General features: G+C 45.2%; 2 protein-coding genes across 3 annotated transcripts; both read right to left on the bottom strand.

The window, feature by feature from the left end:
- Positions 1–5,442: 5,442 nt before the first annotated feature.
- On the bottom strand, positions 5,443–9,882 carry LOC109883004 (zinc finger and BTB domain-containing protein 14). 2 transcript variants are annotated; one of them, XM_031810209.1, is made up of 2 exons: positions 9,759–9,882; positions 5,443–8,979 (listed from the first exon to the last, which is right to left on the bottom strand). In XM_031810209.1, exon 2 carries the CDS (start codon positions 8,948–8,950, stop codon positions 7,790–7,792), a length of 1,161 nt encoding a protein of 386 aa, XP_031666069.1. In that variant the 5' UTR covers positions 8,951–8,979; positions 9,759–9,882; the 3' UTR covers positions 5,443–7,789. The 2 variants fall into 2 exon arrangements, with proteins under 2 accessions (XP_031666069.1, XP_031666070.1); XM_031810210.1 differs by having other exon boundaries at positions 9,226–9,833.
- Positions 9,883–17,906: 8,024 nt separating this feature from the next.
- On the bottom strand, positions 17,907–56,549 carry LOC116358665 (band 4.1-like protein 3). Its single transcript, XM_031810881.1, has 12 exons — positions 56,401–56,549; positions 55,151–55,239; positions 54,842–55,017; positions 54,392–54,597; positions 51,843–51,896; positions 51,079–51,117; positions 49,127–49,309; positions 47,572–47,637; positions 45,357–46,154; positions 38,872–38,937; positions 28,676–28,818; positions 17,907–18,011 (listed from the first exon to the last, which is right to left on the bottom strand). The coding sequence occupies exons 1-11, from the start codon at positions 56,530–56,532 to the stop codon at positions 28,693–28,695; spliced, it is 1,935 nt and encodes a 644-aa protein (XP_031666741.1). The 5' UTR covers positions 56,533–56,549; the 3' UTR covers positions 17,907–18,011; positions 28,676–28,692.
- Between the last annotated feature and the right edge of the window lie 9,592 nt (positions 56,550–66,141).

Here is a 66,141-nt window from a genome sequence, read left to right as displayed (position 1 = left end):
TTATGTTGATTTATTTTCCCTTTTGTACTTTAACCATTTGTACATTGTTACAACACTGTATATATATAATATGACATTTGTAATGTCTTCATTGTTTTGAAACTTCTGTATGTGTAATGTAATGGTTACTGTTAATTATTATTGTTTATTTCACTTTTGTATATTATCTACCTCACTTGCTTTGGCAATGTTAACACATGTTTCCCATGCCAATAAAGCCCTTGAATTGAATTGAAATGAATTGAGAGATCCACTTATATAGACAGAAAGACAGAAAGAGAGAGAGAGAGAGAGAGAGGAGAGAGAGAGAGAGAGAGAGAGAGAGAGAGAGAGAGAGAGAGAGAGAGAGAGAGAGGGATCAACAACTACAATATAGACAGAAAGAGAGAGGGAGAGAGAGAGAGAAAGGGAGAGAGAGAGATCAACAACTACAACTTATATAAACAGAGAGAGAGAGAGGGGAGAGAGAGAAAGTGAGAGAGAAAGGGAGAGAGAAAGGGAGAGAGAGAGAGAGATAGATATCAACAATTTATATAAACAGAGAGAGGGACGGAGAGAGTAGGGAATCTCAATCTGTGAGCAGGGCACCATCTAGTGTTAGAAAGAGTAGACTAGGAACTTGTTTCAAAATGCAGGAATAAGTGGAAAGAAAGCATAACATTAGTAGCTCCCTCTAAGCTAGGTGGTATTAGCTCCCTCTAAGCTAGGTGGTATTAGCTCCCTCTAAGCTAGGTGGTATTAGCTCCCTCTAAGCTAGGTGGTATTAGCTCCCTCTAAGCTAGGTGGTATTAGCTCCCTCTAAGCTAGGTGGTTTTAGCTCCCTCTAAGCTAGGTGGTATTAGCTCCCTCTAAGCTAGGTGGTATTAGCTCCCTCTAAGCTAGGTGGTATTAGCTCCCTCTAAGCTAGGTGGTATTAGCTCCCTCTAAGCTAGGTGGTAGTAGCTCCCTCTAAGCTAGGTGGTATTAGCTCCCTCTAAACTAGGTGGTATTAGCTCCCTCTAAGCTAGGTGGTATTAGCTCCCTCTAAGCTAGGTGGTATTAGCTCCCTCTAAGCTAGGTGGTAGTAGCTCCCTCTAAGCTAGGTGGTATTAGCTCCCTCTAAGCTAGGTGGTATTAGCTCCCTCTAAGCTAGGTGGTATTAGCTCCCTCTAAGCTAGGTGGTAGTAGCTCCCTCTAAGCTAGGTGGTATTAGCTCCCTCTAAGCTAGGTGGTAGTAGCTCCCTCTAAGCTAGGTGGTATTAGCTCCCTCTAAGCTAGGTGGTATTAGCTCCCTCTAAGCTAGGTGGTATTAGCTCCCTCTAAGCTAGGTGGTAGTAGCTCCCTCTAAGCTAGGTGGTATTAGCTCCCTCTAAACTAGGTGGTAGTAGCTCCCTCTAAACTAGGTGGTAGTAGCTCCCTCTAAACTAGGTGGTAGTAGCTCCCTCTAAGCTAGGTGGTAGTAGCTCCCTCTAAGCTAGGTGGTATTAGCTCCCTCTAAGCTAGGTGGTATTAGCTCCCTCTAAGCTAGGTGGTATTAGCTCCCTCTAAACTAGGTGGTAGTAGCTCCCTCTAAGCTAGGTGGTATTAGCTCCCTCTAAACTAGGTGGTATTAGCTCCCTCTAAGCTAGGTGGTAGTAGCTCCCTCTAAGCTAGGTGGTATTAGCTCCTGTAGAGAAATGCTAATTCTTATGTAGGTGACCAAACTATTGTTGATAAAGGGCTACAACTCAGAGTTGAGCCTCCAAGCTAGGTGGTATTAGCTCCCTCTAAACTAGGTGGTAGTAGCTCCTCTAAGCTAGGTGGTATTAGCTCCCTCTAAGCTAGGTGGTATTAGCTCCCTCTAAACTTGGTGGTAGTAGCTCCCTCTAAACTTGGTGGTAGTAGCTCCCTCTAAGCTAGGTGGTATTAGCTCCCTCTAAGCTAGGTGGTAGTAGTCCCCTCTAAACTAGGTGGTAGTAGATCCCTCTAAACTAGGTGGTAGTAGCTCCCTCTAAGCTAGGTGGTAGTAGCTCTATATAAGCTAGGTGGTAGTAGCTCCCTCTAAGCTAGGTGGTAGTAGATCCTTTCCCTAAAAGCTAGGTGGTAGTAGCTCCCTTTAAGCAAGGTGGTATTAGCTCCCTCTAAGCTAAGTGGTAGTAGCTCCCTCTAAACTGGGTGGTAGTAGCTCTCTCTAAGCTAGGTGGTAGTAGCTCCCTCTAAGCTAGGTGGTAGTAGCTCCCGCCAAGCTTGGTGGTATTAGCTCCCTATAAACTAGGTGGTAGTAGCTCTATATAAGCTAGGTGGTAATTGTGGACTCCTAGCTAGGTTGTAGTAGCTCCCTCCAAGCTAGGTGGTATTAGCTCCCTCCAAGCTAGGTGGTATTAGCTCTATATAAGCTAGGTGGTAGTAGCTCCCTCTAAGCTAGGTGGTTGTAGCTCCCTCTAAGGTAGGTGGTAGGAGCTCCAACTAAGCTAGGTGGTAGTAGCTCCCTCTAAGCTAGGTGGTGGAAGCTCTATATAAACTAGGTGGTGGTAGCTCCCTCTAAGCTAGGTGGTATTAGCTCCCTCTAAACTAGGTAGTAGTAGATCCCTCTAAGCTAGGTGGTAGAAGCTCCGCTCCCTCAAGCTAGGTGGAAGTAGCTCTATATAAGCTAGGTGGTGGTAGCTCCCTCTAAGCTAGGTGGTATTAGATCTATAAAAGCTAGGTGGTAGTAGCTCCCTCTAAGCTAGGTGGTATTAGCTCCCTCTAAACTAGGCGGTAGTAGCTCCCTCTAAGCTAGGTGGTAGTAGCTCCCTATAAGCTAGGTGGTAATAGCTCTTTTCTCTCTATAAACTAGGTGGTAGCAGCTCCTTTCCCTTTAAGCTAGGTGGAAGTAGCTCCTTTCCCTAAAAGCTAGGTGGTAGTAGCTCCCAATGTTAGGTGGTAGTAGCTCCCTCTAAGCTAGGTGGTAGTAGCTCCTTTCCCTAAAAGCTAGGTGGTAGTAGGTCCCTTTAAGCAAGGTGGTAGTAGCTCTATATAAGGTAGGTGGTATTAGCTCCCTCTAAACTAGGTAGTAGTAGATCCCTCTAAGCTAGGTGGTAGAAGCTCCGCTCCCTCAAGCTAGGTGGTAGTAGCTCTATATAAGCTAGGTGGTAGTAGCTCTATATAAGCTAGGTGGTGGTAGCTCCCTCTAAGCTAGGTGGTATTAGATCTATAAAAGCTAGGTGGTAGTAGCTCCCTCTAAGCTAGGTGGTATTAGCTCCCTCTAAACTAGGCGGTAGTAGCTCCCTCTAAGCTAGGTGGTAGTAGCTCCCTATAAGCTAGGTGGTAATAGCTCTTTTCTCTCTATAAACTAGGTGGTAGCAGCTCCTTTCCCTTTAAGCTAGGTGGAAGTAGCTCCTTTCCCTAAAAGCTAGGTGGTAGTAGCTCCCAATGTTAGGTGGTAGTAGCTCCCTCTAAGCTAGGTGGTAGTAGCTCCTTTCCCTAAAAGCTAGGTGGTAGTAGGTCCCTTTAAGCAAGGTGGTAGTAGCTCTATATAAGGTAGGTGGTATTAGCTCCCTCTAAACTAGGTAGTAGTAGATCCCTCTAAGCTAGGTGGTAGAAGCTCCGCTCCCTCAAGCTAGGTGGTAGTAGCTCTATATAAGCTAGGTGGTAGTAGCTCTATATAAGCTAGGTGGTATTAGCTCCCTCTAAGCTAGGTGGTATTAGCTCCCTTTAAACTAGGTGGTAGTAGCTCCTTTCCCTTTAGGCTATGTGGTAGTAGCTCCCTATAAGCTTGGTGGTATTAGCTCCTTATAAACTATGTGGTAGTACCTCCCTATAAACTAGGTGGTATCAGCTCCCTATAAACTAGGTGGTAGTAGCTCCCTATAAGCTCGGTGGTATTAGCTCCCTATAAACTATGTGGTAGTACCTCCCTATAAACTAGGTGGTATTAGCTCCCTTTAAACTAGGTGGTAGTAGCTCCTTTCCCTATAAGCTAGGTGGTAGTAGCTCCCTATAAGCTAGGTGATAGTACCTCCCTATAAACTAGGTGGTATTAGCTTCCTATAAACTAGGTGTTAGTATCTCCCTATAAGCTAGGTGGAAGCAGCTCCCTATAAGCTAGGTGATAGTACCTCCCTATAAGATAGGTGGTATTAACATCCTATATACTAGGTGGTATTAGCTCCCTATAAGCTAGGTGGTAGCAGCTCCGTATAAGATAGGTGGTAATAGCTCCATTTAAGCTATGTGGTAGTATCTCCTTTCCCTGTAAGGTAGGTGGTAGTAGCTCCTTTCTCTCTAAGCTAGGTGGTAGTAGCTCCTTTCTCTCTAAGCTAGGTGGTTGCAGCTCCGTATAAGATAGGTGGTAGTAGCTCCCTCTAAGCTAGGTGGTATTAGCTCCCTCCAAGCTAAGTGGTAGTAGCTCCCTCTAAGCTAGGTGGTAGTAGCTCCCTCCAAGCTAAGTGGTAGTAGCTCCCTCTAAGCTAGGTGGTGGTAGCTCCCTATAAACTAGATTGTAGTATATCCTTTCCCTCATAGCTAGCTGGTATTAGCTTCCTCTGAACTAAGTGGTAGTAGATCCTTTCCCTATAGGCTATGTAGTAGTTGCACTCACAGGACAGATATAATAAAACAAATTCATCAGCTGTCTGGGTGGCTGGTCTCAGACAATCCCGCAGGTGAAGAAGTCCGATGCAGAGGTCCTGGGCTGCCGTGGTTACAAGTGGTCTGCGGTTGTGAGGCCGGTTGGACGTTCTGCAAAATTCTCTGAAACGATGTTGAAGGAGGCTTATGGTAAAATGAACATTAAATTATATTGCAACAGCTATGGTGGACATTCCTGTAGTCAGCATGCCAATTGAACGAGACATCTGTGGCATTGTGTTATGTGAGATAAAACTGCACATCGTAGAGTGGCCTTTTATTGTCCCCAGCACAAGGTGCACCTGTGTAATGATCATGCTGTTTAATCAGCTTCTTGATATGCCAACTGTCAGGTAGATGGATTACCTCGGCAAAGGAGAAATGCTCACTGACAGGGACTTGGCACAAAATTTGAGCGAAATACTTTTTTGTGTGTCTGGCAAATTTCTGGGATAATTTACTTCAGCTCATGAAATCATAACTTGATATGTTACATTCATATTTGTTTCATTAGGGGGATGTTAACTGTCTCTGTTCCTGAATTACTCTGAATTGTTCTCCAGTGCATTCAGGTGAAATGAATATTTTATAAATGTTATTAAAATAAATTAAGATATTTGCTTTGTTGGTGTAAAATGTTAATATGGGGGAGAAATGATACTTGTTGATACTTGTTGTTGGTGTTTTAGGCTTGAATTTCTGTACAGCACTTTGAGATATCAGCTGATGTACGAAGGGCTTTATAAATAAATTTGATTTAGTCTATGTGTACGTCTCAAATGGCACCAAATTCAGGACGTACCCTAAATCTCCCTGAACTAATATTATCCAAAGTTACTGTAAATTGAATCAGACACAAGAAAACAATTCTGTAACTGCTATAGTATGTATGTGTATTGACATAAATATACATTGTTACTGAGTTCTGGGTTACAGTCTTAACTATTACCATATACTAAGTAACGCCCTTATAAAAATACACGTACAAACAGAATAAATCAGATCATAACAATGCCCCCCCCCCCAAAAAAATATCTATTCATCAACTGTTGGTTTATTTTCAAAGTGTAAGAGAACAACGTTTATATGTGCATATATCATAATTGTGTGTCCTAAATATTTTAATTGTGCAACTAGTCAAGCTACAGTATATACAGACGTGGTGTATCGATCGCTCTCTGATACCGATGTGGTATCTCTCTCTGATGACAGGTTAGTGATACAGATGTGGTATCTCTCTCCGATGACAGGCTACTGATACAGATGTGGTATCTCTCTCTGATGACAGGCTACTGATACAGATGTGGTATCTCTCTCTGATGACAGGCTACTGATACAGATGTGGTATCTCTCTCTGATGACAGGCTACTGATACAGATGTGGTATCTCTCTCTGATGACAGGCTAGTGATACCGATGTGGTATCTCTCTCTGATGACAGGCTACTGATACAGATGTGGTATCTCTCACTGATGACAGGCTACTGATACAGATGTGGTATCTCTCTCTGATGACAGGCTACTGATACAGATGTGGTATCTCTCTCTGATGACAGGCTAGTGATACAGATGTGGTATCTCTCTCTGATGACAGGCTAGTGATACAGATGTGGTATCTCTCTCTGATGACAGGCTACTGATACAGATGTGGTATCTCTCTCTGATGACAGGCTACTGATACAGATGTGGTATCTCTCTATGATGACAGGCTACTGATACAGATGTGGTATCTCTCTCTGATGACAGGCTACTGATACAGATGTGGTATCTCTCGCTGATGACAGGCTACTGATACAGATGTGGTATCTCTCTCTGATGACAGGCTACTGATACAGATGTGGTATCTCTCTCTGATGACAGGCTACTGATACAGATGTGGTATCTCTCTCTGATGACAGGCTTCTGATACAGATGTGGTATCTCTCTCTGATGACAGGCTACTGATACAGATGTGGTATCTCTCTATGATGACAGGCTACTGATACAGATGTGGTATCTCTCTCTGATGACAGGCTACTGATACAGATGTGGTATCTCTCTCTGATGACAGGCTACTGATACAGATGTGGTATCTCTCTCTGATGACAGGCTACTGATACAGATGTGGTATCTCTCTCTGATGACAGGCTACTGATACAGATGTGGTATCTCTCTCTGATGACAGGCTACTGATACAGATGTGGTATCTCTCTCTGATGACAGGCTAGTGATACAGATGTGGTATCTCTCTCTGATGACAGGCTAGTGATACAGATGTGGTATCTCTCTCTGATGACAGGCTACTGATACAGATGTGGTATCTCTCTCTGATGACAGGCTAGTGATACTGTATAACAGTAAATCTGGTCGGACTCATGCTGCTTGGGCTGAACAGACAATGAACAGCCCCCTTCAGACTGCTTGTCAAAGGTTAGGGGTCAAATCCATTCCAATTCCGCAAGCAAACTGAAAATTCCAATAATTCCCAATTTTCCCCCCAAATGAGGATGGAAAATTTGACTTGGAATGTTGGTTTATTTCCAGAACCGACATGGTATTAACCTGTTACCCGGCTGTCTATCGAAGGCCCAAGACTTTGGTATAACCTGTATGTAATCAAAAGCAGAATGGTGACTCCTACAGTGTCATATCAACCAATCATTACAATAAAAACAGCCACATGTAAAAAGATAATACACAACTAAATGTTATGCAGAGAATCACCATTTGTTGTTGTTGTTGTTGTCTTAAAATACAGTAAGGTTAAACAACAACAAAAAAACACTTAAATGTTACTGATATTCAATAAAGTAAAATAAATAGTTAGAATAAGAAGAACCCTGTCTGTCTAAATAACAACAGTCTTTTTTTTTCTTTTTTTCTTTTAAATGTGAAAAATATACATTAATAGTTGTCGTAGTAGATAGTAGCCTAAACATTATTATTATTTTTTTTTCTACATGAAGTGGGGAAAAAAATAAAACCTAAACGATTCAATAAAATACAATTCAATAGGATCCTATTTACTACATGCCCATTATGTCATTACAGTAATGGACACTGTATGATCCCACCATCTTCCCATTGTTACACCTCAGTACATATCACAGGGCCAGTATTCATGTGTTTATGGGTGCTTGTGTGTGTGTGCACATGTGTATTCATGAGTGTTAGTGCATGTACGTGTGTGTGTGTCTGTCACTATATACGCATGGTGTGTGTGTGTGTCTGTGTAACAGTCCGTCCTTACGAATGTGGCCCAGCCTCTAGCTTCCAGTCCCTCTGGCTCTGCGTGTCGGCGTCTCCCTGGATGCTGCCAGGGACGGCGGTGGCGGCGGCTGCGGGGGACAGCGTTCTGCGCTGGCTGTGCATCGTGTTCCAGTGGCGCTTCAGGTCAGAGGCTTTGATGAACGCCTTTTCACAGGAGCCGCAGTTGAAGGGCCTCTCTCCTCTGTGCTGCCGCTCGTGGTCTCGCAGGTGGGACTTGTGCTTGAAGGCCTTTTCACACATCTGGCATCCGAAGGGTCTCTCGTTGCTGTGGACCCTCTCGTGCCGCTTTAAGTCGGGCCCTCGTATGAACGCCTTGCCACAGACCAGGCAGCGGTGCGGTTTAAAGCCCGTGTGGATCTTCAGGTGCTCTTTGAGGTGGGCCTGGGTGGTAAAGGTTTTGGGGCACACCTCGCAAGCGAACGGACGGTGGGCCAGGTGGGACTTGTCTTTCTTGGGGCCGTCTCCGCCTGGTTTCATTCCCGGGTGGATGCCGTCAGAGCGGTGGCCGTACAGCAGGTAGTCAAGCTTCATATCGCTGGAGGAGGAGGAAGAGGAGGTCCAGCCGTGGGCGCTGTGGGGGTCTTTAGACATGTTCCCGCCGAAGTGAGGAGGGACCCCGTGAGGCCCTCCAGAGCCCATGGCCTCCATCCCTCCATCATAGAAGCTGTTCTTCCTCACCTCCTCCATTGCCAGCTCTTTGAGGATTGCGTCCTGGGCTCTCATACCGTCCCCTGGCGCCTGGTTCTCACGACTCAGCTTCATGTTGGGCTCACGTTTCTGTGAACACAGGTTGTCGAGGAACGTGATCCCCAGGACCTGTCCGGATGACATCATGAGGTTGATGTCCTTTTTGCGGACGGCGAGCCTGGCGGTGTACATGTAATTGAGGACCTCCTCGAAGATGTCTGAACGGATGAAGTCGAGCTCCACGATGGAGTTGTCCACATCGTTCTGTTTTTTAAACAGCTTCTTGAAGTAGATGCTGCAGGCGGCCAGGACACAGCGATGAGCTCTGAACTCAACGTTTTCCACCACAACCACAACGTCACAGTGGTCCCCTTCCATCCTCTGCTGGTTCAACATCTTCAGGAAACTGGTCTTGTGATCGTAGTCGATGTATTTCAGGAATTCACCCATGATTGCAGGTTTATTTAGAGGGTATTTACCTGCAAGAAAAACAAATGCCGTGTCCAATTGAGAAAAAAGTGTCTGTTTTATAATAGTTATAACATTTTTGGTAAATATAAAAAAGGTTTCGAGTTTTAATTTAATTAAAACACGACAATTGCCGTGTCGAATATCAATAATAGCCGAGTGTTACGAATTAATGTAGATCAGTTAGTACACAGTATACAAATCGGTATCGATCAAATATATATATATATATATATATATAAATATAATTGTCACACCAAAGCAAACTTCTGAAATGTGTTCGGTCGGCTGTTGCTTCGTATATATATTGTTGTTCGTCAGTTCCCATCCAACAGTGAGAGTATCCACAGCTGACGACGAGACAATAACAGACCGCAGTAACAATGCCAAATCAGTCAAGCAGCAATCGGGTTTTGGGGGAAGGAAAATAAAAACAACACGGAACTGTCGGACAAAAAAAATGCAGGTATCCGCAATAAAATTCAATCCCAACGCATATGGATACAAAACTGTTTTGTACCCAGCGGTGAAAATAAACGGTATTTCTGCGAGTTATAAGGAATTATAAAAACGCCCTTTCGTAGCCAGTTATTTCTGCTACCACTGCTGACCCGTGTACGTTTCACATTTCAGAGAGCCCAGCCATTTTGCCCAGCAAGCCTCCATTAGAAGGTTTTCCTGAACTTTTATCCAAGTTAAAACATCAAACAGAACAGTTCATTTACACTGGTCGATGAAATGTGTAAATATAAGATTGGTCCCCTTCGAGAAGAAGAAAAAATGTCTATACCAGAAACACGAATCCGGTTTGGTGTTGTCACGCAAGGCTGCAGTCGAAGACGACGCAACAACCCTGGTCTTTCTGCCTCTTCCTCCTCTTGTTGTGACCGTCAGCTCTCAGAGGAAGTGACGCTGGTGTTTCTGCCCTCTGTAGGACTGGAGGGGAATTACAGGCAGGTTCTCTCTACTGTAATCTAACAATGGATGTAAATATGACCCTCATAAATCAACAAAATTAGTCCCCCAACCCCCAAAAAAACAAACAAAAAAAGGGGTAAACTTTCAAGTGCCTTCTGGTAAACTTGATCATGTGTGGCTTGGGTTCTGAACTGATCATAACCCCCCCCCCATTCTACATGACTCAGTTCCCCCCATCTACATGACTCAGTTCCCCCCATCTACATGACTCAGTTCCCCCCATCTACATGACTCAGTCCCCCCCCCATTCTACATGACTCAGTTCCCCCCCATCTACATGACTCAGTCCCCCCTCCATCTACATGACTCAGTTCCCCCCCATCTACATGACTCAGTCCCCCCTCCATCTACATGACTCAGTTCCCCCCCTCCATCTACATGACTCAGTCCCCCCCATTCTACATGACTCAGTTCCCCCCATCTACATGACTAATTTCCCCCCCATCTACATGACTCAGTTCCCCCCCATCTACATGACTCAGTTCCCCCCCATCTACATGACTCAGTTCCCCCCCCATCTACATGACTCAGTTCCCCCCCATTTACACGACTCAGTCCCCCCCATCTACACGACTCAGTCCCCCCATCTACATGACTCAGTCCCCCCCATCTACATGACTCACCCCCCCCCCATCTACATGACTCAGCCCCCCCCATCTACATGACTCATCCCCCCCCTATCTACATCACTCAGTTCCCCCCATCCACATGACTAATTACACCCAATCATCATGACTATCTACATCACTCAGTTCCCAACAATCCACATGCCTAATTCCCCCAATCCACATGACTAATTCCCCCCGTCAACATGACTTATTTCCCCCATCTACATGAATAATTCCCCCATCAACATAACTAATTCCCCCAATCCATATGGCTATTTCCCCTCATATACATGACTCATTCCAGCCCCCCTCCTAAATGGCTCATTCCCCCCATCTACATGACTAATTTCCCCATCAACATGACTAATTTCCCCCATCTACATGACTCATTCCAGCCCCCCTCCTAAATGGCTCATTCATCTACATGACTAATCCCCCCATCTACATGACTAATCCCCCATCTACATGACTAATCCCCCATCTACATGACTAATCCCTCATCTAAATGACTAATCCCCCATCTAAATGACTAATCCCCCATCTACATGACTCACCCCCCAATCTACATGACTAATCCCCCAATCTACATGACTAATCCCCCATCTACATGACTAATCCCCCCATCTACATGACTAATCCCCTCATCTACATGACTCACCCCCCCATCTACATGACTAATCCCCTCATCTACATGACTCACCCCCCCATCTACATGACTAATCCCTCCGTGTACATGACTAATCCCCCCATCTACATGACTAATCCCCCATCTACATGACTAATCCCCCCATCTACATGACTAATCCCCTCATCTACATGACTAATCCCCTCATCTACATGACTAATCCCCCTATCTACATGACTAATCCCCCATCTACATGACCAATCCCCCATCTACATGACTAATCCCCTCATCTACATGACTCACCCCCCCATCTACATGACTAATCCCTCCGTGTACATGACTAATCCCCCCATCTACATGACTAATCCCCCATCTACATGACTAATCCCCCCATCTACATGACTAATCCCCTCATCTACATGACTAATCCCCTCATCTACATGACTAATCCCCCTATCTACATGACTAATCCCCCATCTACATGACCAATCCCCCATCTACATGACTAATCCCCATCTACATGACTAATCGCCTCATCTACATGACTAATCCCCCATCTACATGACTAATCCCCAATGTACACGACTAATCCCTCTATCTACATAACTAATCCACCATCTACACGACTAATCCCCCATCTACACGACTAATCCCCCATCTGCATGACTAATCCCCCTATCTACATGACTAATCCCCCATCTACACGACTAATCCCCCATCTACATGACTAATCCCCCCATCTACATGACTAATCCCCCCATCTACATGACTAATCCCCCTATCTACATGACTAATCCCCCATCTACACGACTAATCCCCCATCTACATGACTAATCCCCCCATCTACATGACTAATCCCCCATCTACATGACTAATCCCTCATCTAAATGACTAATCCCCCATCTAAATGACTAATCCCCCATCTACATGACTAATCCCCCATCTACATGACTAATCCCCCATCTACATGACTAATCCCCTCATCTACATGACACATTCCCCCATCTACATGACTAATCCCGCATCTACATGACTAATCCCCCCATCTACATGACTAATCCCCCCATCTACATGACTAATTCCCCATCAACATAACTAATTCCCCCAATCCACATGGCTATTTCCCCTCATCTACATGACTCATTCCAGCCCCCTCCTAAATGGCTCATTCATCTACATGACTAATCCCCCCATCTACATGACTAATCGCCCCATCTACATGACTCATCCCCCCATCTACATGACTAATCCCTCCATGTATATGACTAATCCCCCATCTACATGACTAATCCCCCATCTACATGACTAATCCCCCATCTACATGACTAATCCCCCCATCTACATGACTAATCCCCTCATCTACATGACTCACCCCCCCATCTACATGACTAATCCCTCCGTGTACATGACTAATCCCCCCATCTACATGACTAATCCCCCATCTACATGACTAATCCCCCATCTACATGACTAATCCCCCCATCTACATGACTAATCCCCCATCTACATGACTAATCCCCAATGTACACGACTAATCCCTCTATCTACATAACTAATCCACCATCTACATGACTAATCCCCCATCTACACGACTAATCCCCCATCTACATGACTAATCCCCCTATCTACATGACTAATCCCCCATCTACATGACTAATCCCCCCATCTACATGACTAATCCCCCCATCTACATGACTAATCCCCCTATCTACATGACTAATCCCCCATCTACACGACTAATCCCCCATCTACATGACTAATCCCCCCATCTACATGACTAATCCCCCATCTACATGACTAATCCCCCATCTACATGACTAATCCCTCATCTAAATGACTAATCCCCCATCTAAATGACTAATCCCCCATCTACATGACTAATCCCCTCATCTACATGACACATTCCCCCATCTACATGACTAATCCCGCATCTACATGACTAATCCCCTCATCTACATGACTAATCCCCCATCTACATGACTAATCCCCCATCTACATGACTGATCCCTCATCTAAATGACTAATCCCCCATCTACATGACTAATCCCCCATCTACATGACTAATCCCCTCATCTACATGACACATTCCCCCATCTACATGACTAATCCCGCATCTACATGACTAATCCCCTCATCTACATGACTAATCCCCCATCTACATGACTAATCCCTCCATGTACATGACTAATCCCCCCATCTACATGACTAATCCCCCCCATCTACATGACTAATCCCTCCATGTACATGACTAATCCCCCATCTACATGACTAATCTCCCCATCTACATGACTAATTCCCCCATCTACATGACTAATCCCCATCTACATGACTAATCCCCATCTACATGACTAATCGTCCCATCTACATGACTAATCGCCCCATCTACATGACTAATCGCCCCATCTACATGACTAATGCCCCCCATCTACATGACTAATGCCCCCCATCTACATGACTAATCCCTCCATGTACATGACTAATCCCTCCATGTACATGACTAATCCCCCCATCTACATGACTAATCCCCCCATCTACATGACTAATTCCCCCATCAACATAACTAATTCCCCCAATCCACATGGCTATTTCCCCTCATATACATGACTCATTCCAGCCCCCCTCCTAAATGGCTCATTCCCCCCATCTACATGACTAATTTCCCCATCAACATGACTAATTTCCCCCATCTACATGACCAATCCCCCCCATCTACATGACTAATCCCTCCATGTACATGACTAATCCCCCCATCTACATGACTAATTCCCCCATCAACATAACTAATTCCCCCAATCCACATGGCTATTTCCCCTCATCTACATGACTCATTCCAGCCCCCTCCTAAATGGCTCATTCATCTACATGACTAATCCCCCCATCTACATGACTAATCGCCCCATCTACATGACTCATCCCCCCCATCTACATGACTAATCCCTCCATGTATATGACTAATCCCCCAATCTACATGACTAATCCCCCAATCTACATGACTAATCCCCCATCTACATGACTAATCCCCCCATCTACATGACTAATCCCCTCATCTACATGACTCACCCCCCCATCTACATGACTAATCCCTCCGTGTACATGACTAATCCCCCCATCTACATGACTAATCCCCCATCTACATGACTAATCCCCCCATCTACATGACTAATCCCCTCATCTACATGACTAATCCCCCCCATCTACATGACTAATCCCCCCATCTACACGACTAATCCCCCATCTACATGACTAATCCCCCCCATCTACATGACTAATCCCCCCCATCTACATGACTAATCCCCCCCATCTACATGACTAATCCCCCCCATCTACATGACTAATCCCCCCCATCTACATCATGTGTACATCAAATAAACCTGACTACATTAACCACTATCATCATGTACCAACATGTTTTATATTGTATTTTACAAGACAACTATGTAAAGTTGATACTGAAGACAATACAAACAACTAATACTATAATATAAATCTATATTTTATTACAAAAAAAGAAAATGACTAAATAAAAATCACAATCACGTTTGTATTCTTTTGCTGTCTGTTGAATCTGGAACATCACTGTAGGTGAATGGTTGTAGCTGTGTTGTGTTGCAGATACTAGACTAAGGAAACTGGCTTTGGGGTGATGTTTAGCCTAGGTACAGATCTAAGACTAGGTTCTTCTCCCCCTAATCTTAAACTTAAAGTGTAACTGTGACTGACTGTCCAGTGTTTCCAGATTTCTATGAACTATGACCTATAATTAATTACAAGATGAAGGAAAATGTTTTTGTTCGATTTTTTTAAATTATTTTGTATTAAGTATGTTAAAAAGTATATTTTCTGTTTTGGAATGCCAAATATTAATGCAAGTAGACCTCTGATTGGCCAGCGCATCCTCCTCAAGAGGATGACATCATCCTCTGAGGAAATCGCAAGTATTTTTGAAACAGTCTGAGATGGATATATATTTTTTTAAATCACCAATTTATGGCCACAAATACAGTATATTTTTTATTTATTTAACTAGGCAAGTCAGTTAAGAACAAATTCTTATTTTCAATGACGTCCTAGGAACAGTGGGTTAACTGCCTTGTTCAGGGGCAGAAGGACAGATTTTTACCTTGTCAGCTCGGAGGACTCGATCTAGCAACCTTTCGGTTACTGGCCCAACTGCTCTATCCACTAGGCTACCTGCCTCCCCTACTCTCTAACCACTAGGCTACCTGCAGCCTCTACACTCTAACCACTAGGCTACCTGCCTCCCATACTCTCTAACCACTAGGCTACCTGCCGCCTCTACACTCTAACCACTAGGATACCTGCCGCCCCCACACTCTAACCACTAGGCTACCTGCCTCCTCTGGGGGGCAGGGGGGGGGGGGGGGGGGAATCAAAAACTGACCCGAGATCAGTGTCTAGTGGCATCTTCACAGTTGATTGACAGATAGATCAGATCAACTACTTGTTTCCCAAATATCACCCTTTTCCCTATACAGGGTACTACTTTCGACCAGGACCCATAGGGCTATAGGGGGTACTACTTTCGACCAGGACCCATAGGGCTATCGGGGGTACTACTTTCAGGGACCATAGGCTATAGGGGGTACTACTTTTGACCAGGATCCATAGGGCTCTAGGGGGTACTACTACTGACCAGGACCCATGTCTCAAATATAGCCTGGGTGCTAGACTGGCACACTGGCACACTGTCTCAAATATAGCCTGGGTGATAGACTGGCATGCACACTGTCTCAAATATGCTGAATCAAATTATTCAAATCTATAATTTAAATGATTCAAATCAATGATTCAAATAGCTGAATCATTTGATCCATGGAGGATGAGAAGATACAGACAAATCTGTATAATTGTCCTTATTTTCCCATTCTCCATGGATCATTGACAAAGAAAATGAATAAAAATAAAAATGAATAAAATAATTTGTAACTGAATATAGAAGATATAAATCTGCCTTAGTTTGTATTTTTTTGTTGCCTTAGGAGAGCACATGTACGTACAATACCATGTTGAACTAATATATTTCTATTTCCAACTGTAAATCTCTGAGGTGTGAAGGAGTGGAGAAGATGTTGGCTCTATTTGCTAGGTTATTATAATGTTGTGCCCTTCAATGTGTCACAAACAGCCCACAGCAGTTTACCCGTTTGGAGTGACGTTTTATGTATTTTATTTCATAAATAAAAATAAACAATGCTGCTACAATAATTACTGTTAAATTATCATTTTAAAACTCATCCAAAATCGGTAATAAGGTGGTAAATGAATCAATCGTTTTAGGCCTATTGTAGAGTTCCGTGTGGTGGGAGGTGCATAAATGAACCTGTTTGTTTATAATCTGACAGTATGGGAGTAGTAATCTGATATCATTGTTTATAATCTGACCGTATGGGAGTAGTAATCTGATATCATTGTTTATAATCTGACCGTATGGGAGTAGTAATCTGATATCATTGTTTATAATCTGACCGTATGGGAGTAGTAATCTGATATCATTGTTTATAATCTGACCGTATGGGAGTAGTAATCTGATATCATTGTTTATAATCTGACCGTATGGGAGTAGTAATCTGATATCATTGTTTATAATCTGACCGTATGGGAGTAGTAATCTGATATCATTGTTTATAATCTGACCGTATGGGAGTAGTAATCTGATATCATTGTTTATAATCTGACAGTATGGGAGTAGTAATCTGATATCATTGTTTATAATCTGACCGTATGGGAGTAGTAATCTGATATCATTGTTTATAATCTGACCGTATGGGAGTAGTAATCTGATATCATTGTTTATAATCTGACCGTATGGGAGTAGTAATCTGATATCATTGTTTATAATCTGACCGTATGGGAGTAGTAATCTGATATCATTGTTTATAATCTGACCGTATGGGAGTAGTAATCTGATATCATTGTTTATAATCTGACCGTATGGGAGTAGTAATCTGATATCATTGTTTATAATCTGACCGTATGGGAGTAGTAATCTGATATCATTGTTTATAATCTGACAGTATGGGAGTAGTAATCTGATATCATTGTTTATAATCTGACAGTATGGGAGTAGTAATCTGATATCATTGTTTATAATCTGACCGTATGGGAGTAGTAATCTGATATCATTGTTTATAATCTGACAGTATGGGAGTAGTAATCTGATATCATTGTTTATAATCTGACCGTATGGGAGTAGTAATCTGATATCATTGTTTATAATCTGACAGTATGGGAGTAGTAATCTGATATCATTGTTTATAATCTGACAGTATGGGAGTAGTAATCTGATATCATTGTTTATAATCTGACAGTATGGGAGTAGTAATCTGATATCATTGTTTATAATCTGACAGTATGGGAGTAGTAATCTGATATAATAATTTTTCATAATAATGCTAAACTGCTTAGTTTTGCTCATGCAATATGCATGTTGATAATCACAGATGAGACTGATGATGGGAATGTTAAACTCTTAACGACATAATTCGTTTTTTTTTCCCCCCTCGCATTGACATCAATGGATAATTTTTCACAAAGTCCAAGTTAAGCACACGGATCGGGCCCCATTGAGAGCAAAGCATAGAATTACAATCTATCATGCCATCATTGACTGGAATGGGGAGGTTCGTTCTATAGGTTATATTTCTACGGAGCAGAGTCCGTCTCTAGAACAATAGGCTGGCTCTATAGTCTCTACTGTAGTTATAACAGGCCCAGCAGGCGGGCACAGTAATGTAATGAGGTCCATCATGACGCTGGAGGAGATTGGAGGGCGAGTCCTTCTACCAGGGGGGATATAGAGCTGTCCTTACTCCTAAAAACAGAGACAGAGAGAGAAACAGTCTCGGTTAGTACATTCCCTCGCATTGGGAGCCGCGTAGGAAACGGTACAGTATTGGAGGCAGATTAGGAGAGCCTGAGGCCATGGCAGAGCCATGCTTTCTCTCTGTAAATGACCGTGCGAACATAACACAGTGCAGGATACTGGAATTGGAAAGAGGTCAGCTCATTTAAGGGCCAGTTTACCGGACATAGATTAATCCTGGACTAAAGCAAACATCTCTCTCTTTGAAAGTACATTTGGGGTCCAGTACCAGGCTTAATCTGTGTCCAAGAAACCAATCCTTAATGTTTTGGAAATGTTAATGATGCTGACTGACAGACAGTAACAGCACGGGAAGCACGCATGGCACGTCAGCACACACAGGGCTGACCTCACAGAGCTGAGGGCAAGGTCATGGAGACCACACAGAGCTGAGGACAAGGCCATGGAGACCTCACAGAGCTGAGGGCAAGGCCATGGAGACCTCACAGAGCTGAGGACAAGGCCATGGAGACCTCACAGAGCTGAGGGCAAGGTCATGGACACCACACAGAGCTGAGGACAAGGCCATGGAGACCTCACAGAGCTGAGGGCAAGGCCATGGAGACCTCACAGAGCTGAGGACAAGGCCATAGAGACCTCACAGAGCTGAGGACAAGGCCATGGAGACCTCACAGAGCTGAGGGCAAGGCCATAGAGACCTCACAGAGCTGAGGGCAAGGCCATAGAGACCTCCCAGAGCTGAGGACAAGGCCATGGAGACCTCACAGAGCTGAGGACAAGGCCATGGAGACCTCACAGAGCTGAGGACAAGGCCATGGTAACCTCACAGAGCTGAGGACAAGGCCATGGTAACCTCACAGTCTCGTTATGAGTCATGCAAACCAGACACGCACATGTGAACACACACACAAGCACGAACACAAACGTGAACACACACACACACACACACACACACACACGCGTGTTTATTATTTCATTCAGAAGCTAATGACCAGGGCCCATAGGATGTAGTGCACTACTTCTACCAGGGCCCATAGGATGTAGTGCACTACTTCTACCAGGGCCCATAGGATGTAGTGCACTACTTCTACCAGGGCCCATAGGATGTAGTGCACTACTTCTACCAGGGCCCATAGGATGTAGTGCACTACTTCTACCATACATTTCCTGTGTGCATACATTTCCTGTGTGCATACATTTCCTGTGTGTATACATTTCCTGTGTGCATACATTTCCTGTGTGCATACATTTCCTGTGTGCATCCATTTCCTGTGTGCATCCATTTCCTGTGTGCATCCATTTCCTGTGTGAATACAATGGCTGAGTGATTTCAATGCATTTGCCAGAGTCTGCAAGTGGCAAACTCAGCCGGGAAGGACAGCAGATGCATAGATTTGACGGCTAGATTGTACAGTGTCTTCACACAGTATCAATGACTTTTCTTCCACATGTTTGTTGTGTTACAAAAGTGAGATTCAAATGGATTTAAATTGTCACTTTTTTGTGTCAATGATTTACACACAAACACAAAAATTTTTTTTTTTGTAAACTCTACAAGTCTAACATTTATAAAGAAAACTTAAATAAAATAAAGACTAATACACATTGATTAGATTAGTATTCAACCCCCTGAATCAATACATGTTAGAGTCACCTTTGTCAGCGATTAACAGCTTGTTTGTCTTTCTTGTAAAGTCTCTAAGAGGTTTGCACACCTGAAGTGTCGGGGGGGGAGTCAGGCATGTCACGAGGAGGGAGGGAGGTTATGTACATGTTAGAGTCACCTTTGGCAGCGAGGGGGGGGGGGGGGGGAGTCAGGCATGTCACGAGGAGGGAGGGAGGTTATGTACATGTTAGAGTCACCTTTGGCAGCGAGGGGGGGGGGGGAGTCAGGCATGTCACGAGGAGGGAGGGAGGTTATGTACATGTTAGAGTCACCTTTGGCAGCGGGGGGGGGGGGGGGTCAGGCATGTCACGAGGAGAGAGAGAGGGAGGTTATGTACATGTTAGAGTCACCTTTGGCAGCGAGGGGGGGGGGGGTCAGGCATGTCACGAGGAGAGAGAGAGGGAGGTTATGTACATGTTAGAGTCACCTTTGGCAGCGAGGGGGGGGGGGGTCAGGCATGTCACGAGGAGAGAGAGAGGGAGGTTATGTACATGTTAGAGTCACCTTTGGCAGCGAGGGGGGGGGGTGAGTCAGGCATGTCACGAGGAGAGAGAGAGGGAGGTTATGTACATGTTAGGTGGGGAGTGGAAGTCAGCGAGTGTGGCTATTGGCTATAAGGTAGCTGGAACTTAGTACTTAGCTAGAAACTAGTACACTAGTTACATCACGTCTGTCACGTCACATATTAATAGATACATATATGGATGCATGTTATGTACAGTGCTTAGGGAGATAATATTCAGACCCCTGGACTTTTTCCACATGTTGTTACGTTACAGCCTTATTCTAAAATGGATGAAATCCCCCCCCCCCCCCGTCAGCAATCTACACACAATGCCACATAATTACAAAGCTAAAAAAAAATTTGGGGGGAAAAGTTGGCAAATGTATGAATAAAAAAAAATAGTGAAATAGCTTATTTACATACGTCAAATCAAATCAAATGTATTTATAAAGCCCTTCTTACATCAGCTGATGTCTCAAAGTGCTGTACAGAAACACAGCCTAAAACCCCAAACAGCAAGCAATGCAGGTGTAGAAGCACGGTGGCTAGGAAAAACTCCCTAGAAAGGCCTAAAACTAGGAAGAAACCTAGAGAGGAACCAGGCTATGAGGCGTGGGCCAGTCCTCTTCTGTATTCAGACCCTTTGCTATGAGACTAGAAATTGAGCTCAGGTGCATCCTGTTTCCATTGATCATCCTTAAGATGTTTCTACAACTTGATTGGAGTCCACCTGTGGTAAATTCAATTGATTGGACATGATTTAGAAAGGCACACACCTGTCTATATAAGGTCCCACAATTGACAGTGCATGTCAGAGCAAAAACCAAGCCATGAGGTCGAAGAAATTGTCCGTAGAGCTCAGAGACAGGATTGTGTCGAGGCACAGATCTGGGGATGTGTACCCAGCATTGAAGGTCCCCAAGAACACATCATTCTCAAATGGAAGAAGTTTGGAACCACCAAGACTCTTCTTAGAGCTGACCGCCCGGACAAACTAAGCAATCGGAGGAGAAGGGCCTTGGTCAGAGAGGTGACCAAAAACCCGATGGTCACTCTGACAGAGCTCCTGTCCTTGAGTGGCCCAGCCTGAGCCCGGACTTGAACCCGATCGAACATCTCTGGAGAGATGGAGAGAGAAACTCCCCAAATACAGGTTTACCAAGCTTGTAGCGTCACACCCAAGAAGACTTGGGGCTGTAATCGCTGCCAAAGGTGCTTCAACAAAGTACTGAGTAAAGGGTCTGAATAAATGTAAATGTGATTATTATGACTAAAAGGGTTATGAATACTTATGGAAATGTCATATTTCAGGTTTCTTTTTTTTGTAACACATTGCAAAAAATTCTAAAAACCTGCTTTTGCTTTGTCATTATGGGGTATTGTGATGTCATTATGGGGTATTGTGGTGTCATTATGGGGTATTGTGATGTCATTATGGGGTATTGTGATGTCATTATAGGTTATTGTGATGTCATTATGGGGTATTGTGATGTCATTATAGGTTATTGTGATGTCATTATGGGGTATTGTGATGTCATTATAGGTTATTGTGATGTCATTATAGGTTATTGGGATGTCATTATGGGGTATTGTGATGTCATTATAGGTTATTGTGATGTCATTATGGGGTATTGTGATGTCATTATAGGTTATTGTGATGTCATTATGGGGTATTGTGATGTCATTATGGGGTATTGTGATGTCATTATGGGGTATTGTGATGTCATTATGGGGTATTGTGATGTCATTATGGGGTATTGTGATGTCATTATATGGTATTGTGATGTCATTATGGGGTATTGTGATGTCATTATAGGGTATTGTGATGTCATTATAGGGTATTGTGATGTCATTATGGGGTATTGTGATGTCATTATAGGGTATTGTGATGTCATTATAGGTTATTGTGATGTCATTATGGGGTATTGTGATGTCATTATGGGGTATTGTGATGTCATTATAGGGTATTGTGATGTCATTATGGGGTATTGTGATGTCATTATAGGGTATTGTGATGTCATTATAGGGTATTGTGATGTCATTATGGGGTATTGTGATGTCATTATAGGGTATTGGGATGTCATTATGGGGTATTGTGATGTCATTATGGGGTATTGTGATGTCATTATAGGTTATTGCGATGTCATTATAGGTTATTGTGATGTCATTATGGGGTATTGTGTGTAGATTGATGAGGAAAAACTGTATGTCTGTTGTCACTATTAGAAAGAGAGAGAAAGTGTATGGGAAGTTAACAATCTTCAGCATTCAATCGATTATATTTGAAATCCTCATCCATTTATATTAAACAGGTCTATAAGAAAGAGAGAAAGAAAGTGAGACAGAGAGGAGTTAGAAAGAGATGCAGAGAAATGCAGAAAGAGAGAGCCAGAGAGATGTAGAAAGAGAAATAAAGAGAGAGATGCAGAAAGAGAGAGACAGTGAGATGCAGAAAGAGAGAGACAGAGAGACAAAGACAGAGAGAGAGAGACAGAGAAAGACAGAGAGGGACAGCGAGACAGAGAGACAGCGAGAGAGAGAGAGACAGAGACCTGATCAGGGTAAATATCTCCTGCTTCTCTGGTGATGACAATCCTCTCCTCTGGTTTCAGAGATCCCCCCATTAACCGTCTGGTAGCAAAAAGGGTGAGTAAGGAATATAAAGTATATTGGTATGTACTCTATAAAGTCTGACAGCAGATTTAACAAATGGGTTATGGTTAGTATTATAGGTGTGGTACTAGACAAATGGGTTATGGTTAGTATTATAGGTGTGGTACTAGACAGATGGGTTAGTATTCTAGGTGTGGTACTAGACAGATGGGTTAGTATTATAGGTGTGGTACTAGACAGATGGGTTAGTATTATAGGTGTGGTACTAGACAGATGGGTTAGTATTATAGGTGTGGTACTAGACAAATGGGTTATGGTTAGTATTATAGGTGTGGTACTAGACAGATGGGTTAGTATTATAGGTGTGGTACTAGACAGATGGGTTAGTATTATAGGTGTGGTACTAGACAGATGGGTTAGTATTATAGGTGTGGTACTAGACAGATGGGTTAGTATTATAGGTGTGGTACTAGACAGATGGGTTAGTATTATAGGTGTGGTACTAGACAGATGGGTTAGTATTATAGGTGTGGTACTAGACAGATGGGTTAGTATTAGAGGTGTGGTACTAGACAGATGGGTTAGTATTATAGGTGTGGTACTAGACAGATGGGTTATGGTTAGTATTATAGGTGTGGTACTAGACAGATGGGTTAGTATTAGAGGTGTGGTACTAGACAGATGGGTTAGTATTATAGGTGTGGTACTAGACAGATGGGTTAGTATTAGAGGTGTGGTACTAGACAGATGGGTTAGTATTATAGGTGTGGTACTAGACAGATGGGTTAGTATTATAGGTGTGGTACTAGACAGATGGGTTAGTATTATAGGTGTGGTACTAGACAGATGGGTTAGTATTATAGGTGTGGTACTGGACAGATGGGTTAGTATTATAGGTGTGGTACTGGACAGATGGGTTAGTATTATAGGTGTGGTACTAGACAGATGGGTAGGTAGTATTATAGGTGTGGTACTAGACAGATGGGTTAGTATTATAGGTGTGGTACTAGACAGATGGGTTAGTATTATAGGTGTGGTACTAGACAGATGGGTTAGTATTATAGGTGTGGTACTAGACAGATGGGTTAGTATTATAGGTGTGGTACTAGACAGATGGGTTATGGTTATTATAGGTGTGGTACTAGACAGATGGGTTAGTATTATAGGTGTGGTACTAGACAGATGGGTTATGGTTAGTATTATAGGTGTGGTACTAGACAGATGGGTTAGTATTATAGGTGTGGTACTAGACAGATGGGTTATGGTTAGTATTATAGGTGTGGTACTAGACAGATGGGTTAGTATTATAGGTGTGGTACTAGACAGATGGGTTAGGTAGTATTATAGGTGTGGTACTAGACAGATGGGTTATGGTTAGTATTATAGGTGTGGTACTAGACAGATGGGTTAGTATTATAGGTGTGGTACTGGACAGATGGGTTAGTATTATAGGTGTGGTACTAGACAGATGGGTTAGTATTATAGGTGTGGTACTAGACAGATGGGTTAGTATTATAGGTGTGGTACTAGACAGATGGGTTAGTATTATAGGTGTGGTACTAGACAGATGGGTTAGTATTATAGGTGTGGTACTAGACAGATGGGTTATGGTTAGTATTAGAGGTGTGGTACTAGACAGATGTGTTAGTATTATAGGTGTGGTACTAGATAGATGGGTTAGTATTATAGGTGTGGTACTAGACAGATGGGTTAGTATTATAGGTGTGGTACTAGACAGATGGGTTAGTATTATAGGTGTGGTACTAGACAGATGGGTTATGGTTAGTATTATAGGTGTGGTACTAGACAGATGGGTTAGTATAGTATTATAGGTGTGGTACTAGACAGATGGGTTAGTATTATAGGTGTGGTACTAGACAGATGGGTTAGTATTATAGGTGTGGTACTAGACAGATGGGTTAGTATTATAGGTGTGGTACTGGACAGATGGGTTAGTATTATAGGTGTGGTACTAGACAGATGGGTTAGTATTATAGGTGTGGTACTAGACAGATGGGTTAGTATTATAGGTGTGGTACTAGACAGATGGGTTATGGTTAGTATTATAGGTGTGGTACTAGACAGATGGGTTAGTATTATAGGTGTGGTACTAGACAGATGGGTTAGTATTATAGGTGTGGTACTAGACAGATGGGTTAGTATTATAGGTGTGGTACTAGACAGATGGGTTATAGGTGGTACTAGACAGATGGGTAGTATTATAGGTGTGGTACTAGACAGATGGGTTAGTATTATAGGTGTGGTACTAGACAGATGGGTTAGTATTATAGGTGTGGTACTAGACAGATGGGTTAGTATTATAGGTGTGGTACTAGACAGATGGGTTAGTATTATAGGTGTGGTACTAGACAGATGGGTTAGTATTATAGGTGTGGTACTAGACAGATGGGTTAGTATTATAGGTGTGGTACTAGACAGATGGGTTAGTATTATAGGTGTGGTACTAGACAGATGGGTTAGTATTATAGGTGTGGTACTAGACAGATGGGTTAGTATTATAGGTGTGGTACTAGACAGATGGGTTAGTATTATAGGTGTGGTACTAGACAGATGGGTTAGTATTATAGGTGTGGTACTAGACAGATGGGTTAGTATTAGAGGTGTGGTACTAGACAGATGGGTTAGTATTATAGGTGTGGTACTAGACAGATGGGTTAGTATTATAGGTGTGGTACTAGACAGATGGGTTAGTATTATAGGTGTGGTACTAGACAGATGGGTATGGTTAGTATTATAGGTGTGGTACTAGACAGATGGGTTAGTATTATAGGTGTGGTACTAGACAGATGGGTTAGTATTATAGGTGTGGTACTAGACAGATGGGTTAGTATTATAGGTGTGGTACTAGACAGATGGGTTAGTATTATAGGTGTGGTACTAGACAGATGTGTTATGGTTAGTATTATAGGTGTGGTACTAGACAGATGGGTTAGTATTAGAGGTGTGGTACTAGACAGATGGGTTAGTATTATAGGTGTGGTACTAGACAGATGGGTTAGTATTATAGGTGTGGTACTAGACAGATGGGTTAGTATTATAGGTGTGGTACTAGACAGATGGGTTATGGTTAGTATTATAGGTGTGGTACTAGACAGATGGGTTAGTATTATAGGTGTGGTACTAGACAGATGGGTTATGGTTAGTATTAGAGGTGTGGTACTAGACAGATGGGTTAGTATTATAGGTGTGGTACTAGACAGATGGGTTAGTATTATAGGTGTGGTACTAGACAGATGGGTTAGTATTATAGGTGTGGTACTAGACAGATGGGTTAGTATTATAGGTGTGGTACTAGACAGATGGGTTAGTATTATAGGTGTGGTACTAGACAGATGGGTTAGTATTAGAGGTGTGGTACTAGACAGATGGGTTAGTATTATAGGTGTGGTACTGGACAGATGGGTTAGTATTATAGGTGTGGTACTAGACAGATGGGTTAGTATTATAGGTGTGGTACTAGACAGATGGGTTAGTATTAGAGGTGTGGTACTAGACAGATGGGTTAGTATTAGAGGTGTGGTACTAGACAGATGGGTTAGTATTATAGGTGTGGTACTGGACAGATGGGTTAGTATTATAGGTGTGGTACTAGACAGATGGGTTAGTATTATAGGTGTGGTACTAGACAGATGGGTTATGGTTAGTATTAGAGGTGTGGTACTAGACAGATGGGTTAGTATTATAGGTGTGGTACTAGACAGATGGGTTAGTATTATAGGTGTGGTACTAGACAGATGGGTTAGTATTATAGGTGTGGTACTAGACAGATGGGTTAGTATTATAGGTGTGGTACTAGACAGATGGGTTAGTATTATAGGTGTGGTACTAGACAGATGGGTTATGGTTAGTATTAGAGGTGTGGTACTAGACAGATGGGTTAGTATTATAGGTGTGGTACTAGACAGATGGGTTAGTATTATAGGTGTGGTACTAGACAGATGGGTTAGTATTATAGGTGTGGTACTAGACAGATGGGTTAGTATTATAGGTGTGGTACTAGACAGATGGGTTAGTATTAGAGGTGTGGTACTAGACAGATGGGTTAGTATTATAGGTGTGGTACTAGACAGATGGGTTAGTATTATAGGTGTGGTACTAGACAGATGGGTTATGGTTAGTATTATAGGTGTGGTACTAGACAGATGGGTTAGTATTAGAGGTGTGGTACTAGACAGATGGGTTAGTATTATAGGTGTGGTACTAGACAGATGGGTTAGTATTATAGGTGTGGTACTAGACAGATGGGTTAGTATTATAGGTGTGGTACTAGACAGATGGGTTAGTATTATAGGTGTGGTACTAGACAGATGGGTTAGTATTATAGGTGTGGTACTAGACAGATGGGTTAGTATTATAGGTGTGGTACTAGACAGATGGGTTAGTATTATAGGTGTGGTACTAGACAGATGGGTTAGTATTATAGGTGTGGTACTAGACAGATGGGTTAGTATTATAGGTGTGGTACTAGACAGATGGGTTAGTATTATAGGTGTGGTACTAGACAGATGGGTTAGTATTATAGGTGTGGTACTAGACAGATGGGTTAGTATTAGAGGTGTGGTACTAGACAGATGGGTTAGTATTATAGGTGTGGTACTAGACAGATGGGTTAGTATTATAGGTGTGGTACTAGACAGATGGGTTAGTATTATAGGTGTGGTACTGGACAGATGGGTTAGTATTATAGGTGTGGTACTGGACAGATGGGTTATGGTTAGTATTAGAGGTGTGGTACTAGACAGATGGGTTAGTATTATAGGTGTGGTACTAGACAGATGGGTTAGTATTATAGGTGTGGTACTAGACAGATGGGTTAGTATTATAGGTGTGGTACTAGACAGATGGGTTATGGTTAGTATTATAGGTGTGGTACTAGACAGATGGGTTAGTATTAGAGGTATGGTACTAGACAGATGGGTTATGGTTAGTATTATAGGTGTGGTACTAGACAGATGGGTTAGTATTAGAGGTGTGGTACTAGACAGATGGGTTAGTATTATAGGTGTGGTACTAGACAGATGGGTTAGTATTAGAGGTGTGGTACTAGACAGATGGGTTAGTATTATAGGTGTGGTACTAGACAGATGGGTTAGTATTATAGGTGTGGTACTAGACAGATGGGTTAGTATTATAGGTGTGGTACTAGACAGATGGGTTAGTATTATAGGTGTGGTACTAGACAGATGGGTTAGTATTATAGGTGTGGTACTAGACAGATGGGTTAGTATTATAGGTGTGGTACTAGACAGATGGGTTATGGTTAGTATTAGAGGTGTGGTACTAGACAGATGGGTTAGTATTATAGGTGTGGTACTAGACAGATGGGTTAGTATTCTAGGTGTGGTACTAGACAGATGGGTTAGTATTATAGGTGTGGTACTAGACAGATGGGTTAGTATTATAGGTGTGGTACTAGACAGATGGGTTAGTATTATAGGTGTGGTACTAGACAGATGGGTTAGTATTATAGGTGTGGTACTAGACAGATGGGTTAGTATTATAGGTGTGGTACTGGACAGATGGGTTAGTATTATAGGTGTGGTACTAGACAGATGGGTTAGTATTATAGGTGTGGTACTAGACAGATGGGTTATGGTTAGTATTACTATTTATTTATTCTAAAAAGGAGAGTAGAATTCTAGCAAGGTCAAAAGGGTCAGCTAATGAAATGACCCCTGACCTTAGCGTTGTGTGTGGTTGCCGTGGTGCCGTTGGTTTCAGAGGTGATAGTCTGAGCGCTCATCAGAACACCGGGGATAGCGTCACCGTTGGTGTCACCCTGTCAGAAGTCACGTGACTCAAATTAGTTTTTATTAGGCACCCAACAGAAGTGAATGGAAAGACTACCTGAACAAAGTAGAAACTCATTGTTGCTTTCCTTTTCTCTTCTTCTGCCCGAATGAACACACCTCTGAAGACTCATAGGTTTTCGTCTCTGTGTGGACAACAGGAACCTCCTTCATGGTCGACTCCTCTGCTGGCTCGGGTTTCTGAGAAGAAATCAATAAAAACGGCAAAACATGTAATTTAGGAACTCATATGTGTGTGTCCTGTTAACTGTAAAATAATTACAACAACTTTGTCCTGGAAACAATTTTAAACCCCTAAGTAAACACAAACAAACATCAAAATAAACAATGAAATAGGACAAATACATGCCACATGCTGGAATGGAGAACCCAAGAAACAAAACAGAAATTTGCTTCAGGAATAAAATGCATTTACATTTACAGACCGTATTGAGAGCAAGACAATTAAATAATACAATCTATCAGAAATGGACATACACTGCAAGTATTCAGACTCATTCACTTTGTCCACATTTTCTCACGTTATAGCCTTATTCTAAAATTTATTAAATTGTAAAAAAGTCAATCTACACACAAAACCCCATAATGACAAAGCAAAAAACAGGTTTTTAGACATTTTTGTAAATGTATTAAAAATAAAAAACAGAAATACCTTATTTACATAAGTATCAGGTATCCAGGTAAGACCCAGATGCGGACTGTGTCGAAGCAACAATGTTTCTTACAGCAACAGGGGCAAAGGTACAGGACGGTAGGCAGGCTCAAGGTCAGGCAGAGGTTGGTAATCTAGAAGTGGGGCAAAGGTTCAGGACGGCAGGCAGGCTCAGGGTCAGGCAGAGGTCGGTAATCCAGAAGTGGGGCAAAGGTTCATGACGGCAGGCAGGCTCAGGGTCAGGGACAGGCAGAGTGGTCAGGTGGGCGGGTACAGCGTCAAGACAGGCAAAGGTCAAAAACGAGGAGGACGAGAAAAGAGGGACTGGGGAAAAGCAGGAGCTGTCACAAAAACGCTAGCTGCCTTGACAAACAAGACAGATGGGGAAGATGGGCAACACCTGGAGGGGGGTGGAGACAATCACAAAGACAGGCGAAACAGATCAGGGAGTGACAGTACCCCTCCACCACCTCTAGGGGGCGCCACCTGGCGTCCTACCTGGGCCCATACCTGGTTGACCGGGGTGTCGGCGGTGGAAGTCAGTGATGAGGGCTGGGTCCAGGATGTCTCTAGTGGGGACCCAGCACCTCTCCTCCGGGCCACAACCCTCCCAGTCAACCAGGTACTGGAAACCACTGCCCCTCGGTCGATCACTCAGGAGGCGTCTCACCGTGTAAGCCAGAAGGCCATAGACGACACGGGGAGTAGGGTGTGGGCCTGGAAATAGAAGACAAAGGGCTGTGAGACATGGGCTTAATTCTAGAGACACGGATTGACAAATGCGGACACGTCAGGGACCATAGTAGGCCACCAAAAGCGCTGTCACACAAAGGCCCGGGTCCAATGGGCACCCAGGTGGCAGGCCAGCCTGGAGGAGTGGGCCCACTCCAGGACTGCAGAGCGGACAGTGTCAGGATCGAACATCTGGTCCCCCCCTCCCCCCACCCGGGATTCAGCTGGGAACACAGTGCCTCACGGACCTGCTTCCCCACTCCCCAGCTGAGTGCCGGGCATGAAGTGGGATGGATGGTCTCGGGTTCCGGGGTAGTAGTCATGGGGCTATAGCGTCGGGACAGTGCATCCGGTTTGACATTCTTGGATCCTGGCCGGTATGAGAGGGAGAAGTTGAACAGTGTGAACAGCAAGGCCCATCTAGCTTGCCTGGAGTTGAGGTGCTTGGTGGTGCGGAGATACTCCAGCTTCTTGTGGTCAGTCAACACGATGAACGGATTTTCGGCCCCCTCCAGCTAGTGCCTCCATTCCTCCGACGCCATCTTCACAGCGAGAAGCTCACAATTCCCCACATCGTAGTTCCTTTCCGTGGTGTTGAGGCGATGGGAGAAGAAGGCGCAGGAATGTAGCTTGAGGTCAATGGCAGAACGCTGGGACAAGACAACCCCCACTCCGACATCTGAAGCATCGGACTCCACCACAAACTGACGGGAAGGGTCCGGATGAACCAAGATGGGAGCTGTGGTGAAGCGATGTTTGAGTTCCCAGAACGACCGGTCAGCAGCTGGAGACCATGTGAACAGAACCTTGGGTGAGGTGAGTGCTGACAGAGGGGAAGCCAGGATGCTGTAACCCCGGATAAAGCAGTGATAGAAGTTGGCGAACCCCAGGAAACGTTGCAACTGCACCCTGGATGCTGAGGCCAATCCATCACTGCTCTCACCTTCCCGGGATCCACCTGGACACTCCCAGCAGAGATCATGTAACCCAGAAAGGGATGGTGAAGCGATGGAACTCGCACTTCTCTGCCTTGACAAACAGCTGATTCTCCAGAAGGCATTGAAGGACCAGCTGGACGTGGAGCAAGTGTATTTGAGGGGAGCGGGAGAAGACGAGGATGCCATCAATGTAGACGAAGATGAACCGGTTCAACATTTTACTGAGAATACCATTCACCAGAGCCTGGAACACAGCAGGGGCATTGGTGAGTTCAAAGGGCATGACCAAATACTCGTGGTGGCCACTGGCTGTGTTGATGGAGGTCTTCCACTCATCCCCTTCTGGTATCTGCACCAGGTGGTAGGCGTTCGGTAAATCCAGCTTGGAAAACACAGTGGCCACCTGGAGCAGCTCGAAGGTCGAGGAGATGAGTGGTAGCAGGTAACGGTTCTTAACTGTAATGTCATTGAGTCCCTACTAGTCAATGCATGGGCGCAGGGTCTTGTCCTTTGTCTCCACGAAGAAGAACCCTGCGCCGGCGGGAGAGGAAGAGGGACGGATAAATCCAGCAGCTAGGGAGTCCCCAATGTAGGTCTCCAGCAGCATACCACCCTGCATACCACTGCTGGCTTGCTTCTGAAGCTAAGCAGGGTTGGTCCTGGTCAGTTCCTGGATGGGAGACCAGATACTGCTGGAAGTGGTGTTGGAGGGCCAGTAGGAGTTACTCTTTCCTCTGGTCTAAAAAAATATCCCAGTGCCCCGTGTAGGGTGCCGTCTTTCGGATGGGACGTTAAACGGGTGTCCTGACCTCTCTCTCTTTTTTGTAGTGGACACGGTCTTAGTTTGACTATAAAGCTCCCTTGTGGTGTGTATTCACTGTGTTGGTATGTTTAGACCCTGTCATCAGCACCTCCGTGTAGTCTAGTTCCACCAGGGCCCTAGTGTCTGGGATGCATCTGTGCTCCAGCGCTGCAGTAGGGGCTGGTCCTAGGCTCTGACTTGGTATTTACACTGAACCACAAAATATAAAATAAAATATAAATGTAACAGGTAAAAGTGTTGGTTGTTACAGGTTACAGGTTGTTACAGGTTACAGGTTGTTACAGGTTACAGGTTGTTACATGAGTTGAAATAAAAGATCCCAGAAATGTTCCATACACACAACAATCGTATTTCTTGCAAATGTGTTTAAATCCCTGTTAGTGAGCATTTCTCCTTTGCCAAGAGAATCCATCCACCTGACAGGTGTGGCATATCAAGAAGCTGATTAAACAGCATGATCATTACACAGGTGAACTTTGTGCTGGGGACAATAAAATGCCACTAAAATGGGCAGTTTTGTCACACAACACAATGCCACAAGTTTTGAGGTAGCGTTCAATTGGCATGCTGACTGGAGGAATGTCCACCAGAGCTGTTGACAGATAATTGATTGTTAATTTCTCTACTGTAAGCCGCCTCCAACGTCGCTTTAGAGAATTTGCCAGCACATCCAACCGGCCTCACAACCGCAGACCATGTGTATGGTGTCGTGTGGGCGAGCGGTTTGCTGATGTCAATGTGGGGAACAGAGTGCCTCGTGGTGGCGTTATGGTATGGACAGGTACAGGTACAGCAACGAACAAAATTGCATTTTATCGATGGCATTTTGAATGAACAGAGATACCGTGACGAGATCCTGAGGCCAATTTTTGTGCCATTCATCCACCGCCTTCACCTTATGTTTCAGCATGATAATGCACGGCCCAAGGACCTGTACACAATTCCTGTCAACTCAAGTTCTTCCATGGCCTGATATGTCACACATTGAGCATGTTTGGGATGCTCTGGATTGACGTGTACGACAGCGTGTTCCAGGTCCCGCCATTATCCAACAACTTCACACAGCCATTGAAGAGGAGTGGGACAACATGCCACAGGCCACAATAAACAGCCTGCTCAACTATATGTGAAGGAGATGTGCTGCATGAGGAAAATGGTCACACCAGTTACTGACTGGTTTTCTGATCCACGCCCCTACCTTTTTATTAAGGTATCTGTGACCAACAGACGCATACCTGTATCTGTATTCCCAGTCATGTGAAATCAATTTCTGTATTCCCTGGCTGACTCTACAGTCACTACTGGCTCTGACTCTACAGTCACTACCGGCTCTGACTCTACAGTAACTACTGACTCTACAGTCACTACTGGCTCTGACTCTACAGTCACTACTGGCTCTGACTCTACATTCACTACTGGCTCCGACTCAACAGTTAAAATCAAATCAAATCAAATTTATTTGTCACATACACATGGTTAGCAGATGTTAATGCGAGTGTAGCGAAATGCTTGTGCTTCTAGTTCCAACAATGCAGTAATAACGAACAAGTAATCTAACTAACAATTCCAAAAAACTACTTATACACAGTGTAAGGGGATAAAGAATATGTACATAAGGATATACGAATGAGTGATGGTACAGAGCAGCATAGGCAAGATACAGTAGATGATATCGAGTACAGTATATACATATGAGATGAGTATGTAAACAAAGTGGCATAGTTAAAGTGGCTAGTGATACATGTATTACATAAGGAGTCGATGATATAGAGTACAGTATATACGTATGCATATGAGATGAATAATGTAGGGTAAGTAACATTATATAAGGTAGCATTGTTTAAAGTGGCTAGTGATATATTTACATCATTTCCCATCAATTCCCATTATTAAAGTGGCTGGAGTTGAGTCAGTGTCATTGACAGTGTGTTGGCAGCAGCCACTCAATGTTAGTGGTGGCTGTTTAACAGTCTGATGGCCTTGAGATAGAAGCTGTTTTTCAGTCTCTCGGTCCCAGCTTTGATGCACCTGTACTGACCTCGCCTTCTGGATGATAGCGGGGTGAACAGGCAGTGGCTCGGGTGGTTGATGCCCTTGATGATCTTTATGGCCTTCCTGTAGCATCGGGTGGTGTAGGTGTCCTGGAGGGCAGGTAGTTTGCCCCCGGTGATGCGTTGCGCAGACCTCACTACCCTCTGGAGAGCCTTACGGTTGAGGGCGGTGCAGTTGCCATACCAGGCGGTGATACAGCCCGCCAGGATGCTCTCGATTGTGCATCTGTAGAAGTTTGTGAGTGCTTTTGGTGACAAGCCGAATTTCTTCAGCCTCCTGAGGTTGAAGAGGCGCTGCTGCGCCTTCTTCACGATGCTGTCTGTGTGAGTGGACCAATTCAGTTTGTCTGTGATGTGTATGCCGAGGAACTTAAAACTTGCTACCCTCTCCACTACTGTTCCATCGATGTGGATAGGGGGGTGTTCCCTCTGCTGTTTCCTGAAGTCCACAATCATCTCCTTAGTTTTGTTGACGTTGAGTGTGAGGTTATTTTCCTGACACCACACTCCGAGGGCCCTCACCTCCTCCCTGTAGGCCGTCTCGTCGTTGCTGGTAATCAAGCCTACCACTGTTGTGTCGTCCGCAAACTTGATGATTGAGTTGGAGGCGTGCGTGGCCACGCAGTCGTGGGTGAACAGGGAGTACAGGAGAGGGCTCAGAACGCACCCTTGTGGGGCCCCAGTGTTGAGGATCAGCGGGGAGGAGATGTTGTTGCCTACCCTCACCACCTGGGGGCGGCCCGTCAGGAAGTCCAGTAACCAGTTGCACAGGGCGGGGTCGAGACCCAGGGTCTCGAGCTTGAAGACGAGCTTGGAGGGTACTATGGTGTTGAATGCCGAGCTGTAGTCGATGAACAGCATTCTCACATAGGTATTCCTCTTGTCCAGATGGGTTAGGGCAGTGTGCAGTGTGGTTGAGATTGCATCGTCTGTGGACCTATTTGGGCGGTAAGCAAATTGGAGTGGGTCTAGGGTGTCAGGTAGGGTGGAGGTGATATGGTCCTGTGTTACTACTGACACTGACTCTACAGTCACTACTGACCCTGACTCTACAGTCACTACTGACCCTGACTCTACAGTCACTACTGACCCTGACTCTACAGTCACTACTGACCCTGACCGTACAGTCACCACTGACCCTGACTCTACAATCACTACTGACCCTGACTCTACAGTCACTACTGACCCTGACTCTACAGTCACTACTGACCCTGACTCTACAGTCACTACACAGACTGACTCTACAGTCACTACTGACCCTGACTCTACAGTCACCACTGACCCTGACTCTACAATCACTACTGACCCTGACTCTACAGTCACTACAGGCTCTGACTCTACAGTCACTACTGACTCTGACTCTACAGTCACTACTGGCTCTGACTCTACAGTCACTACTGGCTCTGACTCTACAGTCACTACTGGCTCTGACTCTACAGTCACTACAGACTCTGACTCTACAGTCACTACTGACCCTGACTCTACAGTCACTACTGACCCTGACTCTACAGTCACTACACAGACTGACTCTACAGTCACTACTGACCCTGACTCTACAGTCACCACTGACCCTGACTCTACAATCACTACTGACCCTGACTCTACAGTCACTACAGGCTCTGACTCTACAGTCACTACTGACTCTGACTCTACAGTCACTACTGGCTCTGACTCTACAGTCACTACTGGCTCTGACTCTACAGTCACTACTGGCTCTGACTCTACAGTCACTACAGACTCTGACTCCACAGTCACTACTGGCTCTGAAGTCACTACAGACACGACAGTCACTACTGACTCTGACTCTACAGTCACTACTGGCTCTGACTCTACAGTCACTACTGGCTCTGACTCTACAGTCACTACAGACTCTGACTCCACAGTCACTACTGGCTCTGAAGTCACTACAGACACGACAGTCACTACTGACTCTGACTCTACAGTCACTAGTGGCCTTACATTCACTACTGACTCTACAGTCACTACTGGCTCTAACTCTACAGTCAATGCTGACCCTGAATCTACAGTCACTACTGACTCTACAGTCACTACTGACTCTACATTCACTACTGACTCTGACTCTACAGTCACTACTGACCCTGACTCTACAGTCACGACTGACTCTACATTCACTACTGACTCTGACTCTACATTCACTACTGACTCTGACTCTACAGTCACGACTGACTCTACATTCACTACTGACTCTACATTCACTACTGACTCTGACTCTACATTCACTACTGACTCTGACTCTACAGTCACTACTGAATCTACAGTCACTACTGACTCTACAGTCACGACTGACTCTGACTCTACAGTCACTACTGACCCTGACTCTACAGTCACTACTGACCCTGACTCTACAGTCACTACTGACCCTGACTCTAAAGTCACTACTGACCCTGACTCTACAGTCACTACTGACCCTGAGTCACTACTGGCTCTGACTCTACAGTCACTACTGACTCTGACTCTACAGTCACTACTGACTCTGACTATACAGTCACTACTGACCCTGACTCTACAGTCACTACTGGCTCTGACTCTACAGTCACTACTGACTCTACAGTCACTACTGACTCTGACTATACAGTCACTACTGGCTCTGACTCTACAGTCACTACTGACTCTGACTCTACAGTCACTACTGAATCTAACTCTACAGTCAATGCTGACCCTGAATCTACAGTCACTACTGACTCTACAGTCACTACTGACTCTACATTCACTACTGACTCTGACTCTACAGTCACGACTGACTCTACATTCACTACTGACTCTACATTCACTACTGACTCTGACTCTACATTCACTACTGACTCTGACTCTACAGTCACTACTGAATCTACAGTCACTACTGACTCTACAGTCACGACTGACTCTGACTCTACAGTCACTACTGACCCTGACTCTACAGTCACTACTGACCCTGACTCTACAGTCACTACTGACCCTGACTCTAAAGTCACTACTGACCCTGACTCTACAGTCACTACTGACCCTGAGTCACTACTGGCTCTGACTCTACAGTCACTACTGACTCTGACTCTACAGTCATACTGACTCTGACTATACAGTCACTACTGACCCTGACTCTACAGTCACTACTGGCTCTGACTCTACAGTCACTACTGACTCTGACTATACAGTCACTACTGACCCTGACTCTACAGTCACTACTGGCTCTGACTCTACAGTCACTACTGACTCTACAGTCACTACTGACTCTGACTATACAGTCACTACTGGCTCTGACTCTACAGTCACTACTGGCTCTGACTCTACAGTCACTACTGACCCTGACTCTACATTCACTACTAACTCTGACTCTACATTCACTACTGACTCTGACTCTACAGTCACTACTGAATCTAACTCTACAGTCAATGCTGACCCTGAATCTACAGTCACTACTGACTCTACAGTCACTACTGACTCTACATTCACTACTGACTCTGACTCTACAGTCACGACTGACTCTACATTCACTACTGACTCTACATTCACTACTGACTCTGACTCTACATTCACTACTGACTCTGACTCTACAGTCACTACTGAATCTACAGTCACTACTGACTCTACAGTCACGACTGACTCTGACTCTACAGTCACTACTGACCCTGACTCTACAGTCACTACTGACCCTGACTCTACAGTCACTACTGACCCTGACTCTAAAGTCACTACTGACCCTGACTCTACAGTCACTACTGACCCTGAGTCACTACTGGCTCTGACTCTACAGTCACTACTGACTCTGACTCTACAGTCATACTGACTCTGACTATACAGTCACTACTGACCCTGACTCTACAGTCACTACTGGCTCTGACTCTACAGTCACTACTGACTCTGACTATACAGTCACTACTGGCTCTGACTCTACAGTCACTACTGACCCTGACTCTACAGTCACTACTAACCCTGACGCGTTTTATTCAAAACGTTTTGGGGGAACATAAAGGACTATAAAAACACCAAGAAATCAGCTCCAAGTGATTTTAATTTAGGAAATCTGTTCCCCAAGTATTCCCACATATAATAGAGAGACGTGTGATCGTATACAAATGGAGGAACGGTTTGAAACGGTTATGGTTTAGTCAAACCAGGGTAGCCTAGTGGTTAGAGGGGAGGGACGGCAGGTAGCCTAGTGGTTAGAGTGTAGAGGTGGCAGGGTAGCCTAGTGGTTAGAGTGTAGGGACGGCAGGTAGCCTAGTGGTTAGAGTGTAGGGACGGCAGGTAGCCTAGTGGTTAGAGTGGAGGGACGGCAGGTAGCCTAGTGGTTAGAGTGTAGGGGCGGCAGGTAGCCTAGTGGTTAGAGTGTAGGGGCGGCAGGTAGTCTAGTGGTTAGAGTGGAGGGGCGGCAGGGTAGCCTAGTGGTTGGAGTGGAGGGGCGGCAGGGTAGCCTAGTGGTTAGAGTGGAGGGGCGGCAGGGTAGCCTAGTGGTTAGAGTGGAGGGGCGGCAGGGTATCCTAGTGGTTAGAGTGGAGGGGCGGGAGGGTAGCCTAGTGGTTAGAGTGGAGGGGCGGCAGGGTAGCCTAGTGGTTAGAGTGGAGGGGCGGCAGGGTAGCCTAGTGGTTAGAGTGGCGGGGCGGCAGGGTAGCCTAGTGGTTAGAGTGGAGGGGCGGCAGGGTAGCCTAGTGGTTAGAGGGGAGGGGCGGCAGGGTAGCCTAGTGGTTAGAGGGGAGGGGCGGCAGGGTAGCCTAGTGGTTAGAGGGGAGGGGCGGCAGGGTAGCCTAGTGGTTAGAGCGTTGGACTAGTAACCGGAAGGTTGCAAGTTCAAATCCCTGAGCTGACAAGGTACAAATCTGTCGTTCTGCCCCTGAACAGGCAGTTAACCCACTGTTCCTAGGCCGTCATTGAAAATAAGAATTTGTTCTTAACTGACTTGCCTAGTTAAATAAAGGTAAAATAAAAAATCTGTTTGGGCTTCTTCTGGTCAATTTGCTACAAATCTACCAATTATTTGTTATTCTATTCGGGCCCCTAGACCATCAAACTCAATTTAAAAACAAAAAGAGAGATATTCACCGTAGGTGCTGTCTCAGGTGCTTCTTGGCTCCCTCCTGTCTCCTCCTCCTCCTCTCCAGCTGAGCTCTGTGAGGGACAAGAGTGCTGTCATGTTACTGGACCTCTTGGTAGAATCACAGTAGCTGACCTTACAGTAAAGACACATTTAACAAAAGGCGATCTTTAACACACCTGTTGAGAAAGCAGGCTCATTAAAACTGATTTTAGCACAATGGATATTAGAAGAGCTAAAAATAAAAATAAAAACTTCTAAAAATATATATCTTGTTTTTCCTGGGAAACAACATGACTGATGCGGCTGATGTTTCTATGACGACCAGAGAGAGAACTGGTCACCGTGGTAACAGAGGAGGGGACCCATCCCAGCGAAGACAGGGAGAAAGGGAGTGAGAAGAGGAGAGAGAGAAAGAAAGAGGGAGAGAGGTGAGAGAGAAGGAGAGAGAGGAGAGATGGTGAGAAAAGGAGAGAGAAGGGGAGAGAGAAGGAGAGAGAAAGAGGTAGAGAGGTGAGAGAGAAGGAGAGAGAGGAGAGATGGTGAGAAAAGGAGAGAGAAGGAGAGAGAGAAAGAGAGAGAAGGGGCGATAGAAGGAGAGAGAGAAGGAGAGAGAGAAAGAAAGAGAAGGGGAGAGAGAGAGAAGAACAGAGAGGAGAAAAAAGGAGAAAAAGAAGGGGAGAGAAGGAGAGAGAGAAGGAGAGATGGAAGGGGAGATAGGAGAGATAGAAGGGGATATAGAAGGAGAGAGAAGGAGAGATGGAAGGGGAGAGAGGAGAGATAGAAGGGGATATAGAAGGAGAGATAGAAGGGGCTATAGAAGGAGAGATAGAAGGGGATATAGAAGGAGAGATAGAAGGGGGGATAGAAGGAGAGATAGAAGGAGAGATAGAAGGAGATATATAAGGAGAGATAGAAGGGGATATAGAAGGAGAGATGGAAGGAGAGATAGAAGGAGAGATAGAAGGGGATATAGAAGGAGAGATAGAAGGGGATATAGAAGGAGAGATGGAAGGGGAGAGAGGAGAGATAGAAGGGGATATAGAAGGAGAGATAGAAGGAGAGATAGAAGGAGAGATAGAAGGGGATATAGAAGGAGAGATAGAAGGGGATATAGAAGGAGAGATGGAAGGGGAGAGAGGAGAGGTAGAAGGGGATATAGAAGGAGAGATAGAAGGGGAGAGAGAAGGAGAGATAGAAGGGGGGATAGAAGGAGAGATAGAAGGGGAGATAGAAGGGGGGAGAGGAGAGATGGAAGTGGAGAGAGGAGAGATAGAAGGGGTGAGAGGGGGAGAGAGAAGGGGAGAGAAGGAGAGGGAGAAAGAAAGAGAAGGGGAGAGAGAAGGAGAGAGAAGGAGAAGGAGAAGGAGAGATGGAAGGGGAGAGAGGAGAGATAGAAGGGGATATAGAAGGAGAGATAGAAGGAGAGATGGAAGGGGAGAGAGGAGAGATAGAAGGGTATATAGAAGGAGAGATAGAAGGGGATATAGAAGGAGAGATAGAAGGGGAGATAGAAGGGGGGAGAGGAGAGATGGAAGGGGAGAGAGGAGAGATAGAAGGGGTGAGAGGAGGAGAAAGAGGAGAGATAGAAGGGGTGAGAGGAGAGAGCGAAGGAGAGATAGAAGGGGAGAGAGAAGGAGAGATGGAAGGGGAGAGAGGAGAGATAGAAGGGGATATAGAAGGAGAGATAGAAGGAGAGATGGAAGGGGAGAGAGGAGAGATAGAAGGGGATATAGAAGGAGAGATAGAAGGGGATATAGAAGGAGAGATAGAAGGGGAGATAGAAGGGGGGAGAGGAGAGATGGAAGGGGAGAGAGGAGAGATAGAAGGGGTGAGAGGAGGAGAAAGAGGAGAGATAGAAGGGGAGAGAGAAGGAGAAAGAGGAGAGATAGAAGGGGAGAGCAAAGGGGAGGAGAGGAGAGAGAAATGGGAGAGGAGAGAGAGGAGAGAAGGAGAGAGAGAAGGAGAGTCAGAACTAACACCGAGAGGAAATCAGGAAGATAATATATATTGAACGTTACAGATAGGAATGAGAAAGAGGAGAGGAAAGAGATTTTTCTCATGGTATAATACAATATAGACCCATACAATGTTTCTGGGGGCATTCAATAGCGTTTAGAGGTTTGACGAGGTGCACTGTGGGAAAAGCCGCAGTAATGGCAACAGGCCAGGGTGAGATAACACTTCTAGTGTATGATGTCATTGCTTCAAGACTGGTAACACCTGAGGGAAACAAAATGGTGCTGAGCAGCAGAACAGTCCAGACAAAAGAAAAAGTACTCTAGCTACCCACCTGACTAGGAATCTACAAGATACAGTACATTACGCATTAGATACAGTACAGTAAGCATTAGATACAGTAACCATTAGATACAGTAACCATTAGATACAGTAAGCATTAGATACAGTAACCATTAGATACAGTAAGCATTAGATACAGTAACCATTAGATACAGTAAGCATTAGATACAGTAAGAATTAGAAACAGTGCAGTAACCATTAGATACAGTAACCATTAGATACAGTAACCATTAGATATAGTAACCATTAGATACAGTAACCATTAGATATAGTAACCATTAGATACAGTGCAGTAACCATTAGTTACAGTAACCATTAGATACAGTAACCATTAGATACAGTAACCATTAGATACAGTAAGCATTAGATATAGTAACCATTAGATACAGTAACCATTAGTTACAGTAACCATTAGATACAGTAACCATTAGATACAGTAACCATTAGATACAGTAAGCATTAGATATAGTAACCATTAGATACAGTAACCATTAGATACAGTACAGTAACCATTAGTTACAGTAACCATTAGATACAGTAACCATTAGATACAGTAACCATTAGATACAGTAAGCATTAGATATAGTAAGCATTAGATATAGTACATTACGCATTAGATACAGTAACCATTAGATACAGTAACCATTAGATACAGTAACCATTAGATACAGTAACCATTAGATACAGTACATTACGCATTAGATACAGTAACCATTAGATACAGTAACCATTAGATACAGTACATTACGCATTAGATACAGTAACCATTAGATACAGTACATTACCCATTAGATACAGTACATTACGCATTAGATACAGTAAGCATTAGATACAGTAACCATTAGATACAGTAACCATTAGATACAGTAACCATTAGATACAGTACATTACGCATTAGATACAGTAACCATTAGATACAGTAACCATTAGATACAGTACATTACGCATTAGATACAGTACATTACGCATTAGATACAGTAACCATTAGATACAGTAAGCATTAGATACAGTAACCATTAGATACAGTACATTACGCATTAGATACAGTAACCATTAGATACAGTACATTACGCATTAGATACAGTAACCATTTGATACAGTACATTACGCATTAGATACAGTAACCATTTGATACAGTACATTACGCATTAGATACAGTAACCATTAGATACAGTAACCATTAGATACAGTACATTACGCATTAGTTACAGTACATTACGCATTAGTTACAGTACATTACGCATTAGTTACAGTACATTACGCATTAGATACAGTAACCATTAGATACAGTAACCATTAGATACAGTAACCATTATAGACAGTGCAGTAAGCATAGGATACAGTGCAGTAACCATTAGATACAGTAACCATTAGATACAGTAACCATTAGATACAGTAACCATTAGATACAGTAAGCATTAGATACAGTGCAGTAAGCATTAGATACAGTACAGTAAGCATTAGATACAGTAACCATTAGATACAGTGCAGTAAGCATTAGATACAGTAACCATTCGATACAGTAACCATTAGATACAGTACAGTAAGCATGAGACTTTCTAAGGTCTTCGAAACCCAAGTCAACAAACAGATCATCGATCATTTCGAATCCCACCGTACCTTCTCCGCTATGCAATCTGGTTTCCAAGCTGGTCATGGGTGCACCTCAGCCACGCTCAAGGTCCTAAACGATATCATAACTGTGATCGATAAGAGACTGTGCAGCCGTATTCATTGATCTGGCCAAGGCTTTCGACTCTGTCAATCATCGCATTCTCATCGGCAGACTCACCAGCCTTGGTTTCTCAAATGACTGCCTCGCCTGGTTCACCAACTACCTCTCTGATAGAGTTCAGTCTCTATGGGGGTGCCGCAGGGTTCAATTCTCGGACCGACTCTCTTCTCTGTATACATCAATGATGTCGCACTTGCTGCTGGTGATTCTCTGATCCACCTCTACGCAGACGACACCATTCTGTATACTTCTGGCCCTTCTAACAACCCTCCAGATGAGCTTCAATGCCATACAACACTCCTTTGTTGGCCTCAAACTGTTCTTAAATGGAAGTAAATCTAAATGCATGCTCTTCAACCGATTGCTGCCCGCACAACGAATTGCAAAAATCACTGAAGCTGGAGTCTTATATCTCCCTCACTAACTTTAAGAATAAGCTGTCAGAGCAGCTTACCGATCACTGCACCTGTACACAGCCCATCTATAAATAGCCCATCTATAAATAGCCCATCTATAAATAGCCCACCCAACTACATCATCCCCATATTGTTATTTTTTTCCCTTTGCACCCCAGTATCTCTACTTACATTCATCTTCTGCACGTCTATCACTCCAGTGTTTAATTGCTATATTGTAATTACTTCGCCACTATGGCCTATTTATTGCCTTACCACCCTAATCTTACTACATTTGCACACACTGTATATAGACTTTTTCTATTGTGTTATTGACTGTATGTTTGTTTATGTGTAACTCTGTGTTGTTGTATGTGTCAAACTGCTTTGCTTTATCTTGGCCAGGTCACAGTTGTAAATGAGAACTTGTTCTCAACTGGCCTCCCTGGTTAAATAAAGGTGTTCTCAACTAGCCTACCTGGTTAAATAAAGGTGTTCTCAACTGGCCTCCCTGGTTAAATAAAGGTGTTCTCAACTAGCCTACCTGGTTAAATAAAGGTGTTCTCAACTGGCCTCCCTGGTTAAATAAAGGTGTTCTCAACTAGCCTACCTGGTTAAATAAAGGTGTTCTCAACTAGCCTACCTGGTTAAATAAAGGTGTTCTCAACTAGCCTACCTGGTTAAATAAAGGTGTTCTCAACTAGCCTACCTGGTTAAATAAAGGTGAAATAAAATAAATAAAATAAATAAAAAGGACTCCCAATCACAGCCGGTTGTAATATAGCCTGGAAACGAACCAGGGTCTGTAGTAACGCCTCTAGCACTGAGATGCAGTGCCTTAGATCACTGCTCCACCTGGGAGCCCCAGTGCAGTAAGCTTTAGGTACAGTAAGCTTTAGATACAGTAAGCTTGAGATACAGTAAGGTTTAGATACAGTAAGCATTAGATACAGTGCAGTAAGCATTAGATACAGTGCAGTAAGGTTTAGATACAGTGCAGTAAGCATTAGATACAGTGCAGTAAGCATTAGATACAGTGCAGTAAGCATTAGATACAGTGCAGTAAGCATTAGATACAGTGCAGTAAGCATTAGATACAGTGCAGTAAGCATTAGATACAGTGCAGTAAGGTTTAGATACAGTGCAGTAAGGTTTAGATACAGTGCAGTAAGGTTTAGATACAGTGCAGTAAGCATTAGATACAGTGCAGTAAGGTTTAGATACAGTGCAGTAAGGTTTAGATACAGTGCAGTAAGGTTTAGATACAGTGCAGTAAGGTTTAGATACAGTGCAGTAAGGTTTAGATACAGTGCAGTAAGCATTAGATACAGTGCAGTAAGGTTTAGATACAGTGCAGTAAGCAATAGATACAGTGCAGTAAGCATTAGATATAGTGCAGTAAGCATCAGATACAGTGCAGTAAGCATTAGATACAGTGCAGTAAGCATCAGATACAGTGCAGTAAGCATCAGACACAGTGCAGTACGCTTCAGATACAGTGCAGTAAGTATCAGATACAGTGCAGTAAGCATTAGATACAGTGCAGTAAGCTTTAGAGCCATCAACAAAACCAAACAACCCAAAGCACGTGTCAAAAATGAAGCAAAGCTTTGAGAGCAACAGAAAGCTGTGGCTGCAGTCGGCAGATAAACAAGCACTCGGCAGATAAACGAGCACTCGGCAGATAAACGAGCACTCGGCAGATAAACGAGCACTCGGCAGATAAACGAGCACTCGGCAGATAAACGAGCACTCGGCAGATAAACGAGCACTCGGCAGATAAACGAGCACTCGGCAGATAAACTAGCACTCGGCAGATAAACGAGCACTCGGCAGATAAACGAGCACTCGGCAGATAAACGAGCACTCGGCAGATAAACGAGCACTCGGCAGATAAACGAGCACTCGGCAGATAAACGAGCACGTACAGCATGTTTGACGGTCTAGCCATGCAGGGCATTTACTGTACACTGGCTGGAGCACCGCTGGTGTGGGGGGGGGGGGGGGTGCAGCAGGTAGGAAGTGAAGGAGGAGGCAGCTTGTATTGTTTTACATACAGTACCATGGCTCGAGATCCCGGCGATGGTTTGGTGTCAAATTGACCGTTGGCGAAGCTCGACTGTGACAGGTCGCTCCGGGCTTCGTCCAGGCCGCGCGACTCCTCTCTCTGTAGTGGTGCGTCCTGGGTAATCCGGTCCAAGTCTGTCGCCTCCTCACGTGACCTCCTGGCGACCTCTGACCTTTCATCTGTCTTTGTGATGACCACAGAGGAATACGGAGCTTCATTCTTCTGAAGTGAGTTAACGTCACTCATGTTCAGTGAGTTAATACCACCCAATTCGTCTTCAGTCTCAGTCTGGTTTAAGTTAAGTCTCTCATTGCTGGTCTCCATAAACGTGGTCTTAGCATCTACCTCACTGCCATTCTCTTCTTCATTCAAGGTGAATTGAGTATCGTTCTCCTTCGATCGGGTCAGACCATCTCCAACGTCATTCTCCTTGATGGAAAGACTCCCCCCTCCTTCATCCTGGTCGGTGAAGGTTGCGCCGTTATCCATCTGGTCACTGGCGTCCATCTTGTCTTCAGACTCCATTTCCCTCAGGATGATGAGTGTTCCTCTCTTGTCCAAGATGGCCGTAGAGACTTCCTGTCTGACTGTCCCTGGACTGATATTTAGCTCTGGAGACACCGGCGATTTCTTTCCTTCTCTGTCCTCTTTTTCTTCGTCCATCTCTCTGTCCATCCAGTCACTGGTGATGTCCTCCAAGGTGTCACGCATCAGGCAACTCCCCTGTGCTCCAGCAGTCTCCGCCCCCACCATAAAATCACTAGGGTCCACCATGCCTGACTTGTCTGTAGCCTATCAGGGAGAGACTTGGCTTACAGTGACCACACAGACAAAATGAGATACACAGAGACACACACAGAGACACACACAGAGACACACACACAGAGAGACACACAGAGAGACACACAGAGAGACACACAGAGAGACACACAGAGACACAAGGACAGATGGAGACACAGACAGGCAGACCTACACATACACATACTAGGTTGAGACTTAGCTACAGTGACCACACAGACACACAGAGTGACACGTACACACACGTACACACACAGACACACGGAGTGACACATACACACACAGACACACGGAGTGACACGTACACACACAGACACACGGAGTGACACGTACACACACAGACACACGGAGTGACACGTACACACACAGACACACGGAGTGACACGTACACACACAGACACATGGAGTGACACGTACACACACAGACACACGGAGTGACACGTACACACACAGACACACGGAGTGACACGTACACACACAGACACACGGAGTGACACGTACACACACAGACACACGGAGTGACACGTACACACACAGACACACGGAGTGACACGTACACACACAGACACACGGAGTGACACGTACACACACAGACACACGGAGTGACACATACACACACAGACACACGGAGTGACACGTACACACACAGACACACGGAGTGACACGTACACACACAGACACACGGAGTGACACGTACACACACAGACACACGGAGTGACACGTACACACACAGACACACGGAGTGACACGTACACACACAGACACACGGAGTGACACGTACACACACAGACACACGGAGTGACACGTACACACACAGACACACGGAGTGACACGTACACACACAGACACACAGAGTGACACGTACACACACAGACACACGGAGAGACACGTACACACACAGACACACGGAGTGACACGTACACACACAGACACACGGAGTGACACGTACACACACAGACACACGGAGTGACACGTACACACACAGACACACGGAGTGACACGTACACACACAGACACACGGAGTGACACGTACACACACAGACACACGGAGTGACACATACACACACAGACACACGGAGTGACACGTACACACACAGACACACGGAGTGACACGTACACACACAGACACACGGAGTGACACGTACACACACAGACACACGGAGTGACACGTACACACACAGACACACGGAGTGACACGTACACACACAGACACACTGAGTGACTAGTACACACACAGACACACGGAGTGACACGTACACACGGAGTGACTCCTGACCACGGCCAGTTGTGGCACAGTCAGGGAATGAACACAGACACACGAAGTGACACGTACACACACAGACACACGGAGTGACACGTACACACACAGACACACGGAGTGACACGTACACACACACACGGACTGTCTTACCTCAATGGCATTAGCTTGTGCCTCCTGCTGCGTCTCTTCCTCAGCAGCAGGAACCTCCTCTGGCTCCTACAGAGAAAACACAGTTATATATGATATAGAATACAGACAATATAACAGGCATTTAGTCTCCATGGGTTCGTGTTGTAAGCAGTGTCCATGTAAGTGTTCGGTTCTGTTCTTCTGCAGCATAGTAACCATAGTGACCATGTGTCCATTCCTTTATTTTGTGTGTGTGTATTTTACCCCCCCCCCCCCTTTCCCTCTCCTACTTTTGATCTTGTCTCATCGCTGCAACTCTCCCAACGGGCTCGGGAGAGGTGAAGGTAGAGTTGTGCGTCCTCTGAAAACATGACCCGTCTAACTGCGCTCCTTAACACCCGCCCGCTTAACCCGGATAGCTAGCTGCACCAATGTGTCAGAGGAAACACCGTTCAACTGGCGCCCGGGGTCAGCCTGCAGGCACCCGGGCCGCCACAAGGAGTCGCTAGAGCGTGATGAGGCAACTAAAGCCCCCCCCCTGGGCCAAACCCGCCAGTAACCCGGACGACGCTGGGCCCAACCCTCCCGTAACCCGGACGACGCTGGGACAAACCCTCCAGTAACCCGGACGACACTGGGCCAAAGCCTCCAGTAACCCGGACGACGCTGGGACAAATCCTCCAGAAACCCGGACGACGCTGGGCCAAACCCTCCCGTAACCCAGACGACGCTGGGACAAACCCTCCCGTAACCCGGACGACGCTGGGCCAAACCCTCCCGTAACCCAGACGACGCTGGGCCAAACCCTCCCGTAACCCGGACGACGCTGGGACAAATGTGTGCCGTTCTATGGGACTCCTGACCACGGCCAGTTGTGGCACAGCCAGGGAATGAACCCGGGTCTGTAGTAATGCCTCTAGTGCTTTAGACCGCTGTGCCACTCGGTCCATTCCTGCTCATGCGGGGGAAACTCAGGAACCCAGGACCCTCCATGCAGTTAGCTATTAGCCTGGCTTTTTATGTTCTTGGTGTGCAGTGGTTCACTCCTTGGAGGGAGTGATAACAGTCCTCCTACCTGGGACCACACTCCTGTCCCATGCAGTTATCTAGTCCTACAACTTATGTTCATTTGACGGATTTCCTCTGATTCTCTGAGAGAGAGAGAGAGAGAGGGCTGTATATCCATGCAGTGCACCACTACCCATGCAGTTATCTAAGCCACCCCCGCTCGTCTCTTACATCTGCTGGGGTGTGTACTGTCACACACACACACACCAGCGCACACACACACCAACACACACACACACCAACACACCAACACACACACACCAACACACACACACACACACACACACACACACACACACACACACACACACACACACACACACACACACACACACACACACACACACACACACACACACACACACCACAGTCTTCTGAAATGCTGAAATGGGATAAGAAAAGTCTCTTTTCCTACCTAAGACCAGACTTCAGTCTGACTCGGTCCCAACCAGCCATGCGGTTAGCTAGAATGTATTCTACTCCCCCCTCTCTAGAACCTGGATCTTACTGGGTCCTGTCGGGTGTCTAGTGGTTCAATCATAGGTGCCTCCTCCACTCCCCCGCTGTGGGAGCGTGCTGGAGAAGACGGGGACAGTCTCTTCAGTCCCGGGGCGTCAGCACCGCCTGGTATCTCTAGGAAGGAGCTGATGTCTCTCTGGTGCTTCGCCTTCTCCTCCAACTCTTCTGTGTCCTGAACCACCAACCAGAGAGCAGGATAGAAGGACGTGACGTGCTGGTCGACCAATAACCAAGCAGAATGCAAGCAGGCAGGGAGTAGGGTAGGTGGTTACTGACTAGGCAGGCGGGACAAGGGTCGGGAGACTAGCTTTGAGTGGTGTTTTGTGTTTTCTATTGAAGATTTGATAGTCTAAGATGTGGTGAAGATATACCCTAGTCTAACTAGTAGTTTATATTTATTGAACATTCTATTGTTGTTTGGTTTTGTTCTTCACAGCAGCAGAACGTCATGCTAAACGCATCATGTGTTTGGTTTTGTTCTTCACAGCAGCAGAACGTCATGCTAAACGCATCATGTTGTTTTGTTTTGTTCTTCACAGCAGCAGAACGTCATGCTAAATGCATCATGTGTTTGGTTTTGTTCTTCACAGCAGCAGAACGTCATGCTAAACGCATCATGTGTTTGGTTTTGTTCTTCACAGCAGCAGAACGTCATGCTAAACGCATCATGTGTTTGGTTTTGTCGCCAACCTCTAACACGAGATTACTGTGCTAGATTTTTTTTTTTTAAACATTTTCTCCTTTAATTCGCCTCATGAAACTATACTGGGAAAACAACAGGGGATCCCATAAGCACCATTATTTTGTGTCTAGTGCTTTATACCAGGCCTATACAGTACATAGTAGAAAAAGGGTAGGTGAGTTTTGTCCTCTAAGGCTGTGGATCAAATAATGGTCAGAATCAACTCGTCCTAGTTGCTACCAACATGTCAGCCAACAAGGCAACATAAAACCTGATTCCTCAACAAAATTGCACCAATAGAAAATGAAATTTTATTGAATAATGCCAAGCATCCTGATTGGTTGCATCACCGCCTGGTATGTCAAAGACTCCAGCCACCCTAGTCATTGACTGTTCTTTCTGCTACCACACAGCAAGTGGTACCGGAGCACCAAGTCTAGGTCCAAGAGGCTTCTAAACAGCTTCTACCCCCAAGCCATGAGACTCCTGAACATCTAGTCAAATGGCTACCAGACTATTTGCATCCCTCCCTATTACACCACTGCTACTCTCTGTTATCATCTATACATAGTGACTTTAATAACTCTACCTACATGTTCCTATTACCTCAGTTACATCGACTAACCAGACTATATAGTCTCTCTGTTGTTATCATCTATACATAGTGACTTTAATAACTCTACCTACATGTACATATTACCTCAGTTACCTCGACTAACCAGACTATATAGTCTCTCTGTTGTTATCATCTATACATAGTGACTTTAATAACGCTACCTACATGCTCATATTACCTCAATTACCTCGACTAACCAGACTATATAGTCTCACTATTGTTATTTTACTGATGCTCTTTAATTACTTGTTACTTTTTATTTCTTATTCTTATAATAAAAAATATTAAACTGCATTGTTGGTTAAAGGGCTCGCTCACTCCCCCTTAAAGGGCTTGCTCACTGTTGTATTCGGCGCGAATGTGACTAATACCATGTTGATTTGATGTGGCCAAGCACAAACGTCTAGATGTATGCATATCAAACTGAACGGTTGTTTAACTGAAACTCTAAGCAGTTGTGACAGTATGTATGTGGAGGCAGCAGCAGGCCATGCTAGATTAGACAGGACAAGACGTAGGAGCTTAGGGTCCATTATATGAAGCAGAGAGCTGGACCACGTATATAGAGAGATGTCGCGGCTCCATCTATTGGCTCTGACCAGCAGTATCGAGCTGGTGGTCATGACGATGAAACACAGAGTACCTGTGTCTTCTTTTCAGAGTAATCATCCTCTGGCTCCGACTGACAGCAGAAAGAAAGGACGACACAACAGAGAGAGGGAGGGAGGGGTGTGGGGGAGGGAGGACCGTGGGGGAGGGAGGGGCGTGGGGGAGGGAGGGCACAGTAGAGGGAGGGAGGACCGTGGGGGAGGGAGGGAGGGGGGAGGGAGGACCATGGAGGAGGGAGGGGCGTGGGGGGAGGGAGGGAGGGGGGGAGGGAGGGAGGGCACAGTAGAGGGAGGGAGGGAGGGAGGGAGGTGAGGACAGAGTAGAGAGAGGGAGGGAGGACACAATAGAGAGAGGTAAGGAGTTGAGGACAGTATAGAGGTAGGGCAAGGAGGGAGGTGAGGACACAGTAGAGAGGTAGGGAGGGAGGTGAAGGGAAGGAGGGAGGGAGGTAAGGACACAGTAAAGGGAGGGAAGGAGGACACAACAGAGGGAAGGAGGGAAGGAGGACAGGGTCAGGTACAGAATCAGGAAACCTGAGCTACTAGTCCTTCAAATAAATATATTAACAACATGCAGACTTAAACCCAATATATATCTGCTGCTTTGCAGAAAGTAGACTAATCCACTATACTGAAAAGCATGCACCCCTAGAGCATCTAAAATAAATGTTCATTGTAAATACAAGAAATAAGCGGCTTCAGTATCGGCTCTTCACAGCCTCAACGACCACCGTTTGACTGAAAACGTTCATGCTTCTAGACTCCAGACTGGGATCTTCTCCTGGATATACCTACTAACCTCGGAGGCCGTGGTTTCCCCGTCCAAGTCAAAGTCAGTTTGCTCGCTGTCCGTCTTGTTATTGAAAACAGACAGCGGAACCAATCAGAAAGCAGGGAATGAGAGAGAGAAGCAGTACAAACGTTGAATATTCCTCCTTAACAGTGACAGTCAATCACACACAATCATGAATGGAGAGAAGGGCTGAATGCATTGGCAAATACATAGAGGTCACTATATATGCTTTACAAATACATAGAGGTCACTATATATGCTTGACAAATACATAGAGGTCACTATATATGCTTTACAAATACATAGAGGTCACTATATATGCTTTACAAATACATAGAGATCACTATATATGCTTTACAAATACATAGAGATCACTATATATGCTTTACAAATACATAGAGGTCACTGTATACAGTGCCTTGCGAAAGTATTCGGCCCCTTTGAACTTTGCGACCTTTTGCAACATTTCAGGCTTCAAACATAAAGATATAAAACTGTATTTTTTTGTGAAGAATCAACAACAAGTGGGACACAATCCTGAAGTGGAACGACATTTATTGGATATTTCAAACTTTTTAACAAATCAAAAACTGAAAAATTGGGCGTGCAAAATTATTCAGCCCCTTTACTTTCAGTGCAGCAAACTCTCTCCAGAAGTTCAGTGAGGATCTCTGAATGATCCAATGTTGACCTAAATGACTAATGATGATAAATACAATCCACCTGTGTGTAATCAAGTCTCTGTATAAATGCTAGATCTCTGCAGTTCATCCAGAGTGATCATGGGCCTCTTGGCTGCATCTCTGATCAGTCTTCTCCTTGTATGAGCTGAAAGTTTAGAGGGACGGCCAGGTCTTGGTAGATTTGCAGTGGTCTGATACTCCTTCCATTTCAATATTATCGCTTGCACAGTGCTCCTTGGGATGCTTAAAGCTTGGGAAATCTTTTTGTATCCAAATCCGGCTTTAAACTTCTTCACAACAGTATCTCGGACCTGCCTGGTGTGTTCCTTGTTCTTCATGATGCTCTCTGCGCTTTTAACGGACCTCTGAGACTATCACAGTGCAGGTGCATTTATACAGAGACGTGATTACACACAGGTGGATTGTATTTATCATCATTAGTCATTTAGGTCAACATTGGATCATTCAGAGATCCTCACTGAACTTCTGGAGAGAGTTTGCTGCACTGAAAGTAAAGGGGCTGAATAATTTTGCACGCCCAATTTTTCAGTTTTTGATTTGTTACAAAAGTTTGAAATATCCAATAAATGTCGTTCCACTTCATGATTGTGTCCCACTTGTTGTTGATTCTTCACAAAAAAATACAGTTTTATATCTTTATGTTTGAAGCCTGAAATGTGGCAAAAGGTCGCAAAGTTCAAGGGGGCCGAATACTTTCGCAAGGCACTGTATGCTTTACAAAAAAAGCTACAAAGATAAAGCTAGGCAAAAAAAAAGAAGAGATAAGCTAGAATAATTTGTAAACAGACAGAGGAAGTAGAAACTGTTAGCATTGAACGGTGACGTAGTGGTTTAAGGACTACTATAGTAGAGTTACTGATGTAGTAGTGGTTTAAGGCCTACTATAGTAGAGTTACTGATGTAGTAGTGGTTTAAGGCCTACTATAGTAGAGTTACTGATGTAGTAGTGGTTTAAGGACTACTATAGTAGAGTTACTGATGTAGTAGTGGGTTAGGGCCTACTATAGTAGAGTTACTGATGTAGTAGTGGTTTAAGGCCTACTATAGTAGAGTTTACTGATGTAGTAGTGGTTTAAGGCCTACTATAGTAGAGTTTACTGATGTAGTAGTGGGTTAATTACGCTGTTGTAACGCCCTTTGACAGTAATAACGCTGTTGTAACGTCCTTTGACAGTAATAACGCTGTTGTAACGTCCTTTGACAGCACTGACAGTAATAACGCTGTTGTAACGTCCTTTGACAGCACTGACAGTAATAACGCTGTTGTAACGTCCTTTGACAGTACCAACAGTAATCAGAAAATCCAATGTCCACAGATAACCGTTTAGGATTCACTCTATCTAGAGTTCTCTACAGGTCAGACAGGCTTCAGTGGATCTGTTACTAGGACAGCTACCGTTGCCTTTCCTTAGAGCAAGGCACCAATACAATTCAGAGGACATATTTTTTCTACCAGCCTTTTAAGATTCATCCAACTCAGAGATTTTTGTATTTATTTTACCTTTATTTAACTAGTCAGTTAAGAACAAATTCTTATTTTCAATGACGGCCTAGGAACAGTGGGTTAACTGCCTGTTCAGGGGCAGAAAGACAGATTTGTACCTTGTCAGCTCGGGGGTTTGAACTTGCAACCTTCTGGTTACTAATCCAACACTCTAACCACTAGGCTACCCTGCCACCCCATGATCAGTTGAGACCAAACTGCTGAACCCTGGACATTGATATGGGCACTCTTTAATACACACCAAACTAACCTCATTACGGCTAACCTCATTACGGCTAACCTCATTACGGCTAACCTCATTACGGCTAACCTCATTGGCTAATATGAGGAAGAGGAAAATAATCTACCTTGTTGTCATGTCTGAGCGTGGTTGAAATTACGTTGCAATCCGACATCTCGTCGGCGAAGGTCTGCTCCGCCTCTTCCCCAGCCTTCTCCTCCTCCCCTGTCTTCTTCTCTGGGGTTACCGTGGGGATCAGGTCTCCGGTGGCGACAGCTTTGGCTGGTGTAGCTTCCCTCATCATCAGGGTGTGGTGGTTCTCTGTTATGGGCACTGGGAGGAGGGACGGTGACATTTACATCCAAGATGTGTGATTTGAAGATTGAGATGAGGTGTTTTGTGTGTTAAAAAGCCCGGTCCTGCGTAGCCCTAACCCCTTCCCCTAGGACCTAGGACTGATGTTTACAGGGGAAGATCCGTCTCTACACCGCGTATAGACTCTTATAGTCTCTTATAATCTCCGTTGGGAAGGGGTCGGGAGTGATTTAGGAGGGTAACACAATGGATGAGTCCTTACCTCCGTCGAGACTCCGTGACATGGGGTAGCGTTTGGAGGAGGAGCGTTCGAAGAAGGGCGCGGCCCTGATGATCTGAGAGGAGACTCTCCGGGTCTGAGCCTGGGTTCTACCGCTATAGCGGAACATAGAACCAAGACCTAGGAACTTCTTCGGGGGGGCCTCTGGAGACACCAGTCTGGAGGACAGAGGAGAGTACAGTAATGAGAACATTGCCGGTCACTAATGACGCTTAACGATTTGTGCGTGTAATGCTCCTGCTTTGTTTTCTATCTAATGGACAGGCTACAACACTTGAACGTACCTCTTACCTGAAGAATGTATGTTGCTCAACACAAGTCTTCCACAGTCTCTTGGCTGCACGGTGGTTAGGGAGCTTGAAGCCAATCATGCTCTCAAACTGCAAGAGGGGAGAGAGAGAGAGAGAGAGGAGAGAGAGCGAGAGAGAGGAGAGAGAAGAGAGGAAGAGAGAGAGAAGGAGAGAGAGAGCGAGAGAGAGAGAGAGAGAGAGAGAGAGAGAGAGGAGAGAGAGAGAGAGAGAGAGAGAGAGGAGAGAGAAGGAGAGAGAGAGAGAGAGAGAGAGAGAGAGAGAGGAGAAGAGAGGAGCGAGAGAGGAGGGAGAAGAGATGAGAGAGAGAGAGAGAAGGAGAGAGAGAGAGGAGAGAGAGAGAGATAGCGAGAGGGAGGAGAGAGAAGAGAGAGAGAGGAGAGAGAGAGAGGAGAGAGAGAGAGAGAGGAGAGAGCGAGTGAGAGGAAGAGGAGAGAGAGGAGAGAGAGAGAGAGGAGAGCGAGAGAGAGGAGAGAGAAGAGAGGAAGAGAGAGAGAAGGAGAGAGAGAGCGAGAGAGAGAGAGAGAGAGAGAGAGGAGAGAGAGAGAGAGAGAGAGAGAGAGAGAGAGAGAGAGAGAGGAGAGAGAAGGAGAGAGAGAGAGAGAGAGAGAGAGAGGAGAAGAGAGGAGCGAGAGAGGAGGGAGAAGAGAGGAGAGAGAGAGAGAGAAGGAGAGAGAGAGAGGAGAGAGAGGAGAGAGAGAGAGAGATAGCGAGAGGGAGGAGAGAGCGAGTGAGAGGAGAGAGGAGAGAGAGGAGAGAGAGAGAGAGAGAGAGAGAGAGAGAGAGAGAGAGAGAGAGAGAGAGAGAGGAGAAAGCGAGAGAGAGGAGAGAGAAGGAGAGAGAAGGAGAGAGAGAGGAGAGCGAGAGAGAGAGAGAGGAGAGAGAGAGAGAGCGAGAGAGCGAGAGAGCGAGAGAGGAGAGAGGAGAGAGAAGGAGAGGGAAGGAGAGAGAAGGAGAGAGAGATGAGAGAGAAGGAGAGAGAGAGGAGAGAGGAGAGGGAAGGAGAGAGAGAGACAGAGAGGTGGTAACCATATCAGAAGTGATTCCAGTCTTAAGACAAACAGAAAGCAGCTTCATGAATAGGTTCCAGAGTTCTACCTGACCACCTAACATAACCAGTAAAACCACTGGGCCATGGTAAAACTGGTCCCAGAGTTTTACCTGCTGAGTTCACATGGTCAGGAAAAGTACTAGCCCTGATAGATCTGTTGTTGTTGTTGTTTGTGTGTTTACCTCTCCAGGGCGTATCTTGATGTAGAAGTTGTCTCTCTTGTAGGAGATCTTTAGGACCGTGGGCCAGGCGAAGCGGTTGATTCTCAGCCTGTCCCTATAGATGAGGAGCCCACTGGAGAACACTCCTAGCATGATCTCTAAGCCTTCAGAGTCCTAATAGATTAGAGGGATATTATACAACACATTACAGTGCATTCAGAAAGGATTCACACTCCTTTGACTGATCCTACATGTTCTTGTTGTCACAGCCTGAACTTAAAATGGATTAAATTTAGATGGTTTTGTCACAATAATAATAACACAATAAACCATAATGTCAAAGTGGAATTATGCTTTTAGAAATGTTTACAAATGAATTACAAATGAAAAGCTGAAAATGTCTTGACGAAATTAGATATTCAAAACACTTTTGTTATAGCCTAAATATGTTAATGAGTAAAAATTTGCTTAACAAGTCACATAATAAGTTGCATGGACTCTGTGTGAAATAATAGTGTTGAACATGATTGTTGAGCGACTCCCTCATCTCTGTACCCCACACATACTGTAAGGTCCCTCATCTCTGTACCCAACACGTACTGTAAGGTTCCTCATCTCTGTACTCCACACATACTGTAAGGTCCTTCATCTCTGTACCCCACATATACTGTAAGGTCCCTCATCTCTGTACCCAACACATACTGTAAGGTCCCTCATCTCTGTACCCCACACATACTGTAAGGTCCCTCATCTCTGTACCCCACACATACTGTAAGGTCCCTCATCTCTGTACCCCACACATACTGTAAGGTCCCTCATCTCTGTACCCCACACATACTGTAAGGTCCCTCATCTCTGTACTCCACACATACTGTAAGGTCCTTCATCTCTGTACCCCACATATACTGTAAGGTCCCTCAACTCTGTACCCAACACATACTGTAAGGTCCCTCATCTCTGTACCCCACACATACTGTAAGGTCCCTCATCTCTGTATCCCACACATACTGTAAGGTCCCTCATCTCTGTACCCCACACATACTGTAAGGTCCCTCATCTCTGTACCCCACACATACTGTAAGGTCCCTCATCTCTGTACCCCACACATACTGTAAGGTCCCTCATCTCTGTACCCCACACATACTGTAAGGTCCCTCATCTCTGTACCCCACACATACTGTAAGGTCCCTCATCTCTGTACCCCACACATACTGTAAGGTCCCTCATCTCTGTACCCCACACATACTGTAAGGTCCCTCATCTCTGTACCCCACACATACTGTAAGGTCCCTCATCTCTGTACCCCACACATACTGTAAGGTCCCTCATCTCTGTACCCCACACATACTGTAAGGTCCCTCATCTCTGTACCCCACACATACTGTAAGGTCCCTCATCTCTGTACCCCACACATACTGTAAGGTCCCTCATCTCTGTACCCCACACATACTGTAAGGTCCCTCATCTCTGTACTCCACACATACTGTAAGGTCCTTCATCTCTGTACCCCACATATACTGTAAGGTCCCTCATCTCTGTACCCAACACATACTGTAAGGTCCCTCATCTCTGTACCCCACACATACTGTAAGGTCCCTCATCTCTGTATCCCACACATACTGTAAGGTCCCTCATCTCTGTACCCCACACATACTGTAAGGTCCCTCATCTCTGTACCCCACACATACTGTAAGGTCCCTCATCTCTGTACCCCACACATACTGTAAGGTCCCTCATCTCTGTACCCCACACATACTGTAAGGTCCCTCATCTCTGTACCCCACACATACTGTAAGGTCCCTCATCTCTGTACCCCACACATACTGTAAGGTCCCTCATCTCTGTACCCCACACATACTGTAAGGTCCCTCATCTCTGTACCCCACACATACTGTAAGGTCCCTCATCTCTGTACCCCACACATACTGTAAGGTCCCTCATCTCTGTAACCACCCCCCACACATACTGTAAGGTCCCTCATCTCTGTACCCCACACATACTGTAAGGTCCCTCATCTCTGTACCCCACACATACTGTAAGGTCCCTCATCTCTGTACCCCACACATACTGTAAGGTCCCTCATCTCTGTACCCCACACATACTGTAAGGTCCCTCATCTCTGTACCCCACACATACTGTAAGGTCCCTCATCTCTGTACCCACACATACTGTAAGGTCCCTCATCTCTGTACCCACACATACTGTAAGGTCCCTCATCTCTGTACCCCACACATACTGTAAGGTCCCTCATCTCTGTACCCCACACATACTGTAAGGTCCCTCATCTCTGTACCCCACACATACTGTAAGGTCCCTCATCTCTGTACCCCACACATACTGTAAGGTCCCTCATCTCTGTACCCCACACATACTGTAAGGTCCCTCATCTCTGTACCCACACATACTGTAAGGTCCCTCATCTCTGTACCCCACACATACTGTAAGGTCCCTCATCTCTGTACCCCACACATACTGTAAGGTCCCTCATCTCTGTACCCCACACATACTGTAAGGTCCCTCATCTCTGTACCCCACACATACGGTAAGGTCCCTCATCTCTGTACCCCACACATACTGTAAGGTCCCTCATCTCTGTACCCCACACATACTGTAAGGTCCCTCATCTCTGTACCCACACATACTGTAAGGTCCCTCATCTCTGTACCCCACTGTAAGGTCCCTCATCTCTGTACCCCCACACATACTGTAAGGTCCCTCATCTCTGTACCCCACACATACTGTAAGGTCCCTCATCTCTGTACCCCACACATACTGTAAGGTCCTCATCTCTGTACCCACACATACTGTAAGGTCCCTCATCTCTGTACCCACACATACTGTAAGGTCCCTCATCTCTGTATCCCCACACATACTGTAAGGTCCCTCATCTCTGTACCCCACCATACTGTAAGGTCCCTCATCTCTGTACCCCACACATACTGTAAGGTTCCCTCATCTCTGTACCCCACACATACTGTAAGGTCCCTCATCTCTGTACCCCACACATACTGTAAGGTCCCTCATCTCTGTACCCCACACATACTGTAAGGTCCCTCATCTCTGTACCCCACACATACTGTAGGTCCCTCATCTCTGTACCCACCATACTGTAAGTCCCTCATCTCTGTACCCCACACATACTGTAAGGTTCCTCATCTCTGTACCCCCACACATACTGTAAGGTCCCTCATCTCTGTACCCCCCCACACATACTGTCAAGGTCCCTCATCTCTGTGACCCCACACATACTGTAAGGTCCCTCATCTCTGTACCCCACACATACTGTAAGGTCCCTATCTCTGTACCCCACACATACTGTAAGGTCCTCATCTCTGTACCACCACACATACTGTAAGGTCCCTCATCTCTGTACCCCACAACATACTGTAAGTCCCTCATCTCTGTACTCCCACACATACTGTAAGGTCCTTCATCTCTGTAGCCCACATATACTGTAAGGTCCCTCATCTCTGTACCCCAACACATCTGTAAGGGCCTCATCTCTGTACCCCACACATACTGTAAGTCCCTCATCTCTGTATCCCACACATACCTGTAAGGTCCCTCATCTCTGTACCCCACACATACTGTAAGGTCCCTCATCTCTGTACCCCACACATACTGTAAGGTCCATCATCTCTGTACCCCACACATACTGTAAGGTCCCTCATCTCTGTACCCCACACATACTGTAAGGTCCCTCATCTCTGTACCCCACACATACTGTAAGGTCCCTCATCTCTGTACCCCACACATACTGTAAGGTCCCTCATCTCTGTACCCCACACATACTGTAAGGTCCCTCATCTCTGTACCCCACACATACTGTAAGGTCCCTCATCTCTGTACCCCACACATACTGTAAGGTCCCTCATCTCTGTACCCCACACATACTGTAAGGTCCCTCATCTCTGTACCCCACACATACTGTAAGGTCCCTCATCTCTGTACCCCACACATACTGTAAGGTCCCTCATCTCTGTAACCCACACATACTGTAAGGTCCCTCATCTCTGTACCCCACACATACTGTAAGGTCCCTCATCTCTGTACCCCACACATACTGTAAGGTCCCTCATCTCTGTACCCCACACATACTGTAAGGTCCCTCATCTCTGTAACCTGTATCCATTGGTCCCTCATCTCTGTACCCTGTATCCATTGCCTCGCAAAGAAGGGCTCCTACTGGTAGATGGGTAAAAAATAAACAGACATTGAAAATCCGTTTGATAGGCGTCCTACCAACTAGACAGGTGGTTTAATGAGGAGTGAGGGAACACAACAAGTCAAATGAAATATTATTGACTACAGTACTAGTGCAAGGATACCACTCGTCTCGATTCTTACTTTAAATCTGTATTCAAACTGTGCTATGCCGGTGGTTCTCAAACCTCTCCTCAGGGACCCACAGACGTCTCGCAATGTTGTCGTAGCCTCACCTGATTGACCTAGTGAAGGACGTGATAATTAGCTGAGCAGTTGAATCAGGTGAGTTAGCTGTGGAACAGATAAAATACATGGAACGGCCAGTGGGAACGGCCAGTGGGAACGGCCAGTGGGAACGGCCAGTGGGGGTCCCCAAGGAGAGGTTACAGAATCACTGTAGGCCACCTCATTCCTCATTAGTTGGCTCTCTGAAGGGCCGATGGTCTGTCACCTTTATTCGTCTCAACTAGACGGGATCATCCCACTGGTCCGAGTGCTCGTGATAACAGACAGTATCTGCCATCGGGATTGACGGTTCCAAGTTTGTAGTGTTGTCTGTCTGTCTCTCTTCATCTGTCTGTCTGTCTGTCTGTCTCTCTCTCTCTTGATCTGTCTGTCTCTCTCTCTCTTGATCTGTCTGTCTGTCTCTCTCTTCATCAGTCTGTCTGTCTGTCTCTCTCTTGATCTGTCTGTCTGTCTGTCTCTCTCTTCGTCTGTCTGTCTGTTTCTCGCTCTCTTGATCTGTCTGTCTGTCTGTCTCTCTCTTCGTCTGTCTGTCTGTCTGTCTGTCTGTCTGTCTGTCTGTCTGTCTGTCTGTCTGTCTGTCTGTCTCTCTCTTCGTCTGTCTCTCTCTTCGTCTGTCTGTCTGTCTCTCTCTTCGTCTGTCTGTCTGTCTCTCTCTTCGTCTGTCTGTCTGTCTCTCTCTTCGTCTGTCTGTCTGTCTGTCTCTCTCTTTGTCTGTCTGTCTGTCTGTCTGTCTGTCTTCATCTGTCTCTCTCTTCGTCTGTCTGCCTGTCTCTCTCTTCGTCTGTCTGTCTGTCTGTCTCTCGCTTCATCTGTCTGTCTCTGTCTCTCTTCATCTGTCTCTCTGTCTGTCTGTCTCTCTGTCTGTCTCTCTCTCCATCTGTATGTCTGCCCAATGAGATTAATAAAACCAAACACATAATTAAAACAGAGGGGATTATACCACAGAATATCCTCAGGGCATTCCGAGCCAAGCCAAGGCAGAGCCACACGGGAGTCAGTGGAGCTAACTAACAGGGCTAAGGCTCATGGTGAGAAGCAGAGAGACAGTAGACAGTCCGTTGTCAGCCCAGCTAAAGTTCATATCATTGGACAGTCCGTTGTCAGCCCAGCAAGAGGTCTTGTCATTGGACAGTCAGTTGTCAGCCCAGCTAGAGGTCTTGTCATTGGACAGTCAGTTGTCAGCCCAGCTAGAGGTCATATCATTGGACAGTCAGTTGTCAGCCCAGCTAGAGGTCATGTCATGGGACAGTCCGTTGTCAGCCCAGCTAGAGGTCATGTCATGGGACAGTCCGTTGTCAGCCCAGCTAGAGGTCATTAGAGTGGACAGTCAGTTGTCAGCCCAGCTAGAGGTCATTAGAGTGGACAGTCCGTTGTCAGCCCAGCTAGAGGTCATGTCATTGGACAGTCAGTTGTCAGCCCAGCTAGAGGTCATGTCATTGGACAGTCCGTTGTCAGCCCAGCTAGAGGTCATTAGAGTGGACAGTCAGTTGGCAGCCCAGCTAGAGGTCATTAGAGTGGACAGTCAGTTGTCAGCCCAGCTAGAGGTCATTAGAGTGGACAGTCAGTTGTCAGCCCAGCTAGTGGTCATGTCATTGGACAGTCAGTTGTCAGCCCAGCTAGAGGTCATGTCATTGGACAGTCAGTTGTCAGCCCAGCTAAAGGTCATGTCATGGGGCAGTCCGTTGTCAGCCCAGCTAGAGGTCATTAGAGTGGACAGTCAGTTGTCAGCCCAGCTAGAGGTCATTAGAGTGGACAGTCAGTTGTCAGCCCAGCTAGAGGTCATTAGAGTGGACAGTCAGTTGGCAGCCCAGCTAGAGGTCATGTCATTGGACAGTCCGTTGTCAGCCCAGCTAGAGGTCATGTCATTGGACAGTCAGTTGTCAGCCCAGCTAAAGGTCATGTCATGGGGCAGTCCGTTGTCAGCCCAGCTAGAGGTCATTAGAGTGGACAGTCAGTTGGCAGCCCAGCTAGAGGTCATTAGAGTGGACAGTCAGTTGGCAGCCCAGCTAGAGGTCATTAGAGTGGACAGTCAGTTGTCAGCCCAGCTAGAGGTCATGTCATTGGACAGTCAGTTGTCAGCCCAGCTAGAGGTCATTAGAGTGGACAGTCAGTTGTCAGCCCAGCTAGAGGTCATTAGAGTGGACAGTCCGTTGTCAGCCCAGCTAGAGGTCATTAGAGTGGACAGTCAGTTGGCAGCCCAGCTAGAGGTCATTAGAGTGGACAGTCAGTTGTCAGCCCAGCTAGAGGTCATGTCATTGGACAGTCAGTTGTCAGCCCAGCTAGAGGTCATTAGAGTGGACCGTCCGTTGTCAGCCCAGCTAGAGGTCATTAGAGTGGACAGTCAGTTGGCAGCCCAGCTAGAGGTCATTAGAGTGGACAGTCCGTTGTCAGCCCAGCTAGAGGTCATTAGAGTGGACAGTCAGTTGGCAGCCCAGCTAGAGGTCATTAGAGTGGACAGTCCGTTGTCAGCCCAGCTAGAGGTCATTAGAGTGGACATTCCGTTGTCAGCCCAGCTAGAGGTCATATCATTGGACAGTCAGTTGTCAGCCCAGCTAGAGGTCATTAGAGTGGACATTCCGTTGTCAGCCCAGCTAGAGGTCATATCATTGGACAGTCAGTTGGCAGCCCAGCTAGAGGTCATTAGAGTGGACAGTCCGTTGTAGGGCCCATTTAGTCGACTGGTAGATTGTTTGGTGATAGGCCGTTGGCCGAGATGTCTTTAGTGGAGCAGTAGCAAAATATATATATACAGTTCAAAAGTTTGGGGTCACTTAGAAATGTCCTTGTTTTTTAAAGAAAAGCAAAAATGCTGTCCATTCAAATAAAATAGATCAGAAATACAGTGTAGACATTGTTAATGTTGTAAATGACTATTGTAGCTGGAAACTGATTATTTTTAATGGAATATCTACATAGGCGTACAGAGGCCCATTATCAGCAACCATCACTTCTGTGTTCCAATGGCACGTTGTGTTAGCTAATCCAATTTTAAAAGGCTAATTGATCATTAGCAAACCTTTTGCAATTATGTTAGCACAGCTGAAAACTGTTGTTCTGATTAAAGAAGCAATAAAACTGGCCTTAATTAGACTAGTTGAGTGTCTGGAGCATCAGCCTTTGTGGGTTCGATTTCAGGCTCAAAACGGCCAGAAACAAAGTACTTTTTTTCTGTAACTCGTCAGTCTATTCCTGTTCTGAGAAATGAAGGCTATTCCATGAGAGAAATTGCCAAGAAACTGAAGATCTGGTACAACGCTGTTTACTACTCCCTTCACAGAACAGCACAAACTGGCTCTAACCAGAATAGAAAGAAGAGTGGGAGGCCCCGGTGCTCAACTGAGCAAGAGGACGAGTACATTAACAGTGTCTAGTTTGATAAACAGATGTCTGTTTTAAATCTTTGCACTTTGTTGTTGTTAGAACATCCTCTCTGTTATTACTTATCATTTATTTAGTGTTGTTTACTTTGTTCCAAATTGTTCAAACAATTATATTTATAATAATAATAGCATTATTTCTAAATCTCCATCTTATTGTTATTATTCCTATTATTATTCATTATAATCATTATAATAATTTATCATTAGAATGCTTAGTATAGTAAGTAGTCTTGTATAATTATTTATTTTATCTAACCTTTATTTAACTAGGAAAGTCAGTTAAGAACAAATTCTTATTTTCAATAATGGCCTAGGAACAGTGGGTTAACTGGTCTAGGAACAGTGGGTTAACTGGTCTAGGAACAGTGGGTTAACTGGCCTAGGAACAGTGGGTTAACTGGTCTAGGAACAGTGGGTTAACTGGTCTAGGAACAGTGGGTTAACTGGTCTAGGAACAGTGGGTTAACTGGCCTAGGAACAGTGGGTTAACTGGTCTAGGAACAGTGGGTTAACTGGTCTAGGAACAGTGGGTTACCTGCCGCCCCTACACTCTAACCACTAGGCTACCTTCCGCCCCTTACACTCTAACCACTAGGCTACCTGCCACCCCTACACTCTAACCACTAGGCTACCCTGCCGCCCCTACACTCTAACCACTAGACTAACTGCCGCCCCTACACTCTAACCACTAGGCTACCTGCCGTCCCTACACTCTAACCACTAGGCTACCTGCCGCCCCTACACTCTAACCACTAGGCTACCTGCCGTCCCTACACTCTAACCACTAGGCTACCTGCCGTCCCTCCACTCTAACCACTAGGCTACCTGCCACCCCTACACTCTAACCACTAGGCTACCCTGCCGCCCCTACACTCTAACCACTAGGCTACCTGCCATCCCTACACTCTAACCACTAGGCTACCTGCCGCCCCTACACTCTAACCACTAGGCTAACTGCCACCTCTACACTCTAACCACTAGGCTACCTGCCGCCCCTACACTCTAACCACTAGGCTACCTGCCGCCCCTACACTCTAACCACTAGGCTACCTGCCATCCCTCCACTCTAACCACTAGGCTACCTGCCACCTCTACACTCTAACCACTAGGCTACCTGCCGCCCCTCCCCTCTAAACACTAGGCTACCTGCCACCCCTACACTCGAACCACTAGGCTACCTGCCGTCCCTACACTAACCACTAGGCTACCTGCCGTCCCTACACTCTAACCACTAGGCTACCTGCCGTCCCTACACTCTAACCACTAGGCTACCTGCCTCCGCCCCTCCACTCTAACCACTAGGCTACCTGCCGTCCCTACACTCTAACCACTAGGCTACCTGCCGTCCCCACACTCTAACCACTAGGCTACCTGCCGTCCCCACACTCTAACCACTAGGCTACCTGCCACAATGGAGATGCAGGACTAAGAGCACATTCTGTTTAGTCTCCACAACTAGTCACATCTGACTTCCCTTTTACCTCAAACCAGTAAAATATTCCTCCGTTTCAAGTTTATATGTTTATGTGACATCCTCTGTTTCCATTTTGTTGTTCCTGTGTTGTTATACCCATTCTATTGATGTGATTAGGATATGCTATAGGTCAGGTCCTATTGATGTGATATGCTATAGGTCAGGTCCTATTGATGTGATATGCTATAGGTCAGGTCCTATTGATGTGATATGCTATAGGTCAGGTCCTATTGATGTGATTAGGATATGCTATAGGTGTAACGGCGTTCTTCGTTTGTTGAAAGAGAGGACCGAAATGCAGCGTGGTGGTTACTCATGTTCTTTAATGAATGAATGACGATACATGAAAATAACTATTAAATACGAAAACAACAAACGGAACGTGAAACCTAATACAGCCTATCTGGTGAACACTACACAGAGACAGGAACAATCACCCACGAAATACAAAGCGAA

This window comes from Oncorhynchus kisutch, linkage group LG30, assembly GCF_002021735.2.
Source record: "Oncorhynchus kisutch isolate 150728-3 linkage group LG30, Okis_V2, whole genome shotgun sequence".
NCBI lineage: Eukaryota > Metazoa > Chordata > Actinopteri > Salmoniformes > Salmonidae > Oncorhynchus > Oncorhynchus kisutch.
Note: the sequence above shows the minus strand (reverse complement) of the source record. Positions and strands in the feature narration are given on the sequence as shown.

Excerpts from the sequence above, each read along its gene's own strand:
- LOC116358665 (XM_031810881.1), bottom strand. The coding sequence starts at position 56,532 with ATGCTAGGAGTGTTCTCCAGTGGGCTCCTCATCTATAGGGACAGGCTG. Across the intron at positions 55,240-56,400 it reads TCAAGATACGCCCTGGAGAG|TTTGAGAGCATGATTGGCTT; the intron begins GTAAACACACAA and ends CCCCTCTTGCAG. Across the intron at positions 38,938-45,356 it reads CGCCGGGATCTCGAGCCATG|AGCTCAGCTGGAGAGGAGGA; the intron begins GTACTGTATGTA and ends TGTCCCTCACAG.
- LOC109883004 (XM_031810209.1), bottom strand. The coding sequence starts at position 8,950 with ATGGGTGAATTCCTGAAATACATCGACTACGATCACAAGACCAGTTTC.